Source organism: Anomalospiza imberbis, chromosome Z (assembly GCF_031753505.1).
Source record: "Anomalospiza imberbis isolate Cuckoo-Finch-1a 21T00152 chromosome Z, ASM3175350v1, whole genome shotgun sequence".
NCBI classification, from domain to species: domain Eukaryota; kingdom Metazoa; phylum Chordata; class Aves; order Passeriformes; family Viduidae; genus Anomalospiza; species Anomalospiza imberbis.
In genome coordinates this window covers 41,238,244-41,310,332 of record NC_089721.1, presented here as the reverse complement: position 1 = coordinate 41,310,332, position 72,089 = coordinate 41,238,244, and the positions used below count along the sequence as shown (strand labels likewise).

General features: G+C 37.6%; 1 protein-coding gene across 1 annotated transcript; it reads right to left on the bottom strand.

The window, feature by feature from the left end:
* Positions 1-53,282: 53,282 nt before the first annotated feature.
* Positions 53,283-57,823, bottom strand: LOC137465350 (uncharacterized). Its single transcript, XM_068177368.1, has 2 exons — positions 56,673-57,823; positions 53,283-54,610 (listed from the first exon to the last, which is right to left on the bottom strand). The coding sequence occupies exon 2, from the start codon at positions 54,306-54,308 to the stop codon at positions 53,283-53,285; it is 1,026 nt and encodes a 341-aa protein (XP_068033469.1). The 5' UTR covers positions 54,309-54,610; positions 56,673-57,823.
* Between the last annotated feature and the right edge of the window lie 14,266 nt (positions 57,824-72,089).

The following is a 72,089-nucleotide window of genomic DNA, read 5'->3' as shown; positions in this document are numbered from 1 at the left end:
GTTCCAGGACAAATGGGATTACAGAGGTGGGATGATTGATACAGAACTCTCTGAGGGGAAGAAGGGAGTGGTTACAAGATTGACATATGTAAGCTCCTATAGCAGACAGCCTGGAGCGAACCATTTTAAGGGGAAAATAGGGGTATGTAGGACCGATCTAACTAACATTTATTAAAACCCCTAACTGAACCCACCCAGGATGCAACACCAGACTAATTTTGCACCTGCAGTGAGACTGCAATTTTTAGTTACCAGATAGTCACTCCAAATTTTTTTTTTTATCCTCTCTATATTTCCTTCCACAAGTTTGGATGCCTGTGGTTGTCCAGAAGACACAGAGTAAAATAATTTTGGTTTCTTCAGAATACCTTTTTTTTTTTTTTCTCTTTAGAAATAAGTGTGGCTGAAGAAAATAAAGAATATACTGCAAATGGAAAAGCAAACACTGGATATATTGCCATGGAAATAAAGAAGATTAGTTAAGAAAAGTAATAGAATGTTGAAAATTACCACCAAAATCTTGTGAAAGTGTTCTAAAAAAAAAAAAAAAAAAAAAAAAAACCAGAGAAAAATATTAATTTTAGCCTGTGCAAGTCCTGAGTGTCCTCTTGGTGCTTTCAGGATTCTTAGCATTATTCCTCCTCAGCACTGTGCTAATTAAAATTTCCTGAGCTTTTACAAACAGCTAGGCACTTGCTTGTCACATTTTCTAAAAATTCTTTGGGAGTGATAGGTTTAACATTCCAGGAAAAAACTGAGGAGCCTGCAGACTTCTTAGAGGAAGAGCTTTGGTATTTCTGCTGTTTTGGCTTGAGGGAAGCTCTCAGAACAGCTTTATTTTAGGAGTGATGATGATTGTCCCTACCTCATATCCAGCAGTTAGAGCAGTAAGAATGTTAATTTCATAGTTAGAAACTTGAAATTACTCTCTCAAAGGATGGCACATAAAGAATTTCAGAAAAGTGCCTCTTGTCACTGCCTGTCTGGATTTCAGCAAACAGGTGTCTTCAGCTAGTGGCTATGATCTCATTTAGACAGAGCATGAGAAAATGGCCTCAGGAACAGGGAACTTCAGAAGTCATTAACCTCGATTATATAGAAGTATTATAAGTCATATTATACTCTTGATGTTCTCTTTAACAACATATCTAAGTTTTAGGGATATTTTCTTGTGAAAACATAGAGAAGCAAATGTTCCCAAGTCCTTTCAAATAAAAGAGACAGAAAAGAATATAGGAATAATGTCCACTTTGTAAACTCTATTAGAGAACAACAACCTATTATTTTCAATGTAAACTTAGAACTGCAATTGGTGCCACTTCAAGAGAATTATTAAAATCTGTCTCAGTGACTGTCTTCTGTTCCTGATTCAGAAACACAGACTGGCATAGAAAGCAAACCCTACCCATGACTGCTTTGAGTTGTGCTAGCTGCAACCCAAAGATCACCTACAATTCATAGAGGTTGCTCATTGTTTTTCAGGGTGAATTCCAAGAGCTAGTATCTTAGGTGCTGTGCACACGCCCTGATACACTGCCATGACTAAAATAAGACATTTTAACATAGTTCCAGAAAATGTGAATAAATTAATATTTTGTTTCAATTATTTAAGCTTTGCCATCTAAAATTCTTCCACTGTTTTTCTATTTAAAAAGAAGGAAGCAGAAACAGTCTAAAAATACTACTATAACAAAAGACAACATGGTTTGTTGTAATCTCATATTCTGTTTAGTTCTATGGTATATTACAGGTAAGTCTACAAGTATTGTACAAATGTTTACATATTATATTTACTAGTGGTGTAGAAAGCAACAAGTTATGTCATGTCTGCTTAAAGAGTGAGGTGATATATAGTGGATACTTATTCATGGAATTTGTAAGTATCTATCCTTATCTGCACTGTTAACTGTATTTTGAACTAGCAATTGTGCCTGCTGCCATATTTTTATTTTGCTTTTAATGGATTCTTGGCTGTCCAAGACCAGTTGTTTTTTAGAGTTTTTTTGTTTCTGGTGAAAGTCTAATCATCTTGTCTTGAAAGCAAAGTAGTAATTAATATCAACCAACTAATAATCTCCTTAAACTTGAGTTTACTTCTTACCAGGTCTCCTAAGGGAAAGTTTATGACCTGAAGTGCTTTTTGAAGACAACATAAAAGCTACATTTACTTTTAAATCCCATGAAAGTAGGCACTACTAGAGAAACATGCTGTACTCTACTAGTGGGCATTCATCACAAACACCTAAAGAGCACAGCAATCAGAAAATCAGCCCGAAAAGGCTGCTGCCAATATGGCTGTTAGGATGTCCCTGACATTTTCTCTAGGGACTGAGTTCATGTTGCTCTTGAATGTGTCTCAGTCAGTAAGATACATTTCAGATCACAACTATGTCAAGTTAAATTCTTAGTGATTATGGTATTCATTGGTTTTCAGACTTGTCTGTATTTTGTGATATAAAACATTCAAAGAGCTTACTTGGACAATTTTGTAGTAGGAGTGTAAATGCCTCAAGAAGATCAAAAGTCTTGATATTTTGTCATGTAAAAAGCTTTGTAAGATACATTTTTTAATATGAAAATGCCTCTGTAATTTGTTATTAGAACTCCCCATGCTTCTAACACATAAGCACTTTTTCTTCTGTTGATACTCATTTGTGATCATAATTCTCAATGTATTTTCCTTGCACACAAAATGAGACCCAAATCTCATTTCATTTTGCTGACACACCCTTAATGGGTTTTACTGGAGTTAAGAAAACATATATTTAGTGGTTTAGTGAAAAATCTGGAAAAGAAGGTTTATTATTGGAGTTATTGCTTCTTATTCATCTGAAAAAAAAATGTATTTATGTATCTTGATACATACAGGGCCAGAAAGTTCATTTAGGGTGGTAGAATTTCCAGACTGGTGCTATAAAGCCCTGAAGTGTATTGTCCAGGAAAATACTAAATCTTTTTAAATGAGTCAAAGTACTTTTATAATAATCTGCTAACTTAGAATGGAACTATCAGAGGGTCTTATTTCCTGGAGAAACTGTGGTTTCTGGCAAAGCAGTTAAAGAAATAGAAATGCAAATAAAAATTCTTCAAAAAAGATACCAAAAGGGGTTCCATAGCCTTGTATAATTTTGTTTTTGTTTTTGTTTTAAACCTAATGGATTTAAAAAGGGGAAAAAAGGGGGAAAGATAAAGTGAGAAAGCAAGAAAATGAGAAAGAGAGAGAGAGAATGAGAAAGAGGAAAGAGGAAGAGAGAAGAAAGAGAAAGAGAAAGAGAAAGAGAAAGAGAAAGAGAAAGAGAAAGAGAAAGAGAAAGAGAAAGAGAAAGAGAAAGAGAAAGAGAAAGAGAGAAAGGAAATGGAAATGGAAATGAGGGGAGAGGAGGGGAAGGGAAGGAAAGGAAAAAGGGAAAGGGAAAAAAAATAAAAGAGAAAGTCAGAAAACAGAAACAAAAAGTATTTTTTCTGGGGAATATTTTAAGAATATAATTTACACAGTTATATTTACATGGTTATATGCTCTCACCATATGACTCCTGAAAGCATTTGAGGCCACTCTATTCTGGGGACAGAAGAACGGGAACTAATATGGTAATCTCCTTCCCGTCCATTTGTATAGACAGCCTTAGTGCCCATATCTGGACTATAAGAATGTCAGGAGAGACCCTTCCACAGACCAAAACAGGCTTTGAATAATAGATGTTATGTCAATAAATCAGAAGTGACGTAGCACTCAGTAGAAGTGTATGAATCAACCAGTAAATAGATGCTCTGCCAATTTTTAAGTATAAATCACTAAACCATGAATTTCCTTCTCCTTAATTAAACATAATAATCATCCTGTACAATAATTCTCATTATGCTTGTTACCAGAAAAAATGTATTACTCCTCCTCAATTTTTAAAGTAAAAAATACTTCAAAATCAAATATTAATCTCATCATATAGTGGTGTTTCCCTTTTTCCTTCCAAATATGCAAACTATTGTTTTCAACAAAACTACTTCCCTAATGAGTCATGTCTACTTAGTCTTGCTGCCACATCCTATCCTTTCCACATTCTATCAGTGTATCAACAAAGCCTGCACATTTACTTTTCCTATCACAGCCGAATTCTTTCCCTTGTAACCATTCTTTTGATGATCTAAAATTTTATAGGCTCTTATTGTCCTTACTGTTCTTGTTTTTCTCTCAGTTGTATACTGTCTTTAACATGATGCTATCAGAGCTGCAATCCAAAATATATTCTCATCTTTTATTGATTTAATAACAATATTTGCTTATTACCTTCTCTAGTTGATCTTAGACCAACTATTTAGCAGTTTTCTGTGAAATAGTTCTGGTCTAGGCTCTGTTGATGGACACTTTTAATGAATCATCACTAGAAAATACTTCTTTGAGTTTTGGGTTTTTTAATTCATAATCTGTTGATCTAAAACATCTTTCTCCTTTTTGCGGCTGCTCTTTACTTTTGTCTGCCCCGATCAGCTCCCGAATGCCCGGCTTGGGCGTCTCAGCTTTTCGTCAGGGCCGGGGCTCGCCACAGTCTCCGGGTGCTTTTGCTGTCGCACTCCGGGGTGGGCTGTTGGCCGCGCTGTGCCGTCGGCGCGAGGGAAGAAACAAAGAGGCAGGGAATTCGTCCAAATCCGTCCGCGTGGCGCCTGGATGCTTTATTGGCTGCTAGAGCTGCGATGGAAAGGCTGCAGCCGCTCCCAGCTTCGCACGGACGCAAATGGCCTCGAGCATGCCGAGGAGTGGGATCAAATAGGGAAGGGACAGGGCGGACGGGGAGCCCTCCCGCCCAATGGGTACAGACATCACGGTGATGACGTGTACTACAGCAACCAATGGGAACACGGCAGGGGCGGACACGAGACTTTGGGGTGAGTGGGACCGCGAGAACGGGGAGATGGGCACGGAAACCACAGGAGTAGGGAAAAACTCGGGGGATGCACGAGGGTACAGAGAACTGGAAAACTAACAAAGGAAAAACCCATAATGTGAACCCAAACCTGGGATGCAACAACTTCTATGTTTTTTTTTTCCAACCCAAGTTCCTGAAGGCCATGTCATAAAAAAGATGACAAATATTAAAAAAAAAATTAAATCTTGGAAATAATGTTGACAAATTCTAAGCTCCCAAATGCCTCTGAAATCAGTAAGGTTGCTGGTCTCAGCATAGTGTCTAAGTACCTTAATAAGTCTGAATTTCTCATTTTATCTGGTTTTATAGAATCATAAAATGGTTTGGATTGAAAAGTACCTTAAGAAACAGAGAGATCCACCTCCCTGCCATAGTCAGGAACACCTTCTACCATACCAGATTGCTCAGAGCCCTGTGCAGCCTGGCCTTGAAAATTTCCATGGATGGGACATCCACAACTTCTCTGAGCAACCTGCTCCACTGTCTCACCACTCTCACAGTACAGAATTTTTTCCTATTATCTAACGTAAACCTAACCAGTTTCATTTTGAAGCCATTCCCCCTTGTCCTGTCACTATATGCTCTTGTAAGAAGTCCCACACCTGCTTTCTTGTGAGCTCCCTTCAGGTACGGAAGGGCTGGAATTAGGTCACCCCAAAGCCTTCCCTTCTCCAGGCTGAGCAATCCCAATTGTCTCAACCTTTCCTCATAGCAGAGGTGCTCCATCCCTCTGATCACCTTGGTTGTCTCCTCTGGACTCTCTCCAACAGCTCCATGTCCTTCCTGTGCTGGGACCCCAGAGCTGGAGGCAGCCCTGCAGGTGGGGTCTCACCAGAGTGGAGCAGAGGGGCAGAATCCCCTCTCTCCCCTGCTGCCCCTGGGGATCTGGATGCAGCCAGGAGACGCTTGGCTGTCTGGGCTGGGAGTACCCATGGCTGGCTCATGCCCAGCCTCTCACCCAGCAGTGTTTTACTTCCACTGTGTTTTATAAACATTACTGCTTTATTACTCCATTTTAATTATATTTAGAAGCATAGCATTATGAATGAGATTATGTTTCTTTAGTATTTCTGAAATTTGCAGTTATGAGATTTCTCCACCACAAGCTCCTAGTGAGAGACGCCTATTAAATAGCAATACCAGTTAAGACCTTCTCAACTGCAGACTCCTTAAGAAATCTTTTTTCACTACAGCATAAGTTATTCTAGGCAACATTTTATCTGAATTAAATTGGATTAATTTAACTGGTCTAGGTATCATATCCATTTAAATATCTAAAAACTCACTTGGGAAGAGTGTCTTGGTTTGAAAGACAGTTGTCTGCCAAGGAAGATGGGAACCTCTCTTGGAATGGAGAATATGACTTTCTTCCCTACAAATTATTACAACTTTGAAATTAAGAGGCTTTCAGGCAAAACTATGGGAAAAGGAATAACAGTTCTTTACTAGTATGTATGTGTATAGCAAGGCAGACAAACAACAACAATGGCAGCAACAGACAAAACACCAGAAAACCCAATAAAGTCTCTTCCAGCTCATTAAGCTATTTCTCCCTTGGTGCAGTTCCGGTCACAGCCAGCAGGGGCACTGTTGGCTCCCAGCCGGGCAGGGCGGGTGCACAGATTCCCCCACCACTCCAGGGGGCGCTGTGGCACGAGCTCAGCCGTGTGTCCCCCACGTGGTAATGCTGGGTGGGCTGGATGGCAAAATGGGGTGCAGCAGGACCTCGGGGCAGTGGCTGGGACGGCACTGGCAGTCATGCCCTCTGCAGTGGCATTCTATTCTAAACAAAATAGAATAGAAAACTCCACAGTCTTAGCAGGAGCTGGAGATCAGGTGAACATGGGGTGCTGGGTTAGAGTGTAGCAAAAAAGCCAGAAGCAGCTTCACAAAGCAGTGGTGCTGAGCAGGATTCTCTTTAGCCACTGCCACACAGAGCTGGGGAGACGTGCCCTCCAGAAAGGGGAGGGGATTGGGGTCCCAGGTTTTCCTCTGCAGCACCCAAAGAGATGGTCAGAGTCCTTTCCAGTAAGATCGGGTGTTAATAACGTCCCAATGCAGTGGCTGGTCTTATGAGCAACGGCTCACCCTTAGTAAGGAAGAAGCGGTAGGAGGAGAAAAGCTCTGTAGTAGGAACAAATAATTCAAGCAGTGACCACAGACTGGCTGTACCTCCTTCTATGCCACGAGCGAGAGAGAGCTAGGAGCTGTGCCCAGCCCCTTCGCCCCAGCCCAAAATCTCACGGTATCTCTGCCCTTCCCAAGAGAAAACCCTCAAGTAAGAGAGTAGCCAGCTGCACTCATCTCCTCCTCCTTAGCTACATCTTTTGTCTCCCTTAAATACCAGTCCTTATTGCCTCTTAACAACAAATGGAAGTAAATTCCCCAAGAGAAAGAAAAAAAGGGACAAATCTTAGCCTTCAACAAAGACTCACAACTGGTTTGGCATCTATATAAATCAGTCACCAACCCATCTGATTAAAAATATGAAGCTCTGATTATTGGCATTACAGCCTACATTAATTGTTCTTGCAACTATTCCATGAGAAAATTCACAAACAGAAAAACATTATTTAAGAGAGGGATCCGCAAAGGTAACTGAATGAAAAACTTTAAATGGTCAGTATTGTTTAAGTTGGGACCTGAGTTACAATGCATAGTACTTCAGAATCTAACAATTACTTACATCCTAACAGTATTTTTATATTTACACATCTGTTTTGTCTGATGCCATCAGATAGTTTTTATTTTCTAATAAAGCTTAGAAAGATTTAATAATTACTGCACCTCAAATAATTGTTTCTGATGGAATATCAGTCCCACTAAGTCCCTTGTTACTATTTTCCTTTTTCAGGGGACTTTGAATGTTATCTTAAACTGTCACATCAAAATCAATTTCCAAGTCTGTTGTTTCTCACAGTATCCATCAGGTATTTAAGGAGAGAATATACTAAACAATGAGAACAGCTCTTCCAACTCCAGTATCTATAGATGTATGAATTCCTGGACTAAGGATTAGTGACTTTAGAGGTCACTAATGCAGTTAACTCTTTTGTAAACCAGTTCTATTTGATCCCAACAGCGTTCTGGGGTAATGAATAAGTTATACATTACCATGAAAAATCATGTTTTCTGTCTCATAGACACTGCTAGTCAATCACAACTCCTTTATTGTTAAATGTTATAAATTTATTTCCTATTTATTTTTTCATAGCTTTTGATTTCTTATTCATGTCCCTTTTTTTTATTAATTTCTCTTTTGAAAGGTCAGATGCCCCAGTCAGTGTGTCCTGGGCTTTAGTTAACATTAATCAAAGAAAAGCACAAAAATTTCATCTTGCATAACCTTCAACATCCAGAATTTCTTGTTCTGGGTATGTCTGATCTTTTCTATCTGGAATTCATTTCAAGAAGGGGTAAAAAAATTTAAAAACAGTGTGAAGAAAAAATACCATAACAACTACTCCTGTAGTTGTTTAAAAAACAAACAAAAAAAAACAAAAAAAAAAACAAAAAAAAAAAAAAAACAAAAAAAACAAAAACAAAAAAAAAAAACCCTGTTGTTATCACAACTTCAATTCCTGAGTTTTAGGGACTCCTTTCTCTAAAAAGGTACAAGCAGTTTATTAAGATATGATTTATGCAGCTCTCTGAGATAACATTTCATACAAGCAACATATGAGTGATGGTAAAAGAGAAAGGAAAATATCTCCAGTGAGAAGGTAGTCTAAGTAGCTTACTTATTCAGTAACATTCATGAGAAAAAAATTAACCAGGCAGACACTGAAAACTAAGGATACTTATGAGTGGGACAATACAAAATAGACTGCCATGAATATTGCTCTATGAGTGTCACCTTTTTTCAGGGTTTTTACAGCATGATTGAAACTAAGTTAAAATAGACCCATCAATTTGAGAATCTAGATCAATTTTCATTTGCATAAATAGGCTTCAAGTAACTGAGAGCTAAATGCAAACAATAGTATTGTCTGTAGTCTATCCTGTGATAAATAGGAGGAAAACGGTGTAATAAAAAGACCATAATTATCCACAGCTCTCAGTTTACAATTAGTTTTCTTTGACAGTTAAAGTCATAAATGCCAGCTTTAATCATGTGTTCAGGTTGATTTAGGTGCTGCCAACACTGCAAGAGATCTAATCCTCTTTCTTTCCTTCTCATAATGAAATAATAATGCAAATTCACCACATTGATGGGATGACCCATGTGAATTTATTATAGGCTTGGACAAGTCTCTTGAAAGGGATAAATTCTTTCTGGGTACAGACTTGAGGTAATTCAAACCAGACAAGAAAAAAAAAATGGAGCTGTCATCAGAGGCCAGGATATGGAATGGATTTAATTTGTATGAATAGGCTTTTTAATAAGTATAACAGGGCTAAGCTCCAGCTTTACTATGGGAATATTACTGCTGTCATTTTCCAAATCTGGATGCACTAACTTTTTTTGTAGGATGAAGATGAGTTCCAAGCCTCAATTCTTTTTACACTGCAGCTTGCAGCAGACAAAAAGAGTCAGGCCCAGTGACCAGATCTTCTAATTTTTTCAATTAAGACAAATGGAACAATTAGCTCCTTGTAAAACCATTTGTGGTACTCAGTGACACATACCAACCTTTCTTGTAGAACAAACTCTGCCTTTTAGTTAATGTGCAGATTTTTATCAGGTAAGGCTTGTTGTCAGTGTGATAGAATTCCTAATTATTTTAACTTGCAAGGGCCTTTTCAGCTAGTGAAAATATATAACACTATGTAAAAGTGCAGTTCTTCTCAGTAAATAAACAGATCAAGAGCATAGAGGTCGAAACTAAAAATTATACAATACTGATGTAAGCTTTAACCATGTATTACATCACCACAAGATACAGCCCAATTAGTGGAAAAAAAAAAAAAGATTTCCAAGCCAAAAAGAAAGTCTTAATTTCACTAAGCAACTGTCAGAAGCTTCAAGCTATCTCCATGGGGTTCACAGATATCATTACCACTACTCTGTTTTATGAAACTACTGTTCAGGCCACAGCAGGTTGCCCATGTTACTAACACTAGGTTTCCACTGAAAAAACAAGGCAAGACCAATAGTACAGATTTAAAGAGACATGACAAAATGAAACCCTTTCTTTTTACTTTCTAATTGTATAAATTATCCAAAGCATGTTTTCAGGTTTCTCAAACAGAACCAATTTTCTCTACAAAGATAATTAAAGCAGTCTTTCTCATTTTTCTTGTGTACAAAAAAACCTAAACACAAAAAATAATGTTGCTCACAGTCTTGCCAACTCTTCGAGGTTTCTGTTTTAATAGTTATAAAAATGACCTTGTTGGATGATCAAAATGAAAACCAATGCCAAGAGATCTGTTACCTTTCTATGCAAAGTAATATAATAATTTACTTCACCTATAATTTTCAGTTTCATGTTCTGCTCAGCCTAGCATGCCTAAAAGTTTTCTCTTAGTTTTGTTAGAACAAGAATGTATAGCATTTCCACTGCATGGTGTCAGGCTTTTTAGATGTTATTTGTGAGCAGCTACAGCATTTTTTCCTTTATAATTTAAAGTCTTCAGTGTTTTAACATTTCAGATTAAATACTTAGTGCAGAAATTTTATTATTTTAATAAATAATCAGTTCATTAAGTGACCATTTAAATTCAAAGCAAAGGACAATGAAGGGTACAAAGCAACAAGTATGTTTGGAAGAAATAACTTTCCACCTAACTTTACTCCTTTGAACATTTAGTTATGTGAACAAGTTCACATAACTGTAATACCTGTGTACTTACATTCATTTTGGTCACAGAATAGTTTTGATGCATAAGAATTTGCAGGAGTAAGAGTTGGGGTAACAATGGTAAAGTAATAAACTCTGTTAAAAGCTGATTAGAGCTGTTTCAAGATATGTATTTTAAATCTGCACTACTGAACCTAAAGATAGGTATGCATGCAGCCATGTTGATAAGATACATGTTTAAACCAGGTAAAAAAGTTTAGTGAACAGAGTTAGAGAAATATTTTTGTGATTGTCTGAAAAATTCATATTTAATAACAATAGGAGTGGTTAATTGTTATAAATGAATGCTCCAATTTATTCATTAAAGAAAATTTATTAAATGGTGCAAATATATATGTAGAGAATAACAACGAAAAGCCACTATCAGAAAGAAAAGGGTCAGTGCCGAGCCACGGATCGGCGCTGGGTGACACACAGGTTTGACCACTACAGCATAGGGTCCCCTATGTTCACACCATCTGTCCTGCGTGAGCAGTTTTATACAGTTTATTTTGCTTGAGGCTGGGATTTCGGGCGATCAGCCTTTATTTTTTCCATTCAAAGTCCCACATATTCATAAAGTCTCTTTCCTCTGCACTGAGTTGAACAAAACTGTGTCTGGGAAGCGATGTATGCCAATCAGAGGGTTACTGGAACTGGACATTGCTCTGGCTATCTCAATCCGAGATATTTATCAAGTATTCATCGCCTGGGTGTTCCTTGGATCTCCTTGGGGAAGGACCCATCTCCAAGCCAGCCACATCCATTCATTTGTAAATTAGGTCCTTTTCTCCCTGCTGCCAGCTGTGGTTTGGAAATACTGTGAAGCAACCTTCCTGCCCTGGCTTGAGTGCTTAAGAAAACTTACAGGAATATTTCTTACCAATATAACATATTTCATACATCTCTCTCTCACAGGCACGATTATCTAAAATACACATAACAATCCCTCCCCTTTTACATAAATATATTAATTCTATTAATTCGTGCTTTTCTCCTAAAAACTTTTTGGTTTTAGAATTTTTGTTTTTAGCTACCCATGAATTTTCCCTTGAATCTGTGTAACTATTCCATACTCTACTTATTTGGTGCTCTTAAGAACTCTTTACATTTTGTACCTTTATTTTACTCTTCTGTGGTATTTCTTGATATATCTTATAAACAACCCTGTCTTTTTTTATTATCCAGGTCCACCCCCTATTTCTTGAGAAGCAGAATGTCCTATCATATTGCAGACAGACCCTGTTATCTTGATCCTCTAAAAGGCCAAGGATAACCAGTTCATGTTTTTTTTTTTTTTTTTTTTTTTGGTTGTTGTTTTGTTTTTGTTTGTTTTTTTTAAGGGACAATTTATTTTTATATTTCAAATTCCCTCCAACCCAATATGTCTTTCTACCCATCACACATGTTATATGTAACGGGTATAATTCGCGCCATTTTTAGCATTATTTATATATATATATATATATATATATAAAATATTAAATAGTTGTTAGAATGTACCCGTTAGTATTAGAAGCCCCCCCCCCCCCCACCCCAGCCTCTCAGGCAAAACCAGGTGTGTGTTGAAACCCGATTTACAAGTAAAAGGACGTGGCTCGCCAGGAGATGGGCCTTATCTGAAGCACCCAGGCGCTGATCATCGCGTGAATGACCCGAGATGGATATCAGGAACATCCCCCGGGCTGATGCATGTGAATACCGTGTTCCCATAAACTTCATCAAGGGTTTCAAGGACTCCGGACTTCAAATTGCTCTACCGGACTTCGAATTGTTCTACCCTGTGTTGCCAAGAAGGAAGTCTTATCAATTTATGGGACTCTGAATGAAACAAAGGACTGAATGCCGAAATCCTGGCCTCAGGCAAAATTTTCCTTATAAAAAATCGCTTGTACCAGGATGGGTGTGGGTGGGCATAGAGGAAACCTCCGCTAAGGCTGACTTCTGTGTCCCGCACCCAGCGCTGATCCTGGGCTTGGCACTGCCCTTTTCCTTGTGGCTGGCTAATTAGACCTCTATTGCTAAAATCAATTTTTTTTTTTGTTTTGGCTGGATCATTTTTAATTTATAACAGCACACATTCCCAGATGATTATTATCATAACACAGTGGGTTAGCCTGAAAATAAGCTACAAAAACTTGACTCTATTTTCCACCCAATCCATACTGTGCGACTAAATTTATCACAGACAGGGACAGATATTTGTTTAACATTCCTCTTATGTATTTTGTGCTCTGACTGCCCATCCTTAGGGGTTGCCTTTTTTAGATCTCACTTTATTTTCTCACACTTCCCTTGTTGAGTGCCATTTATGGGATTATGTCCTCTTATCTTACCCTGGCTGCAGTTCCTCGGGGTCGGGAAGGTCCGGGCTTCCAATTCCCCTTGTCCTCTCCGGGCAGTCTGTACACATGGTGCATCCTCGCCACTGGGGCCTCGTACATCCATGCAGGGTAAGTAACCCGAATGTGTACTAATTTTGAGCCACATTGCTAGACTCAGGATCATCAGGACCCCGACTATGAAAACTCCTCTGTCTCTGCCTTCTCCCACTGGGTTGATACCAGTGGCGGGGCAAACCATCTTCTTAGCCGCAGGAAGGAATAGTCTTTTGTGGTTTCCTATCTGGATCCAGCCGCATACCTCTGTTTAAAGATGCCCCACCTTGATAGTTTAACTGAGTCTGCACTGGAGGGTACTTTGTTTAACCCCCAGCACTCAACAGTAATGATTTTGAGCTTTTGACTTCAATTTTCTTCTCAGCCTGTTTTGGAAGAGGCGAAACCACACCCAGGAGTCTACTTCAATTATACCCAAAGGAGTGGCGAGCCCTAAAACATGGCTAGTTGGGCACTGTTCTTCCTCTAGGCACTTACCACACAAGGCCTTTGGCCAGAATCCCTTTATACAGTGTACCACCCAAACCTCGTTACAGTATTCCCACTTAAAATGCACAAAGGGATAACAAACACAACCTGGTTCAGTGCACCTTATCAGATCTCTATCAGTCATTTGCTTGGCCAACCCAGAGTTAACTTCAAGTCTCCAGGGGGAGAGGCCACTTCTTCCTCAGGTGTCTCTTCCTGGTGCTTCATCCTCTTCACTTGAGATACAAGATATGTGTATCCAGCCTTTTTCTGCTGTCTGAATTGCTGTGTCTGTGGTTAAAAGGACAATAAAAGGATCTTCCCAGTGAGGGGTGAGGGGAACTTCCCTCCAGGCTTTTATAAGCACTTTGTCTCTAGGTTATGTATAGAGAACTTTAAAGGGGTGCTCTGTGTCACCATCTTCTGTTTTTACAATTCTTGTCCTTTTATCCCATGTTCTCTAAACAAATTTTAATTTCCATGTTATCTCAGATATAAATACAAGTCCCAAGAAACTGGTCTAACTGGTCTGACACTTCTAAGGGATTATCTATCAAACTGCCCATCTCTTTTCTGAAGGCCCTGATGTCCCCGGTGTTAAGTGGCACATTTATATATCTAGTAACTCCCAGAATTTTTCTCAATGGGAGCAGATTGTGTCTCTTGACATGTACTACTAGCATGGCTTCTGGTCTCCTCTAATAGCTTCTAGGATTTGTTTTATTAATTCCTCATGAACCAACCCTCGTCTACAGGTGCTGATCAAACTACTTTTCCCAAATTTTCCAAAGGTGTGGCCCACCCCAAAAGTGTATTTAGAATCAGTAAAAATTGTCCCTCTTTTCCTTTTTTAACTTTTTAAGTGTTTGTAAAACTTCATAAAGTTCACAAACTGGTGCTGACCAACTGGCACCTAGGGGTCTTGATGCTACTACTTTTCCTGATTTCCCATCCACTATTGCATACTCTGACTTCCTTTTCCCTTCCATAAGCTTCTGCAATTCCACCACTTTTATAGAAATTTTACCTTCTCACTATACGATTCAACCTACTGCCTGTCCTCTTCTTTTTCTTCCCCCCACTGTGATCCAGTGCCTCCGACACCCGACCTTTGGCTTAGCAACCCACAGCTTAGATTCTGACACCTCCAATCCCCTTCTCTTTTCTTGTATACCTTAGAATCTCCGAGAATCCTACCCAGCAAGTAATATACTCTACTTCCTCCAAACCAGGGCTCCCCTGGCCACACACCTGCTGATAAATTACACAAATATTCACTTCCATTTTTACACTAGGGCCACTTTAAGAACTCCTATTGTCATTTCCTCTCTGGCCAATGTTCTATCCTATAACAAATCATCCTCACTTGATCCAACTTCCAGCCCTTTCCCACCTACTCCAGCCATCTAGCACATCACCCAGGGGGCCTCTAGGAGGAATACCCCCACTGTTCTTCCTTGGCTGCCCTCCTCGTCCACTGTGGGTCTGACCCAAGACGATTCCCAGCCACTATAAGCTTTCAGGCTGGTAAAAAAACTGCCAACTGCCACTTGCCCACTTAAAAAGTTCTCCTCTTGAACAGTTTCTGGAGAACATACAATTATTATTTTCTTCAGTAGGAAAATCCACCCCATCATCCCATACAAAAAGGTGGCCAATCTGCTCTACAGCCTAAAATCCCTTTCTTACAGAATGGGAAAGGAACATGTATCTACATTGCTCCTACTGTGATGTGTTAATGCTTAAATTATTAGGAGCAAGTTGACACATCTTCTAGGTACAGCTATTATCCAGTTCAGCTCACTTTCCTATGGCTGGGGTAGCAAATTCTCTCCACCGCAACTGAGATGTGTCCTAATACTCTACAAAAATGCGACAGTAACCTTTGTCAGACAGCAACACGTCAGCACTCCTGCTTCAGAAGAGCATTGCACAGCCTGTCAGTTTTCCCATTACTCTGGAGACCATTCTGGTGAGGTCAAAGGAAACTGCAGATACACCCTCAGCTATGCTCATTACTGGAACCAAGCAACAAACGCCACCTGGAGTGTTGTGCTCTTCATTCATCCAAGGGAGGAATCTAAAGCTGCTCAACAGCTCTAACAGCAATGTGGAAAAAATGAAGACTGATTATAGGAAAAGAGGAAAAAGGCCGCCCCCCCCTTTTTTTTTTTTTTTCTTTTAGCAATACAATAATATTGTTGTACATGTTCAGCTGAAAATACTACACACTTTACACTAATCTAAAAGCCCACAATGAAAGGTTTTGTGTAGTATCTACAAATTTGTCAGGGAAAAGGAGCCATTATTATTTTCCCCAAACTACAAAAACTGGCCCTAGGAATACCTGGCACATGAGGTTTCAAAGATATGAGCTCCAATAACACCACAATAAGCAAATTCCTCAAGGTTACTCATACACCAAGTGTATCACCAAAAATCCCTGAGCTAAAGTAGAAGAATCTCCTTTACCTGACTGTCAATTCAGCAGGTCTTAACCAGCACTGTGGAATTCAAGAGTCAACACCAAAGCAAAGAACAGAGCTGTCTGAGACTGCGCCCAGGTAAAATTTTTCTGATGACTCCTCTTCTGGAACTCTCAGCTACAAAGGGAACCTAAGGCAACTCTGTTCTTGCTGCTCACGTCTCAGCTCCGTGTTTCAATGAGGGGAGATGATTCTGTGGTTCCATCCCTGTTCTAGTTAAATAACCAAGCCGGACTGGGTCTTTAAATAACAGAACTCCACTTAGGTCTCTGAAAATCACCTGAGAACTCACTAGATAAGCATTAAGGTGATGAATATTAGAAAAGAATAGTGCTAATAGAAAATTAGAAGCATGATGAGAATTTCCAAGTCCCACTGCTTTAGTTCTTAAATTAATTTACAGATTGTCTTTTTTTTTTTAAATTTAGATTTATTTCTCGAGGAAACTGAAAGCAACATATAGGCTACTAGTATTGATTTCACCCCATGTTTCATTAAAAAACAAGCACAACTGCAGACATGTCAGACAACGGGAGCCCAGTTAAAGAATAGAAGAGCAGAGATGCATTTGAAGCCTTAGGATACGTGACTATGCTCCTCAAATAGTGCAGAATCAATTCAACCCAGCTAAAAACACCATAAAGAGAGAGAAGAAGCAAGGAGAATGGGTCCTAGTACTGACAGTACTGCCTCTGGTCATCTGAGAAGCCTGCTGATAAAATGAGGTCTCCTAGAAGTCCAGCCACAGGCAGAAGCATTACTGAAATCAGGTGCTTTATAAAGAATATAGTTACCTTTTAAAATCTTATGAAAAGTTATCATTGACTTGTGAAGCTCATCCTGAATTAAGGGCAAGCCACTATTTGTTTATACAAAAATTGCTCCTCGTGGGTCCAGCCTGAACCAGTCACAGATGGAAGCCTCATGACAAGTGAAGAGGTCTAGTGACTGCAGCACCACATGTAATGGACCCAACGAAGGGCCACCAGAGTGCACACTGAGCATGATTTTGTACTGAACATACTCAAGAAACACCTGACTAGCTCATAATTTGGCAGCCCCTTACCCTCACTGGAATGATGCTGTAAAAAGGATAAGCACATTTCCAAAAAAGCCAAAACCACCAAAGAAAATTATCAGACATGATAAAAGTCTTGGCAATGGAAAGCCTATGTACTTTTGAGATAGCTGCTCTGTACAGATCTTTAACTGCTGTTATACTTCAAGCCATAAACCAAATTGCTTTTGCAAGTCAGATAATAAATACCCTTCAAACATCAGGGTCACTGATCTTAAGTTCAGAGAGAAGCCAAAACACAGTTTAGTCCCTGGAGCAGTTAACAGTATGCTCACATTTGAATGATGCAGCACAGGAACTAACAGGAAAATTGGGAAGGCCCTTTGTCTCAGAGTGCAGGAAGGCAGCAATTTCCAACATGGTACAGTCAACTGTGCAATGGTCAACAAGAGCAAATCTGGCACCTGCAGAAAACATGCCAGAAACAGATAACAAAACTCCTGTTCCAGAACAAATACTATGCATAGGAGCTCCTGAAAGTCACTGCATACTGTCAGAGGTGATTGGCAAAACCTGCTGCAGGTGAACAACAATATACTGAGTTGGAAAGGGCACACAAGAATCAATAAAATCCAACTCTTGGCCCTGGACAGAGCAGCTCCAAGAACACCACACTAAACAAATCAAGCTGTTTCCTACTAGGTCGTAATTTTAGGATGAAGCTGTTGAGCCAGGTGTTTGCAACACAGGTATAGCATCTGGCACCTAAAAGGTCCATTTAAGTTCTACCAGTAGTCTGGGGACAAAGCCTGAATGCAGGCACCTTTTCTCTGGAGGGAGAGTAGCAGATTAGAGACAAGGAGTGCATTTCTCAGTAACACACAGGTACTGTTCATCCTATGAGAAGTTAATATCAAATTAACTCTGACAGAACAGAGGCAAGTTTGTTATGGCCCTGCCAGCTCTTTTTCACATTTGCTCATAGCACATCACTTCAGAGGGTTATATACAAACTCAGATGTCAAAGTGCAGTTTCATTCCTATTGCCTGGACCAGATAAACTGCAGCTACCAGACTCAGGTCTTAACAGATCCCAGTTTTATCAAGCCAACTATCCCATTCAACAGAAAGCTATTTAATACCCTGAGACCAGGAGTTTTGGACATGGCAACAGGGAAAAAAACCAAAACCAAAACCAACCAAAAACCACAAAAAAACCCATTATCTCCTTTCAGAATCAGTTTAAGCCTTCCAATACTGATGAACAAGGTATTACAACAGACTATTTTGCTAGCATCATCTTACTGTAACTCTGCGCTGAGTTCTAGAAGGAATCTAAAAAATTTTAACCAGTACCGTACTTATGCCTGATTTTTGTTCAAGGTTACCACCTACTAGCCTCACAGCGAACCAGTCTGTGGATTTTTATCTGATAATGAGCTCTCTTACATATTTCCTTTCCAGATTTCCAAAGTTCTGGACCGAAGAGGTTTACCAGTTCTCACATACCCGAGAATGTACCCTCCCTCCCCAGTCCACCCTTGATCAAACCCCTGAACTCCCCGAGTTGCAGGCTTTACACGTGAGATGAGTTTTCCTGGTTCCATTTGCTTCCCCTGCGACCGACCACTTTCCTCATGGAAGAGTGGAACTTCGATCTTGGAGTCCACGCATGACAGCATCACATCTCACACATGCGCTCGATCACCATTCACTAAACCACACGATACTTACAGTCCTTTTCCCACGTGGATTCTTCATGCACGTAGATTTTTAAGAGTGAAAAATTAACCGTGGTCTCAGAGATCTTGCTCTGAGTTCCCGAGAGCTCTGGGCCTGTTTTATCCCCTTTTTGATAGTGGTTCTAGCTCTGAAGTCAAAATCTGATTGGTTCCACAGGGCTCCCCAGTCCTGTCCGGCTGCCAAAATTGGCAGGGCACCACCTGGACAAAAAAGGGTTCCCCAGACCCCCAAATCAGATGCCCGCATTCTCCACCAAGATTGTTATAAATGAATGCTCCAATTTATTCATTAAACGAAATTTGATAAATGGTCCAAATATAAATTTAGAGAATAACAACGAAAAGCCACTATCAGAAAGAAAAGGGTCAGTGCCGAGCCACGGATCGGCGCTGGGTGACACACAGGTTTGACCACTACAGCATAGGGTCCCCTATGTTCACACCATCTGTCCTGCGTGAGCAGTTTTATACAGTTTATTTTGCTTGAGGCTGGGATTTCGGGCGATCAGCCTTTATTTTTTCCATTCAAAGTCCCACATATTCATAAAGTCTCTTTCCTCTGCACTGAGTTGAACAAAACTGTGTCTGGGAAGCGATGTATGCCAATCAGAGGGTTACTGGAACTGGACATTGCTCTGGCTATCTCAATCCGAGATATTTATCAAGTATTCATCGCCTGGGTGTTCCTTGGATCTCCTTGGGGAAGGACCCATCTCCAAGCCAGCCACATCCATTCATTTGTAAATTAGGTCCTTTTCTCCCTGCTGCCAGCTGTGGTTTGGAAATACTGTGAAGCAACCTTCCTGCCCTGGCTTGAGTGCTTAAGAAAACTTACAGGAATATTTCTTACCAATATAACATATTTCATACATCTCTCTCTCACAGGCACGAATTATCTAAAATACACATAACAGTAATTCACAAGGTAGATACATGGGCTCTGTGAATTCCACTACTAAGTCATCATTTTGTACAGAATCTAGTACCATACATGGCTACTAAATTCAACCGGAATGAATATTAGCATCATGCAGATGTTGTTGCAATTTATTAAACCAGCTCTTGAAGCTGACAGTGGAAAATATTATCTGATTGAATGGTAACCTCATAAATAACCTGCACAATATAAAGAAAAATGTATTTATTCTTACTTTACACTAGCACATACAAGCATGTCACTCACTATTATAACACTAGGAGTGTTATAAGATATTCTTCCTACAGAAAGGTATACATCATGCTATGATGAATGAATCCATGCTCTCCGGCATCAACTGCACGCATTGTGTGAAAAATATGTTTTAAAAATCTTTCTATAACAACATAATTCTACTCTAAAATTTCATACACTTAGTCTTTGATGTATAATTTTGCATCACAGTATTCATTTGATAGCCAATTTTTTTAAATTCCATCTGTTAAATTTTTTTTTAAATCTTCCTTGTCCTTTCTAATTCCACTCTTTTGAACTGGAGCTTTTGCTAATGCCACTCAAATGCACATCTACCTGATAGGTCTCACCAATGCCATAGTCTGATCCAGCAGTGTTTTCTGGTGATACTGGAAACGAATACATACTGGAAGCGAATGCATTCTTCTATGGAATATGTGGTCCCCTCTTCTTTTACCAGATGGGTCAACATTAATATCACTTGAGGATGCAAGTGCCTGTATAGGAGAGCTAGGGAGACAAACACTCTGTAAATTCTAATGGCAGATTGAGTTCTAGACTTGCAGCTTTTTAAACATTGGCCAGTTTTCTCAGATTTTTGAGTCACAAGCACAAGACTGCATATGGGGACTTTTGGAAACTTAAACTGGGATACTAACGGCCTGGCATCTGCAAAAACCAAAAGTTTCTAATCAATTTTTTCAGTCCAGATCCAGTCTTGGAAGAGATTTTGGACAGTTCTAGAATATCAGTGCATTTGTTATTCTAGCAGTAACTTTTACAACTACAATGCTTTCTAGAGAAAGTATTAAAAAGAAAACACTAAGTAATCTTTATTATTTGTCTGTTTTTTACATATATTTATTTTATTATAATTTTCTAAATATGACTTTGTCATATTTGGATATATTTATCTGGACATTTGTCTGCTTTTGCTTAGGTTTGCATTACAATCTCTAGATATCAGTATTTGTTATTTTTTTGCATTCCTTTTTTGCAATAAAAGTTAAAATTATTTTCATTTTTATTTTTCCCTCCTAACTGATGTTTACATATTATTTTTCAAAATGTATCTCTTCTTCACACCTTCTAAAGTTTCTCTGGACTTCTCACCTAACTTCCCAACCCCTTTTCCAGTGTCTTTCCATAAATATAACCTTCTACTGAACTACCATATGTACCGTGGCAAGACCAAATTTAACCCTCTTTTAAAAATAAAAGCCTTCACAAGTCAGCCAGTGAATGTTGTCATTAATCAGAATGAAATATATATTTGTTTTCAGAATGCTATAATGAAACCATTGTACAAGCAGGGAATTTCTTGTTATTTAAAAAAAATGTAGCTTTTCTTCAGCTATTCAAGGACAAAAAAAAAAAAAAAAAAAACATAACTGGAGGAAAAAGCCATGATTTTTCTCTTCCCCTTCTTTGCTCCGAGTCTCACCCTCCTACTCAGTATGTCAGTATACTCAATTTTAATTGTGAACAACAAATGGTATCCTGAAACAATTTTTTCTTTTAAAGCTAAGTTAGAAATCTTTAAAAAACTAACTGCTAACACATTTTAACTGCTTGTGAAAGTGTTACTACCACAACATTTATAATTTTCCTCAAGCAAATAAATAAGAGTGCAATACAAAAATGTGTTTCTATTAGGAGAGATATCAATTTACTTTAATAATCAATGCAAGATTTTCCACTATGCAGAGGAAAAGTGGATAATATTTTAATATTGTGAGGATAGGCAGGTTTCAGATGTCCTTTGCCAGGAGGTAAGCTAGAACTTTTGAAATATTAAAATGGTATGGTGACAGATGTCTCAATTATTGTACTGTACTACACAGTATTTCAAAGACCCATGAGGACCTCATGTGTTCTTTGTATCTCTGAAAAGAAATCCCTTAAAGAGTAAAATGTATTGTATGAAGTTGGACTGTATGAGGACTCATAACAAAATATTGCAGGACTCAGCCCTCTGTGAAAAATACTTGAGGTTTAGTGGCATGAAAGGTGTCAAGTTAGATTCAAGTCCATTTTTTCTCTGTTTTCATAGTTTTATAGCAGTTTGAGTTCAACCTTCTACATACTCATTTGCTAGAATACATCAGAGGTTAATATATCTGCTATCACCATCCCCATGCAAGGAGGAGTTGACCATCTTGATGAAGAAAAAATGCACTATGCACAAAAAGGTTTGCACTAGAATACCTCCCCAAGCAGGGAAATATTTTCACTGCTTAGGCAAGTTTTCCTGCATGTTGTTAGAATCTTCAAATGCATCAATATACATATGGCATATGGGTCAAATAGGAGGAAGAATGTACATAGATCACATGGCATGTGGAATAGCAGTGGGAGCAAGATCCATACATAAACTGCTTGCTTATATTCTATCCTACTTCAATTCCCTGATCTCACACAATAGACTTCCTTTGTACTACTACAAAGAAGCTTGCCATGGTGACCAAAGGAGAGGCTTAATTTGTGTTTGCGAAGACAATGCATGTAGTGCTCTTAAAATTGCACACTGAAAATGTGCAGTAGTCATTGCAGGAATATTTATGTAAGGAAAAACCACACCTATTTTTCTGGTATAAAGAGGCATAAGCTACTTTGACTTCTGTGCAAATCACATTTTACCCCTTAAAGGTAATCTGTCACTTTTCATGTGATGCTCTTTCTGAAAAAAAAAATGGCTGTGTTCATTTCACAGAATTTCACAGAATTTTCTGGGTTGGAAGAGACCTTTAAGATCATCAAGTCCAACCCATGTTCTAACACCTCAACTAGATCATGGCATCAAGCACCACATCCATTCTTTTTTAAACACATCCAGGGATGGTGACTCCACCACCTCCCTGGGCAGATGATTCCAGTATTTGACCACTCTTTCTGTGAAAAAACTTCTTCCTTAAGTCTAGCCTGTATCTCCCTTGGCACAGCTTGAGACTGTGTCCTCTTGTTCTATCTGTTGTTGCCCAGAGAAAGAGACCGACCCCCAGCTCACCACAGCCACCCTTCAGGAAGTTGAAGAGAGCGATAAGGTCACCTCTGAGTCTCCTTTTCTCCAGGCTAAACAATCCCAGCTCCCTCAGTCATTCCTCATACGGCTTGTGTTCCAAGCCCCTCACCAGCCTCGTTGCTCTCCTTTGGACATGCTCAAGCACCTCAACGTCCCTCCTAAACTGAGGGGCCCAGAACTGGACACAGTACTCAAGGTGTGGCCTCACCAGTGCCGAGTACAGGGGAAGAATGACCTCCCTCATCCTGCTGGCCACACTATTCCTGATACTGGCCAGGATGCCATTGGCCTTCTTGGCCACCTGAGCACACTGGTGGCTCATGTTCAGCTGACTTTCAACCAGCACCCCCAGGTCCCTTTCCACCTGAGCACTGTCCAGCCACACCGTCCCCAGCCTGTAACGTTGCAGGGGGTTATTGTGGCCAAAGTGCAAGACTCGGCACTTGGACATATTGAACTTCATTCCATTAGATTCTGCATATCCATCCAACTGTTCCAAGTCCCTCTGCAAAGCCCTCCGTCCCTCTAACAGATCGACACACGCTCCCAGCTTAGTGTCATCTGCAAATTTGCTAATGAAAGACTCTAAACCCTCATCCATATCATCAATAAAAACAGCTGGATGCAGCACCATTCACAACCACTCTCTGGGCCTGGCCATGCAGCCAATTCCTAACCCAGCACAGAGTGCTCCTGTCCAAGCCACGGGCTGCCAGCTTATCTAGGACTATGCTGTGGGAGACAGAGTCAAAGGCCTTGCTGAAATCCAAATAAACAACATCTACAGCCTTCCCTGCATCCACTAGGCGGGTTACCTGGTCATAAAAGGTGACCGGGTTGGTTAAACATGACCTACCCCTCCTAAACCCATGCTGACTGGGTCTGATACCCTGTCCATCCTGTAAATTCTGTGTGATGGCACTTAATATAAACTGTTCCATTATTTTGCCAGGTACTGAGGTCAGGCTGACTGGTCTATAATTACCAGGATTCTCCTTTGCACCCTTTTTGTGAATGGGGGTCACATTGGCCAGCTTCCAGTCATCCGGAACCTCACCAGTGAGCCAAGATTGTTGGTAGATGATGGAGAGTGGCTTTGTAAGCTCATCTGCCAGCTCTCTCATTACCCTGGGGTGGATCCCATCAGGTTCCATAGATTTATGAACATCCAAGCATTTCAGTAGTTCTTTGACTGCCTCCTCTTGGATAATGGGGGGACCATTCTGCTCTCTGACACCATCAACCAGCCCAGGAGGACAGGTGTCTTGAAGGCAAGTCATCTTCCCACTAAAAACTGAGGTAAAGTAGGCATTAAGCACTTCTGCCTTCTCCTCATCTGCAAATACTAAGTTGCCTCCCTTGTCCAGTAAATAACAAAGGCTGGTCTTACCCTTCCTTCTAGCATTAATGTATTTGTAAAAACATTTTTTATTACCCCTTACAGAGGTCGCCATTCTAAGTTCAAACTGATCTTTGGCCTCCCTGATTTTTTTCCTGCATGCTCTAGCAGCCCTCTTGAATACTTCCTTAGAGACCTGACCCTCCTTCCAAAGCTGATACATCCTCTTTTTATTCCTAAGTTCCTCCAAAACCTCCTTCCCCAGCCAGGCTGGACGTTTACCCCGTTGATGTATCTTTCATCACACAGGGACAGTCTGTTCCTGTGCCCTCAAGATCTCTGTTTTGAGGCATGCCCACCCTTCCTGAACCCCTTTGTTTTTAAGGGCTGCCTCCCAAGGGACGCTCTGAATAAGTCTCCTAAACAGGCCAAAGTCTGCCCTCTGGAAGTCCAATGCAAGAGTCGTACTGGTGCTCCTCCTGACTTCACCAAATATTGAGAACTCTATTATTTCATAATCACTCTGCCCCAAGCGACCTCCAACCACCACATCTCCCACCACCCCATCTCTTTTTGAAATCAGCAGATCTAACATAGTCCCTCCCGTGGTGGGTTCACCCACCAGCTGCAACAAAAAGTTGTCCTCCATACACTCTAAGAATTTCCTGGACTGAATTTCAATGCTGAATTATTTGTTTCTCCTCTAAAAAGGAGTAAAAAATGCTTGATTGTTTTGTAAGATGCTTTTCTCCTTTCAGGTAAAATGTCAGAGGTTAATCATGACTCCCTTAGTACAGGACATTTTTGTCAAAATGAAATACATAATCAACAGTTAAAACAATTGAGCTGTTATCCTAATGTCTTGTTTCATGGACCTAGGTTAACTCCACAAGACATCTTTCATTATAAGTCAGATAATCAGCATTGCTGCATTGTTTCCCAGATGACAGTTATACAAAGTTGAATATCCATCAGATTTCTTTAGAATTGCTACCTTTTTACATTATCATTTAACTGAATTTTGAAACAATGACACAATAAAGGTTTGAACCGACCAAATCCCATACTGCTGACTAATAAAGAAATGCTTAATTGCTAATAATCCACACACATATCAAGTATCTTTCTAAGTAGTTGTTGCATCCTAGGTTTGGGTTCAGATTAGGTGTTCTGATCTTTGTTAGTTTGCTGGTTCTGTGTACCCTTGTGCATCCCCCGTGTTTCCCCCCCACACTGTGGTTATCTCCAGGCTGCCTGCCATTGGAGTTTCCCCCTGTCACTCTTGTAACCACCCCCTGCCCTTTCCTGAGGTTTCCCTATCAGTTACCCCATCCTTGCAACCCCATTCGCCCCAGAGCTTGTGTCCACCCCTGTTGTGTCCCAGTTGGCCATCCTAGTCTGCGCCACACCCTCATAGCCTGCCCCCATTGGGTGAGAGGGGCTTGTGCCTCTCTCAGCCCGCCCTCTATAAGATTCCACTCCGCTCCACGCTCGCAGCCAGATTCGTCCACCCGAGGTTGGGAGAGGGCTGCAGCTTCTCCATCACGGCTCTCATGACCAATAAAGCATCCAGCCACCACTCGGATGGGTTTGGACGAATTCCCTGCCTCTTCGTTTCTTCCCTCGCACCGATGGCAAAGCACGGCCAGCAGCCCACCCTGGAACGTGGCAGCAGAAGCACCCGGGAATCGCGGCAAGCCCCGGCCCCGACGAGAAGCCAAGATGCCCAAGCCGGGCGCTCGAGAGCTGACCGGGGCCGAGAAAAGTAACGCACAGCCGCGAGTAGGAGTTTCATTTGTAAATACAATGGCCTAATTCATATGAAGATGATGGAAAATAAAAATGCTATCGTGTGCAAGTGTAGCCTTTCAAACATAAATCAAATTTAAAAAAAAAAAAAACAATGGAAGGATATCAAGGATAGCTTTTTTGGTTATTGCAGTCCAGGCACATGAACATATCTGACAGCCAAAAAGTAAAAATTCATGCTGTTTTCACACTGAATGGGATTTAGAGGAGGAACCCATATGCTGTCTGACAATCTTCTGTGTGGATGGAATTCCCTATCTGACTGCAATGCTTTAAAAGACTGGGTTTTTCATTATCTTGGCTAGGAATATCAGGATCTCCCATTCAGCTGCTTGGTTGATAGATGTGAGCTCCTTAAAAATGTATAATAAGGATCAACCACTCAAAAAAGACAGTGATACTCCTCTAATACTTTTGCAAGGGCAGGACAGACTTTAGAAAGTATTTAGCAGAATTTCTGTGAGTGGAAACACTACCATAGAGTCAGTATAAATTACATTTAAATTGCATTCTGTGCATCCTATTATGAATTATTAAATAGGCAAGAGAGTGGAAGGGAATGGGGAATTTTTGATGAGGAGAGGGGTGGGAATGAAGAAGGAATAATTGCAGAGAAATTTTGGTTTGCAACAGAATATTATAATATAATCATCTTTGTAGGTACCGGTATGTAAAGTAATAGTATTTTTGGCATAATTAGAGGTTCTATCCTGAAGTTCCAAAAACACAAACCAAGGTGCAGGTATGTGAAGTTATCTGTTAAGGTGCATGCTGACTGATAGTTCTCTTAACATCACAATTATGTCCTGCCTGACTTTTGTTGTTCAATTTGGGCACATTCTCAGTGTCAGTTTTGATCCATGGATCCTCCAGGGACCTGCTACCTGAAATCTCTAGGAATTTAAAATTCCACAAAAAGGTTCCCTACAGCTGATTGCTTCTATGTCCAGAATCTTGGAATCAATTCAGTGTTGAATAACCTGGTGTGTAGTGCATGACCAAACATACTACATTTTACATACTAAGTATTCCTCCAGCAGCATCTTCATCAACAGCAGAACTTTCACAGAGAATATTCAGGAAACTGGAGTGAATTCAAAACACAGTGGAGGTCAAATCTTTGTTAACTACACTGTATTATATAGTTGGGTAATTGCTAAACCAAACCTGCAGTGTTGCATCAACCTCTGGGATCCCAGCACAGGAAAGATTGCTCCTATTGGAGCAAGTCCAGAGGTCAACAAGATGATCAGAGGGATGGAGCACCTCTCCTGTGGGGAAAGGCTGACAGAGTTGGGATTGTTCAGCCTGGAGAAGAAAAGGTTTTGGGGAGCTCTTAGGGACCTACAAGAGAGCTAGAGAAGAACTTTTTACAAGAGCATGTGGTGACAGGACAAGGAGGAATGGCTTCAGACTGACAGAAAGTAGGTTTAGATTAGATATTAGGAAGACACTGTTTACGGTGGGGTACTGGAACAGGCTGCCCAGAGAAACTCTGGCTTCCCTATCCCCAGAAATGCTCAAGGCTGGGCTGTGTGGGGCTCTGAGGAACCTGGTCTAGTGGAAGGTGTCCCTCACCATGGCAGGTGGATTGAAGTTCAGTGATTACTAAGGTCCCATTTAAACACAAACTATTTTATGATTCAATCACCTCTTGACTTGGTAATTTATCTTAGGGTTATGAGAAACTCTGATTGTTGAAACTTAAAAAAAAATAATACCCAGCTATAAATAATTCACAGGACTCTAGTCTCTGTAAGAACAGTGTATAAAAGATAGGAGGGACATAGGCTTTGTTCAACAGATTAAATAAATTTCTCAAAATAAACACAATTATCTATTATCTAGTTATTATGATCATAATAGATGCAGTGTCATTCGTTCTCTGGTCTGCACTTCCAATCTTCCCCCTTCTAAAATCAAAGAGCCTCACAAAAGAACACAAATGCACACTGTGTTTAATAGTCTTTTTGTCATGTAGAAAACATGTATGTATAACAAACAGGTTGTTCCAATTAATTTGACAGTGGCAAAAATAGGCAATAAGGTTTTCCTATTCAAGTTTTTCCCAAAAGCATGGTTTTTTTTTCTTATGAGCCATTGATTTCACCACATCTGGAGGAAGTTAAATTCTATTTTCCTGAAACAGCACCACTTTTGTGTCTAATGAAATGTGTATTACAGAAAATAAATTTTTTCAGAAGAAACAAGAATAAGAATAAGAATAGAAGAACAAGAATAAGAATAAGAATAAGAATAAGAATAAGAATACACTTACACTGAAAATGAAGGGCGCTTAGCAGAATAAACTGTACACAACAGTCTTGCAAGGAAGGATTCTTGTAAATACTTCCCTAATTTCCATTGGTTTAGCTTGGTCTTTGTGCTGATCAAAATCCTAAGTCATTGTTCTCCGAAAACTACCTTATATAGTTTACAATATCTTCTGAATACTGACTGATATTTTTTACTTATTTTTTATACTTGATTTTATACAGCGAGTCACAGTGAGCCCAAATCCTGACTGAGGTACTGTCAAATCCCTCATTATAAGATGAATTGGTAGGAATAGCAAAGAAACAATCAATTTTTGCCAATCCTGAATAATTTATTTCAAAAGAAATTAAGCAATTCAATTAATAATTATTTTTATTTTGTTTTTTTTAATGAATACGCTTAGGGTAGGGTGTGTGATTCAAACAGGAGGAATATTCTCTAATGTTTTGAAGGATTTGTTTATATTCTTAAGCTCATCGGAGTTCTTCTAGTGACCATTCTAGATCTGATCTACTAATATTTTTGCCATTTTTTCTTGATATATAAGCATGCCAAAATTTCAGTTCTCTCAGGATAATTGCTAGGGATCAAACTTTTTTCACAGTAGGGACCCTTGACAGCAAAGTATAAATGAACATGACAAATTCACAAAGCTAGAAAGTATCAAATTAACAAACACAATACTGCATTTTAGAGTTAAAAATTTTGCCTCTACCTAAAATTAGAATCTTTTTCCACACACACATAAGTTGTACAGGTTGCAGTACTGCTCTACATCAAGCTTTCTCTGAATAGTCTTGCAGAATCCCAACCTTAACACCATTTTTCACACTATAAAGCATGATATTAGTCCCTTTGGTCTCAAGGGGTATCAGTAATACAAATAACTTAGATAAAATGCCATATTTATTTTATTTAGAGTGGAGAAGAAAAATGTGATTTATTTTCCAGGTTTTTATTAAAATTGTTTTTTCTAAAACCAAATTCCAGTAAGCACAGATTTTTATACACAGTGCCCCTGAAAAAGCAGACAGAGGGCATCTACAAAAAAACTGAAACAAAAGATTCTGGGCGCAGCTGGTAGCAATCAAATGCCTAATATTACCCTATCACCAGAGAGACATCCCATCAGGGCTGCCCAATGACAAATGGCAGGCAAATTTTATTTTTTTCTTAGGAATATAGAAAATATAGAAAATAACTTTGCACAGAATATGCAAATAATAATGCAAGTACTTTAATTATTTTAAAATCTCTTAAACTGCCAGTTCATTATTTCAATCCCTGGTTCAGTATAATGCTTTTCTAGGTAGCAGGCACTTTGTCAATAAATTGTGGTAAGGTGGTTAAAATATTAAGAAGAGTAAAATGAGAAGAGTCTGGGTTCATAGCTCTGTAAATTGTTAGAGTGAGCATCTACATGCATATCTCTGGATTAATAGAGCACAAAAATAAATGAGAAATTACATTTAAATTTATGATGCAAAAGTATTGGTTAGATAATCATGCCTTTTGCAAGTACTAATGTATGAAAGAATGAGGCTTACTTTCTACAGTAACCAATAGGCTTAAAACTTCCTAAGATGCAATAGCTGTAAAAATCAGAGGTCCAGAAAATCTGGTAGAGCAAAGTACAGAGAACTGAGTTTCTTCAAGCAAGAGTCTTACAACTAAATCCACAGTTTTATCTAGGCACTGAAGATAAACACTGAAATTCAGCGATGTTCAGGTGACACCTAAATCCACAGATGCATGCAGTTCTGCTGCATGTGGGCTTTTGTATAATTTCATTTTCCAAAGAGGATAATTAAATAAGTTTCCTCTTAATATTCTCTTAAATTCTAATGCTCTGAGGTCCTGTCTCCCTGAGGGAGGTATAAATCATATATCACTTAAATTTCAGGGTTCTGATTAGCAAAGAGTGTTGCAGCTAGTCTGCTTAACTGTACAACCACTCCTGTATGTGATTTACAAACCTAAATATTCTGTGGTGGTTGCATTATGCAACCAGGGCTTTAAAAGGTATCCTTTAGACTGGGACTAAGAGAAGGAGAAAGAGAAGGAACTAGCTTTCTTACCTACCAGATAAACAGTCATATTCTGTTTCAGATCAAAGCAGATGATATTTTGTCACTTAGAGCAAATCTAGTTGCACACCTGGGTAACACAGGTGATACATCTTTTTTGTTACTGTACTTTACTGGAGATTATGAAAGGATGTTAGGTTTGAAGTCAGCTGTTATTTCTATTGCTCAGCAGTGGTCTGACCTTGTACATGTCAGCAGCAGAATTTTTTTTTCTGGCATTGAAACATAAGCATTCAGCTTCAATGAAAGCTTGGGATATCTTTGCTGGTTCTTCAACAGGGGCTAAGTGCCTCCCTTTCAGCTTATCCAAAGATTTGGCCTCTGAATCTCTGAATCTCATCTATCTGCCTATATAATGTGTATAATAGTTCTTCCCTACACAAAAAGCTTTCTCTGAAAAAAAAAAAAAAAAAAAAAAAAAAAAAAAATTATGAAGATCTCGGGAATTAAAGTTTCATGTTAATCCACCTGCAGAAGCCAGAAAGGTTGCTTAGTTTGACCTGCATTTTTGATGTAAGAAAAAACTCAGCAGTGGCTAATTTCCCATCTTTCAATTAATATCTACTTTATTTTGAATAAACAAGAAACCGTAATCAGTCTTATAAAATTCTAAGTGCTCAGAGAAAAATGTTTCATAGACATGAGGATTTATAATTATACTTATTTGCAGGCACTGACTGGACTGGACTTTGACATCACAGGGAAATGACCCTGTATTAAAAATATCAAAAAGCAGCATGGAAAAGCTAAGAGCAAGATAATAGGTGTAAAAAAATGAATGCTGCTGCAGCATTTTAACAATTATCCTAAGCAAGAAATAAAACATAAACGAAGGAAATTTTCTCAAAATTAAAAGGCCAGTATCCTCAGACAGCAAAGTATGAAATGATAACATTGTGCCCAACTGTCCTAATTAATTAAGTTCAGGAGGGCCAGCAATAATGTTTATGAGAATCCAGTACATGTTTAAAAATATGCACTTCTCTTTCCCTACATTGACACATAAAATTATAAAAAACATAGGCAATTTAATGTAAACTTTATGTCAAAAAATAAACCCTCAGTGTTGTTTTCAAGGTTGTCAAACTCTTAACAACAAAAATTTAGGGATAAAATAAACTCATAACTTAATGCAAAGGACTATGCATAATATTTCTCCTAGCAGTGACCATACCTGCAGAGTAATTCTCTAGGGAGGTGAATGACTTGCAAGACCATCAGTACCCATTATATTCTGCTGTCACTGACATATGTTGGAGTTAGCAGGAGCTGAAATTGAAATCTGTTACCATGTAGTTTTGTGTTTAACCTCAAATCTGATCTAAATCTGATTACAGATAACAGAACAAAGAAATTTTTTTAATCAGTCTGGGGACTAGACTATTTCAATTGTCATTCACTAAAAAAATGAAAAAAAAAATCTAACATGTCTGAAGTGTTTTCAGCAGCAGGAAAGGCAAGACAAGAAGCAAACTTCTTTTACAATATCCCAGAGACCCAAGAAGAAAGCTAGAGGAACACTGCATCACAAAAGAAGAATAATATAAAATTAAAAATCTGCAATATATAGTTCTCTTGTAGAAAGGACAAAAAATAATATATTCTTGCATTATGTTAGAATCTGTGAACATTATGTCTACTAATTAAACTACTTATGTTCATAAGCATAATATTTTCTGTCAAGCATAGTCTGTTGAATCATGCAGATGGCCAAGTTTCTAGCATCCTTTAAAACATATGTTTTAATCACAAAGTAATTATTAAAACAAGTCAAATCTGTTGATTTCTGTAATTTCCAGCCTAAATATGACATGAGAGAATAATTGTATCAGTCAAAAATATTTCAGTGATCTTCAAAAGTAAAATTGAAAATGGAGATCACAGACATATCTGAACCATTGCTGTTTGACTTTTTCTCAAACCCTAGATTTCAGAAAATATTTCTCTCTTTTGACCTGCTTACAGTCACTGGAAAATCTTGTCCCCAGGACAGTGTTACCCAGAAAAGCTATTGTGCTGAATTCTTCTAGTGCAAAGTCCACCTTTAGACAACAAAGAAACTCACTACAATTATCAAAGTGAAAAAAATGTACCAAAGTCAGGGTGAGACACTTCACTGTATAAATGTGTCTGAGATGGCAGCTTCCAGAGATATAAGAAAGCAAAAATATCAGCTGTGAAATACCACTTTCTCTCTAGTCAATATTTGGTAACTCAAATTCCAAAGCAAGGCTATAATTATTTTCCTGATGACTAGCCACACTGAAAACACCCCTGAAAGACCTGGGGATATTTCCAGAGGAAAATGCTGCAGCTGTATTTTCATTTAACATGGCAAATCCTCCACAGAGAAACACCCACGCATAAATTGTAAAGATTGTAAAATATTTATAGATCAGATATTAAAATGATTAATACATGATCAAAAATAGGAAAGTGCTTTGTAGTATTATACCCCCAAGATTCAGTTTAGCATAATGCCACCATATAACCTCCACTTAGAAATACATATATATTCAATTTGAATGACATCTTCCATTTTCCTTTCAAGAGTTTTCACTCTGAATGGTGTATATCAGTAATACACATTCTTTACAAATATGGTATCTGCAAATAATACAATTGGCGAGTATAAAAGATTCTTCTTGTTCTCACATAAAAGCTACTTAGAGAGGGGGTGGGTCTAATGGTAAAGTATTTTGAGAATTTGCTCAACAGAAAGGCAGATAAAATCAGATTACTCCTCTCAATGCACAAAGCTTAATTGAAAGTCCAGCTTGTCAGCAAATGTTTAACTACAAAGAAATTCATGCCTGCCTATAACACACTAATTGGATATTTCATCATAATGCAAGTATGGGAAATTGTACATGGTAATCCTATAGCAGGCTTACATTAACTGCTGGTCTGAATATAATTCATAATCTCTGGATATTTAGTGTCAAGCTTTTAGGAAGACTCTCCTGTGGCTGAGGCAAAAATAACTTGAAGTTGGAAGCAGTTCAGAAAATATGATACTGGTAAACCAATGCTTTATAAACCTGCAAAAAAAAGGGGGGAGAAACTATTACCACAAAGCAGAATGCAACATGAAGTGAATTATCTATATTAAAATTTAATGGAAATTATATTGAAGCAAAGCTAAGTTTTATGTGGTGTTGTTCAAAGTAAGCTAGTAAAACGAGCACTTCCTCTTTCTTGCTTGCCACAGGATATCACAGTAAAATGAAGGAAAGGGTTTTCTGCATTATTATTTTTGCAGAATATTTATATATTTACAACTTGAGTATTGGTTTTCAGAGTAGAAGAAGTTGTTTTCTTGTTGTAAAGACCATTATATCCCTGTTTACTTCTTCAGGTGCACACATCAGTATTCCAAATCCTGTTCTATTACACACCAATATGTGTAAGTCTTCTTCAAGTCTAATCTACATTGAATAAATATGATTTTTTATTTAGACCCTCAGTCAAAACTGTACCATAAGGTGAGCAATAATATCTAACTTATTCCACTTGGTAATAAAACTGTTGTGTGGTCCTCTATAGGGACAGGATAGGAGCAAGTACCTACTCTGAAATGTCCTGTGGAACACTAAGTCTGTGCTGTAATGAGGAACTGTCTTGGAAAGTCTGAAAGCTGTGTTTAGCATGATGATCCAATTGCTATACCCATTGCCATCTCAACAAAGATAGATATTACAGACACTAGGCCATCTAGATATGTGGTTGTTTTGCCTTGTCTGTCAGGTGTCCACAACCTGCTCTATTACTCCTCATCTTTGTCTGGGAAGAGCAAAGAAAATGTGATAAAGGGCTCATGCTTCAATAAAAGAAGAGTGAGAGATTGCTCACCAATTACAGTCACAGGCAAAACAAACTCCACTTGGAAGTTAATTTATTGCCAATCAAAAGCCATAGCAGTGTGGAATCCCTTTGACGGGATGTCAAAGGGGCACAGCTGCCTCACCATTGTCTGCACCATGGGCTGCAGAGGAATCTCAGGTCCAGGGCCCAGGGCACCTGCTGCTTGTTCTTCTCCACTGACCTTGAGGTCTGCAGGGCTGTTGATTTCAGTCCTTTCCTGACTCATGCTGTGCAGTAACTTTTCCCCCTTATTAAATCAGTTAATAAGGCACTACCAGAACAGATGGACTAGTCCTTAACCGGAGACTGGTCTGTCTTAGGGCTGTCTGGTGTTGGCGCTATCAGCTTTGGACACCATCTCACTGCAACCACCCTTTTACCATGCTTGGATTTTTTTATTCTGAATATATCAAGGTATTCTGCTTCTTTACTACTAAACACCACTACTCCCTTGCTGCCCAAATTTTCATCTCTTTAATACAGCTTCCAAAGATTATTTAGTGAATGTGTGTATTTGAGGTACAATCCTACTGGCAATGAACTGTGTTGAAAAATATTGTCAATACTTTAACACGGAAAGAAATCAATTTAGTGTTTGTAAATGGTCTGTGGTCTCCCAGGGATAGTCTAATTTGTTAAAAATTTCAAGTTATACACATGAAATATCCTTTCTTTTTCTAGAGAACTTTATGAGGAATTAATGTATAGGACACTTAGAAAACTGCAGTTTTCCAGGCTGTCAACTACATGACCAAGTAAAATTAAAGACAGTTATTTAGTATAAAAAATGCTAAATAGCTAGCATATATACTTCTTAGAAGTCATATGAATAATATGTCTAAGCTATTTAACCAAACTTTAGATACTGTTGTCTTCTTTTTTTCTGTAAAAGAATGCTTATCTAAATCTCTGGGAATTATCACAGTTCCCACAGTTCACTTAGTTACCTAAAACTTCCCAATATTTTTCTTCTACAGTCTTGTTTACATGAGTTTTCTTTCTTCTCTCTTTTTTGGCTGTCATACAATGCTCATTCACAGCCTATTGCTCATATTCTAAACTAAAAATTTACAGTCTGAGCTGCTAATTAGATTTTCAGATCTAGAAGGCAAACCTTGAACTTCCTACAGTAAGAGTGATATTAAAATAACAGAAAGGGAAATAAAAAGAAAACATCTGAAGCATCTTTCTGAGATGAAAATAGAATAATTAACCTAATTTTGTTCCAGCAAGTACAACAGAAGATCCAATTTACTAATTGTACTATGAAGTAACCACAAAACTTTCTAACTCAGCAGGTTGGTTTCTTCAATGATGTCAACCTTGTAAAAAACTCCTCTCTGCAGCTTAGTCCTTCTTTGCACATATTCTGATTTATAGTCTTATAATTTTCTAGGCAAATAATGGAAATTTTGTGTCCTTTTCTTTTGGGGCACTGTTGAATCTTAAGGGGACCTTAATGGGAAGGTGAGATAAAACCTATTCTATTTTCAACAGGGTGATTAATTAACCTTCAGCTGCAGCTGTCCTCACTTAAATTTACTTAACTTCTACAAAGTTTTAGGGCATGTCTATCTGTGCAAGGCTTTGTAGTTTAGAGATTCAAGAGTTATCTGAGTAAATATAGTTATGTAAAGGAGTTTAGGCATTTGGCATTGAGATCCTCCAGAAGGTATTTGCCCCACTGGATAATATGCTATAACATTGTATTTAGTTAGTTAATTATTTTATAAAACATTAGAGCATACCATTAAACTGATTCCATGGCTGTCAGCATCATATTACCAGTGACCATGATCAAAGACAATATGTTCACTGATTGAACAAAGAGTCAAGTACTTTGCCTCCTTCTTCTCTGCCTTCATGTGGAAGGAAGCAAGGCCAGAGGGACAGGATTTGAGTTTGTGTAAAAACAGGCATTTACTAACATTTGAGACAGTATAAGTTCCCAAGACACCTGCACAGGATGGACAGATATGACAGTAGTGCACAACTTTCAAGCAGGACTGGAGCTCACTGGAATGTCCCACTGCACCAAAGGGGATTGCCAGCATATGTTTGGGTGACTGGTCTCCTCCTCCCCGGTTTCAGGCAGTGTTATCCATTCAAGAGTGTGGAGGGTCCTTTCTTCTGTGCAATCGTCTTGGCACAGTGGGCATGTGTTCAGGCCTAAATCCTCATTCTGGTTTTTTACTTCAGTCTCACCAGCACTATTTCACAGTTCCTGTTTCAATTTCCATTCCTACTTAACTACTGTCCCTGCCTTACAGTTATCACAAGTGTTTTCCTAGTTATGCTGTACAAACAAGTCATAACTCTAAGATCATGGACTAGACGAGAGTCATATCAATAAAAGCTGAATTGAGGATCTTTTCAGTAGATGTCACACCTACGTCTGCCAGAACTATCTGTGCTGACAAATCTAAAATCAAATATTTTATTGTTAATTAGAAGAATAACTATCTAATAGTGATTAGAAATAATTTTCTTGTGATTCATTAATGAAAGTAGATCATTAAATAAAAAAACACTTTTTGTTAAGTTATTTTTGAGACAAGAACTCTACTTTAATCATGCACACCATAAGCAGTCGCAGTCACTGAGTAGCTTATCCTTCATCCCAGCACAGAAAAAAAATATTTAGTTCAACTGTTAAAGGACAAAGGCAACATTTTTTCAGATATCCTGTATAATAACATCATACAAATACTGAAAAAGGGAAGCATAATTCTATTTTCTTTTTTCATACACAGTTCGCATTTCATTGTCCAGGTTTAGACCTAAAATAAGCATATGAAAAATATTCTTATTATTCAGTAATACAAAAACAAAATAGACAAAATTTTGGTGCAGCATCTGATTTGATTCAAAATCATCAATTTAATTTTGCTAAGATCTCTGCTGGGGATCCTGATGACAAACTCTCCAAAATTTATGCCTCTTATTCCTTCTTACTTCTTCTCTTTCACAGCCCTCTGAGCAAATCTGTCCAGAAGAGGAGAGCTGCAGTCAACAAACAAGCCTTGTCTATTTTCTGTCTCAGCTTAGAGGTCTGAGTGCACCATATCTATTATGTAAATGAGTCTCAATCTTCCACACTTAATAGTAAAACCTCCTGATTAAGCCCTTAAATTCATTAAACTCATAGTGATGTTAGAAGGGAAAATAAGATTTTTTGTTTTGTTTTGTTTTGTTTTTAATTCAAAGAGTTGCAATTCAGGTCTAATTATTTAACAATGAAGCGTCTACCAAAATATCTCCTCCTGGGTAACCTAGGACTCTCAAATTTTCCAAAATTTGAGTACATGATAATGTCACTTTCACAGTTTATCTCATGAGAGAAAACAGAAAACATGTACCATTAAGGCAGTGGATTTTTTCTATGAACAATGTCTTCATTGTGCAGACAGAAATCTATCAATAAAAATTAGAAACAGGAGGCAAAGACAAAACAACACAAAAGCCATTTAACTGTTTAAACTAGAGGTTACATTCTTTGTCAGTCATATCCAACTTAGTATGGTTTTCATTATCTAGGCAACAAAAGATTTAGAATTAGAGACTGGTTGTCCTGGATTGGAATAATATGAATCCATGATATTCAGGGTTGTGACTATTTTATGATAACCACATATCCTAGAATAACCTTTTTTGGCATTGCAATGAAATAAGGAATCTTTATAGATTAGCCAAATATGTATTTTCCTTGTTTGTAAAATTTAAACTGGCAGTTCAGAATGTTTAATAGCAGTTCCAGCTGAGACTTGAGGTTCATGTGGAATAAACTACCCACTCACTCTGGAAATAAAGCAACTAATACAAACTATGCTTTGATATAAGTAGGTTTTTTAGTTTGCTGTAATGAACCTCACAGTGGAATTTGTATGCAGATCTGCAAATTCAAAGTTATAGTAGTTCACTATGCTTTTTGATATATATATGTATGCATGTGTGCATGCAGGGATATATTTGCTTGACAGGTCAGCAGAGCTGTTGGAATGATGGACTCATTCCTCCCTTTCTTTTAAGGTTTCTCAGTATTTCAAATCCAAAGAAATAATAGTAGCATAAAATTACACTGTAAGAATTTAAATATTGTTCTATAAACCTCTTAAGTTCACCAATTATATGAATGAAAGCTGAATCCCAGCTCTGAAAGTTAAAATAACATGTCTGCTTTAAGACCAAACATTTTTCTAAAGCTGGCATCTTGCTAAACCAATGTAATTAAAAAGCTCAACTTTTGAGCTCTAAAAAATCGTATGGTCTGTAATTGTGGTAGGGCACAGTTTAGCAGCCCTAAATTATTAGTTATGAAAAATCCTTTCTAATGGTATGAAAAAAGTCATCATTTTTAGGGGATACATAAATATAATTATAAGGAGATCAAGTAGCAAGGAATATGAGATCCAAGAGTTAGAGATATTCAGAAAACATAAATAATTCAAGGTTTAAAATCTTGCTTTAACATTTTTCTATGAGAAAGAGGTTTCAATAGATTTCTTAGCAACTTATCCCTTAATCTCCATGATTTTCTGAGAGACTAGTTTACCCTCAAAAACATGTTTCCAAGATTCAAAGCAGAAAAAATAGAAGAGTGATTATTTTTTTTTCTTTTGGGTCCTAGTCTCAGACTTGCCCAATTTAACTAATTTGGCTAATTGTCTAAGGAAATGGAGAGTTTTGCTGCATTCACCATGGCAAATTTTTATTTAAGGCCTGGCATACTTTAAATGTAAAAGTAGTATAAAGAATGTGCAACTTTCCTGTAAGTGAAGCAGAATTTTAAATTAGGACAACTGATATCTGAATTTGAATGTTATCAAATTTCCTTGATCAGGTAATTCTCAAGGCTCATAATGAAGACTTTGAGGGAGACTGAGATGATTAGAAATGTTTGAAAAGACCAACATTATTTAGAGTTAAGTCTCCTTGTCAAAGGTTCTTATTTGAGTAAGATTTATTTGTCTTACATTTGGTTTCAGAAGTTGAATGTTATTTTTCTTTTGTATTTATGCGTTAGTTCAACTGTTTCAGAAATTCAGCCACGGGATGAAAAAACCAAACATAATGAAAATTTATGAGGAATTTTCATGTTATGATTTTTCATGACTTAGGAAAGAAAACTGATATGTAAGCAGCTAAAGAGAAGAAGTCTCAGAAATGTATTTAATATCAGTCATCAGGCTAGTAGGACAAATTTTTTTTCCCACATTATTGCTACAAAGCCACTGGTACTTAAGAGTTAGCAATTGAATTGCACATTCCTTCTAAAATACTTCAAGTTGCTGTCAAGGCCATGAAAGAACCATAAGTAAATACACTGAATTAATATTTTGGGCAACAAGATGTAAATATGCATAGAAATCCTTTACTTGATAATCAGTGGGAAGATAATAGATCATTGAAATCTTTAATGTTTTGAAAAGTTTTTTTTGTATTTGATATAACAGAAACTGTTTTAAAATCAAAGCACATTTAATCTATCTGTCAAACCTTTTCGTCCCACTAATTGGCAGCATGGACATATCATCAATCCAGTATTTCATTAGTGTTTCTGTATAGGCTATACCAGCTGATTTAGACAACCTCATGTTTTTGTGTATGCCCCATACTTCTGACATCTGGGATGATAGATGTTCTTGCAAACAACGTAAATAGTGGTTAGAGCTCAAGGAACCTCTCATTTTCTGCAAGAGTGCAGACTTCTGGGAAATGCTGAGAATGCACATGTAGTTCCATGGAAATTAGCTTGCAAATAAATTAAGTTGGAAAAAAAGCCTTTCTGGTCTGGTTCTGAGAGAGAGAGTAACTGACTAAGGAAATACAGGAGTTCAAAGAGTAATATGTTAATGTTGACCAGAAGTGCAATGGGGAAAGAATTTGAAGGAAGGAATTTGAGCAAACTTGCAGCAATAGCACCTAAAGCCACAGTAATCATGGAGAAAGTCCACCAAGTCTAGTTACTTATTATGTGTGAACAGCATTACCACAAGCAAAGAAATTTGTGTTGAAATACATGCCCAGATTTTCTCTTTATTTCAGCAATATTTCATAGTTATGAATGAAAAATTTCTGCAAAAGTACAGCGAAGGATGATACTTTGCATTTTTTCCATGTAATAAGAGGCATCATGTGACATACTCATTAACAAAAAAGGTGCCACAGATATCGTGTGTTTAATCATAAGATAAAACTGAAACAATGTAGTTCTTGTTATATGATTGTTGTTGGCAAATATAAACTGTTGCTGGTAAGCCATACAATTATTATTGTAGATATGAAAGCAAATGCACTGGAGGAAACGTAAAATACATTACTGAGAATTTTTCTATCCCAGATCAGCTCATAATTTCTTACAGGAATAAAAGTTTTTTAACTTTTCAGCCATATGGTAGTCACTATCATTGCTGTTTTCCAAGATTTTCCTTTATGTGCTTTCTTTACCTTCTTTATTTATTCTTTCTGCTTTTTATTCAGTAACTAAGAATTAAAGAAGGAGCCTATGAAAAGCTCATAATGGCAGAGAGTGCTTAAAGGGGATATTGTTTTCTCTGTTTAAGAAATCAGATTGTCTATATTGTTTTCTCTGTTTAAGAAATCAGACTGTCCATTTGAAATAATCTGAGATTCATGAAAATTTAAACAGATAGCAAATGGACTGTAGAAGCTGAAAACATTCATTATCACAGAATCACAGAATCACAGAATAATCTGATTTCTAACTGTGAGCCACTTCACATTAGATATACTAAAGCAATAACTGTAACTTCTATTTTAATATTATTGATATTCTCATCCAAAGTGATTTTAAATCAATTTAGTTTTTTTGAGCCAAATATTTGGGTCTATATTTTTATTTTATACTGTAGAGAAAAAAGAAACATGCCATTAAATATGTCCTATAGCTTGAAGAAGACTCCTGTTTATGAAGCTTCAAGTATGTTAATTACCATACATGTTTGAATACAGTTTTTGTCTTTTATTTCTTGAAAATCCAATTCTCTAATCATTAAAAATCTTTTTTAATAAAGTAGTGCTCATGTAAAAGGAAAATGTTTTTGATAGGTTCTCTTATGAGTTACTGTATCCTCTGCAATAACATGTACTGTGAGCCTGTTCCAGTTTATAAGAGAATAATTCAGTAGCATTTTTAATGTTTTGGACTGTGTCTAACAGCTTTTTTCAATGAGCTTTCAATAATAAAATAAGCTGTAATGTGTTGGCTTGTGGCAATATTTCACTAAGTGTATGTTGTGGCAAGTAAACTTACCGCAATGTATTGAAACAGGAAAAGGGTGAATTTTACAGGGTTTGCTTTATTAGTAACAATTTTCATCTAGGTTCACTGGCCACATGGGGATCCCTCTGCTGAAATTAGTCTTTGAAGGGTAAAACTACAGCCTGGCCTGTCTAGCTGTATTAAGGTAACGGACTACAAAAAGGGCTGGAGCAAGAAATTTCCACTTCAGGGCTGGTGAACAGTAAAAGAATGTGTCTGCTTTTGGCAGTATCAATCCTTCATCTCTTGATATGTCATATAAAGTCTGTACAGCAAAATGAATGTGTCAGTGTAGCACAGCACTGCTGGTTTAGCACAGTGAAGTACTGTGGTGAGATTCTGTGAGTACTGGTATTCAGGAAACTAATTCCTCCAGGATACCTGGCTCCATATTCAACTTGCAGGTGCATACTGACACCTTGCTGATTCTTCTTCAATTTAGTTGGTGTTCCTACTAGCTAGAGAAAGCTGGCACAAGTGTCCTGCTTGTACTTTTCTATTGCTAGTAAGGAAGTTCCCTTGAAAATTTGTCCCAGGACCCTAAAGGGCTTGGATTTGCATAAAGATTTATTTAATCCTACTTGCAGTTTTCTCTGAGATCTCAGAAGTAGCAATGCCTTAAATTTTTGCCTTAGAAAGTCAATTACGTAAAACTTAAAATTTTAAATGCCAATGAATTCTGTTATTTGCACAGTGTTCTGTTTTCTTTTACAATAGAGAGAAGGGTCTCAGGGCTTCAGTGTCATCAACACAAGTAACATAATCCCTGAAAATGTTACAGGTCTTTGTTTAGTGTCACTACAGTTATTATGGACTTCAAAATGACCCTAATTCTACAGGAAGTACTGGTGAAATTGCTTGCAGATCTCCTAGTGTGTCAACAGTATTCTCTGTGGACCTTTAGTACAATATAAAGGAAAGAGAAATATTGCTAAAATAAGCAAAAACAAGAGTTAAAACAAAAAGGGTAACTGAGAAAAGACAAGATAAAAAAGAACCTATGTTCAGAAAATAAATGCACTGTATTTTAAGATCTGCACATCCTAGCATGATGTGAGATATAAAATTCAGACAGGAACTGTGAGGCAAAATCACCATCAGTGAAGCTGTGATGAATTCTTTCCAGGTTTTACAACTGCACTCTGTAAAGAACCCTAAATCAAGAAGAATTATATATATATAGATAGATGGAAGAACTCATCCACCTCCACATGAATTCATCCTTAATAATCCACTGAAACTCATAAAACATAAACCACATCAATCCCCCTCAGCACATAACTAGTTATTAAATGCAAACCCCAATATACCATAAAGCTCAAAAGAAAATGGGAAAATGACATTAGCAATGTACTGTGAATGTGAATGTTACAACATATGGAGGAGAAGTTTATAAAACAGCAAGACATGCAGGTCTAAAATTAACACACTTCAAATTCCTGTGGAGATCACATTGGACTTCAGAAAAGGGATACTAATATGTTTAAGAGATTCTTATGAATCTTAGGGACATAAATAATAAGCAATATGTTCCTGCAGTGCACTTAAAGGTCCTGATTTTGGTGACACTGCAGTTTAAATTCAGCGGAAAATGCTTGCTTTCCCTGCTGTTCCTTTCTCTTTGTGTTTTGCTACTTTGGGAGAAGCTCTTTATTCCCTGTTGAGCAGATGACTCCTTGGGGAGTCATCTTGTTCCCCAGAACAAGAAAACTATTCCTGTAACAGTCAGCTCCTCTGCAACAACTTATTGCAAAAACAATAAGATTAATATGTTTGTTTTTAGAGATTTTTAATCCTTGTTTGGCAGATACTGCTGCTCCCTTGTAATGGTGAATGGAAGAAACACTTTGTACAGTAGTACAAATCATAGCATCTGATTTAAAACATACATAATGTTACAGCTGACATTCATTTGAAAATATAAATAGCTACTAAAAAAAAAAAAAAAAAAAAACCCAAACAAAAAAACCAAACAAAAACAAACCAAACCAACCAACCAAACAAAAACCAACCCACACAAAACTAACACAAATATCCTGACAGATGCTCATCCAGGAAGTCTACAACTTCATTTGTAATTTTGAAAGGCCTTTCCTCACAGTGGCAGCAAGCCCCATTCTAACCTAGGGGATGCCCAGACAATTTGCACACTGAAGTCTGAACTCAAATATTCTTTGCCTCTCCTCATGCAATTTCTGTTGCTGCGGGCAAATTGTCTTCCCTAAATTGTGTGAACAGTTTCATAAAAGTGTACTTAACTTTCATGGTTGTATAGGGTGTTCCGTGTAAGTTCCACAAAAACGGTAACTCCCACACTCAAACTTGCTTTGAATTAAAAGAAGCAGTGAGTTTCATAAGTATTACAGTTGTGGCAAATAACAATTTAGTAGAGTACAGTTATGTAGCTGTTAGAGTGTGCACTGTTTTCTTAGCCTTAATAATGAAGGTCAGCAGGGTAACAAAACCACATGATAAATTTTAGCCACAGTCAGTTTATGTGCCGGCCATGCTCTGGTTTTCCCCTGAACAGTATGAGTCAACTATTTGGAGCAACACCCAAACACCCTAAACACGAGGTAGTTTAAAGGGCTAACTAGAGCTGAATATTTTATTCCTGTGTTTGCAGACAGGCAAATAGCAAGAGCACAAGGCCTTGCCACATCTCCTTCTTCACAACAAGACTTGTTCACAGGTCTTGAAACAAGAACACTTTCCTTGCTGCGCACAGAGCTTTCCCCTGGTACTGCAGGCTGAAGTTCACTTCAGTGCTTGCATGCTTCTGCCTCTCTCACAGGTGCTTAGATTAGCTTCTAACTAGTCTCTCAGTTGCTGAGCAGCTGTTGTTTACTTTTGTACTGAAAATTGTACCTTCAGTGCATTTTTGCTAAGGCAAATCAGTACTTCAGTTTTAGGTAATTATCAGTTCAGAAATTCTTTTTCAGATACTTAAACAAATTTGTTATATCAGTTTTACAAACTCATTAGTTTGCATTGGAACCAAGTTACTGAGAAATGGAAAGAAACATTGTTTACAAGACTTTTCCTCTCAAAAAAATGCTCTTGGTTGACCTGACATTTTGAGAGTTATTAGCAAGAGTTAGAGCCAATGTTATTTTAATCCACTCACTTGCCTAAACCATTCATATGATCACTTGCAACATTATTTTTGTAGGAGAAAGCTGATCGGATGCTCAATGTAAGTGAGCATCCCTTGAAAATTTCACATTCTTTTTATTACATTCTCTTGCATTTAATTTAGCGTAGTCTCCCTGAACTGACTACACGGTGATTGATATTAAAAGTGGCACTTCATTTTCTTATTTTTAGAAATGCTCCAAGACAAAAAGAAATGTTTATTTCAACCAAAACTGATTATTTCCTTCAGTAAAAAATTCTCAACAAATTAAATTTGCTAATCTAAAGCTATTTTGCTTCTTCAGCCAACTGGAAAATGAATGAATCAAGCAGAATCTCTTTAATTCAGCTGAAAGGGGCTGAATAGCACCCACTTTCCAAAAATATAAATGACATCTCTTTAGTACCCTAAATTTTTGCTAATGTACTGGCACTCATTGTAAAAATCAGCTTCTTTGGTTCTCCAGTGTTAAATATTATCCTGTACATTTTGTCACATTTTTTCTAATATTTCTAATACAGTAAAATTATATGTGAGGTAAATCTAAGCAGAACCATCTGGTGTATTTGTTGTTATCTTACTGGTGTATTCACTGTTATATCTGAAAGCATCTGGTACAGATAACATTTTAGAGCAGACTTCAAATTAATCCACAATAATGTATTGATAGAATTATATTGTCTGTTACTAAGTCAATGTACTTAAGATGGTCTGTCAAGAAGACAGTTGGAAAACTTAGACTTAAAAGGAAGGAATATCCAAAAACAATGGCAGAATATAGAGAAAAAATGTACATACACACACACCTCCACCACACCCCTTCCAAATCCACAGACAGCAGACCCATAACAGGGAGGGACTTGGAACATGGCTCTTTTGCCAACTACATGTGATCTCATGACTTCACCTTAAAATTCCCAGAAACTAGAACTATCTCATAATGAGTTGACAGGGGTAGGTGATAATTTGATACCAGTACAGTCTGGTTGTTCCTGAGTTGCAACACCTCTGTGAACAGCTCCTGCGGAGGACAAATTAAGGGTCACTACTTTCTCAAGTCAGAGAATTAGAATATTAGAATATTCAATTAGAATAACACACTTTCCCAGAGAACAGAATTTTATTGGTCTTCAGATTATACATGCTGATTCACAATGTCAGGAATTGTTATTTTACTGAATCAAGCTTATCCTTATGGGGACAAAGTCATCCATGTTGTTTATGTGCAGGAAGAGAACTTTAATATGTAGAGAGGTGCTGTAGCAATAATAACCAAGGACATCTCACTTAATACAGAATCATTTGCATTTGGTAACAAAACAAGGACAAATAATGAAGCCATAAATCCTTCAACAGAGACATTTCTTTTCTTTGTTCAAGGATAAAAGGTCTGATTCCTCATCCACAAGCTCACTATTGAGCCCAAATTCATGAAATGGAAGAAACGCTATGTTCTATTGACTTTTTTTCTTTCACCTCACCCTCTTGCAAAGAATATACATATTCTTTTTTTTTTTTTTATTAGAGGGACTTCATCCACACTTAGAGACTGGGTCTGACAAGTTGTGTTTTATTACAAGAAGAAACACTGAGAATAGAAAAAAGGCATCAAGGGTTCATTTCCCTTTGTGTACAAGTCCTTGTGATGACCGAACACAAGAGCAGTCTTGGAGTGCTGCCAAGGGAGGATTTGCAATTACGACCATAGCAGCTGCATTTTGAGGAACCATGGAACCACTCATAACTCATACCAAATAAGAGAAAAATGGGTAGCCTACCTGGCACCTTGTGCGAAGGGGGTACAGGATCTTTCATCCATATTTCTTAATTTGCCACAAACCTCTGCTCACCTCTGGGATGACCTGTTAGATTCTGGGTGCACAGGTAAGTTTTCTTCCCTGCACGTGGAAACGCAAAGTGGTTTTACAGCAGGTGAAACTGACGTGGCCAAGGATAATGGCTTTATGTGATTTGGGCTGTTCAGGAAAGACTGGCTGCTGCAGTAAGAGGCATACACAGGAGTTATAACGTGCAGTTCTGGAGAAGTTTTTTAAAGATGCACTTCAGCAAGTGTCTACAGCATCCTGCAATATGACTAAAGAATTTTTAGCTATGGCACAGCATATAATCAGGATTAGATCCTTAGTATTCTCTTCATGACCAAGCAGTTTCTAAGATGTTACATAAATTCAAAAGTAAACATTTGTCAAAGTAGTCTACTAGCGATTTCAGCATTTATACCTCCATAGAGTAGTTGAGGACCTTATGACAACCCAAATATTATTTAAAATGATTTGTAAGTTTATGCCATTTGAAAAATCTGAAGTGATTTAGGCAATTATGGTACCAGAGGACTTAATGGGCCTTAAAACTATACACTACCCTGAGGATTTTATGCAATTTAAGCACTTAATGCCATCATAAAGCAGTTTAAGTGCTTTGACTATCTTGAGTGTTTAAGATGGTGTATAAGTTCACACTACATCATCTAGGGTGATTTGAATACGAAATCCTTTGTCAGAATACTGTTTGAGAATAATTTGCAAAGTACTTAGACTTTTTAAAGTGAAACTTTACCTACAACTAGACAAATCTTCGCAGAAATTATAAAAAAGCTTTTACATTATTGTTATTGCTGATTTACTTCAATCCAACACTAGCACATTACCATTACTGATCAGCACTGTTCTCTAAAAATACAACGCAAGCCTTAATTTTTAAACATGGCAAGATTTCTGAAATCAGGAACCCAGCTGGTAGTGAACTCTTTAAATTGATAATAATAAAGTTTCTAGCATTGGTTATAAAATTCAGCAGATAAAACCTCCTAGCTACTTTTGTACATATTAAAATGATAAAGTCTGTAATACCTACATCTTCTAAAATATGTCCACCTCTGGTTCGAATGGAAATATTAAATTTTAGGCACACAGAAATAGATTTTTTTCATGGAAAAAATGTGTGCTTTAGAAATCATTCATATCCAGTAATCTGAGTCAGCATGACATGTTATTACATACCAGTCTTTCTCTGCTGCCATCAAAGTAATGAACTTTCATGCAAAAAAATGTTATTAATGTAGGCTAAACTTATTTTCAGGTTGTACAGATACAAAAGTTGCTATAATTAATACTTTTTCTGTGTATGAATTGTGGATATTCAATGTGATTTCATTGTCTTCTGCATCAGATGTGAAAGGAACCCTGCAAAATTTGAACTGTTTTCTCCTCAGATCTTACTAGGCCAAGAAATTACTTCAAATAAAAGCCTAAAATCTCCTCTGTTTGTCCACCTTATTGGCCACATCATAATGGGATACAAAAAATGGCCTTGTTGAAGAGAACAGGTCATTCTCTCAGTTCTGTTAGTGACTCTATGTGGTAGGAGTGGCAAATATTAAAATAGTACAGCAAGCTTGCATTATTCATGCAGTTAACTGAAATCTGCAAAGAATACTGGGAGATTACTTTGCTATAATGTGCCAACATAGAATATTTTGGTCTCTCATCTTACTTACTTGTTTCCAAACTTCCTAAATGAGGCATTTTCTTTCATCTTTTTATTCACAATTTGTTTTGTTTGCTATCTAAATAAAATTCTGACTAATACAATGATACTTGTACAAGCACTAGTCTTCAAAGAATGACCAGTGCCTAAAAAAATCCCCTTCAATCTAGTATGCAAGCTACTAAGCCAACTGGGAAAAGTTGGCTTCAGTGAAGCTCCCATCACAAAAATGATTCTGATGCTGTTTCCTCATTCATTCACTGATTTCTTCTCACTAGCTCTCACAAATTCTCTGATCCTTATAACAGTAAGATAAATACATACCATGCAACATTGCATTATTATGCTTTTTTTTTTATATATGCTAATGAAACAAAATCACTCTAACAAAGAAGACAATTATTACAACTCTCATAACTAACCAATAAGTGTGTAAATTTTTGTCATTGAGGATCATGAGCAAGATTTGAAGTCTTACTGGCAAAAATACATTCCTGCATACATAGAAAGATCTGACCAGATTAAAAATTCTGTCACTAGTAAAATAATATGGGTTGTACTCTAAGCAGACCTAATTGGTATTGATATGGGAGAGGAGTATCAGTGTACTACTCCACAATTAGTTGTGCAGATCTGTTCAGCCTCCTTTAAAGGAGCAGCTCAATGAATAGCTTCAGGTAGTTAAACCTTAAAAGACATTCAATGGGATTCAGCGTTATTCTTTAATTATTTTAAGAAAATAGTGGGGAAAAGAAAAGCAATGCTGAGCTAATCACACTCTTATTTTATTTCCTGGGAAGACATAATTTGTGAGTTTTCCAAAAAGGATGACATAGGTGTCATGGGTTCATGATTCCCTCAATCCCACAATTCCCACAAAAAAAAATTATTTTTCTCTTCATTAATCTGTCACTAATTCAATCTGTGAAGGTTGTGTCATAATCATATCTTACATATCACCCATTAGTGTGGAACAAATAGCATTTTTTATTTCAGAAAGACTTATCTCTTATTTCTGTTGATAACAAGTTCATAAGGTAGAGAACTCAATCCTTCCAGTCTCCCCCCTAACTTAAACCACCTTCTTGTAAACATAGAAAAAAAATTATACAGACAATACTAGGAGAACTAAATTATCCTTCTTCACACCTATTAGAAGGATTCTAATTCTTGATTTTAGGAAAATAAACTATTTTCTTTCATGACACTGTTCCTTTCACAGCTGTACTTAAAACTGTTTTCTGAAAAAAGAAAAAAAAAGGAAATAAAAAAAGACTATTCATACTGAAAATTAAATCCTGAAAATGTATATGATCTCAGCTAACAAAAATAAAACAAGATTTTTAGCTTGGTGCAGAACAAATATTGTTAAAGCTACAATGAAGCCACTTCTGAGACATGATAGTTCAAAAGTTTAATAATATCAGACAGTTTAGCACATGTAAATCTTTTCATATTCATTGGCAGTTTTCAAAATTGTTACCATCTGACGACTGCTTTCCATTTGAACATAATGGTATTGGTGGTCTCAGTTCCTATTTCGGGAGGCCCTGATCCACATCACAGAATGTAACTGCATTTGACACTGGATGAAGAAAGAGTCAATCCTAACTATTTAAACAACCTGAATATGTTCTCTCTTTTAAAAATACCAAATTTAGGCATGTGTTTTTCATTGCCAGGATGCAGAATCACCCACTACACTAAGGTTTTGCTGGTATAAAGTCTTTTAATCTCTGTGGCCACTACTCTAAAACTGAAATATTACCTAAAATGCAGCAGTGAATTTATCATAGAGTAATACTATTTATGCCATCTATAAAGTAATGATGCTAACATATTAAATATATTCTTCAGACACTCACTTAGACTTGATTCTATTAATTTATTTCTGATTTGTGATCTACAAACTCATTTTGCAATTACAAGGAATGAATCTGGCCATCCCAGACATAGTGACCCAATTAATAACTTGGGATGTTATTAATGGCAGAAATTTTAACTGTACCTCAATCTATAGTTTACTTCTTGATTTGTTTGGTTACCTAGAACTGTCTTGAGTAATCCTGGGGTGCTGTGTTATGTTTACATTACTTCAGTGAAATTGAAGGAGATCCGTATGTTGAAGCAGCTGGTGCCTGGGCGAACAACTACATTATTTACAGTTCAGGGCCTTTTCTTCAGACACATTTAGTCTGGTCTCCTTGTTCAGCACTATAAGTGTAGCAATATTGTTCAAAAAACCAGTCAAATCCTCAAATGACAGTGAAACACTGGAATACATCTGGTGCACACCTGGAACAAGGTTTGCAGTTTCAGGGGTTTCTTTAAGAAATTACTTCAGGCACAAAAAAGTTCTGTGAATTGAAACTGGAAAAGATTGAGAGATTCACTTCAAAATGCACTACTGCTTCAAATAAAATGCTAATTCTGAGGGAACTAACATTGATTTCTTTCATGTTTCCAGAGTGGATACTGATAGATTTAAGTGATGCAACCACCAACACCAAACTATAGCTTCATGCATTCTGAAGTTCTTGCATAAATAGTAGTTTTTATCTTATTCTTTAAGTAGTCAGCTATCAAAAGAGAAATTCCGTACATCTGTTCACTATTACCTTGTGTAGCTACTTTAACCTCAAACACTTCCTCACAGGGCATACAACCAATCATTAACATTTTATTTTCCTTTTGAACTGGACTTAGATGTTCTGAAGAGCTGTTTTTTCTATTACTCTAAAATCTGTCACTGTAACAGTACCCCCAGAGTAAATGTCTCCTGTTCCCGTGTTGCTTTTGTTTTCAGTGTGCAAATCTACAGAGGAAGCTGTACCTTCAGTATAATTTTAAAAAGTCATACACAAACAATGTTTGCCTTTTAATTGGCATTGCAGCTTGTCAAAGGTTCAATTCTGAAACTGAAACCCTAGAGCTGTAATTCACAGTTAGTAGGTCATGCTGTCCAGAAGGGCTTTTTTTCTGAAAGGTGATTAAGAAAACAAAATATTCTTATTAAAGATATTTTCTGAATTTGATACAATTCAACCTTGTTAAAGGTAGTATGATAACAAGAATATATTTTTTAATCCTGATTTATTCATTGCAATTTTTAATTTTAATTTCAAATTAAAGCTGTCTTCCACAGCAGAATACTAGCAAAGTTTTATATTCACTGTGTATCATCATCAATACATATTTTTCAAAAAACTGTATTTCATTGCTATCACTTCAATTTCTCAGTAGTCTGTTTCTGACCTGAAAGTTTAGATAGGTAGCTGTGTCAGATCATATTTTGTATTACTGTTACTTATATATTTATACAAGGGATAAGTGAATATATATCTCTTATACCTCACAATTTGTAGCTGCTGGTTGATGTTTTATTGAAGACAGAAATATTAGTATGTAAATTAGAGGCACACAAGAAAAACTGGATATATCTATACATATCTCCACATCCACAGTCAGAATATATAAGCAGACACACTACAGGAAGCTGTCAGCATGAAGAGAATAAAAAAGAATACGGATGGTCACTGCCCTGCTCTTCCTGCCCCACTGTTGCTGACACAGGCCCTTGGCCTTCTTGGCCACTTGGGCACAGCTGGCATGTGTTCAGCTGCTTTCTGCCAGAACCCCAGGTCCTTTTTATGCAGGCAGCTTTCCAGACACTCTGCCCCAGCCTTTAGCACTGCAGGGGTTGTTGTGCCCCAAGGACAGGACCCAGCACTTGGCCTTGTTGAACCTCACTCCTTTGGCCTTAGACCACACATCCAAGTTGTCCACATTCCTCTGTAGAACCTTCCTGCCCTCCAGCTTAGTGTCATTTGCAAACTTACTTAATGTACACTCAATTCCCTTGTCCAGATGACAAATATTAAACAGGTTTGGCTACCACTGAAGAACACTGAGTCCTAGGAAACGCTACTGAAAGCCAGCCAATAGCTGAGTGTAACTCCAGTCACCACCACTCTGGGCCTGGCCATCCAGCCAGTTCTTTACCTGCAAAATGTACATCTGTCCACACCATGAACAGCCACTTTCTCCAGCAGAATGATGTGGGAAATTGTGTCAAAGACTTCACAAAAGTTCACAGTCAAAACAACATCCACACCCTTTCTCTCATCCACTAAGCAGGTCATTGTGTCATTGCTTGGTTGGCCAAGCAAGACCTGCTTTTCCTAAACTCATGTTGGCTAGGCCTGATCCTCCTGGTTGTCCTGTACATGTTGCATCATGGCACTTGAGATGATCTGTTTCATAGTGTTCATCGGCACCAAGGTCAAGCTGACAGGCTTGAAGCTCCCCAGATCATCCTTCCAAGTCATTCTTATAGATGGATGTAACATTTGTAAACTTCCAGTTGCTTGGGACCTCTCTGGTATACCAGGACTACTGGTAAATGAGTGGAAGTGGTTTTTTTTATTTAAATGGTGCTGGCTTTTTCAAATAAAGATAAGCACCATCACTTTGCTCTCCAAGAAAGACCATAATCCTGTAAGTCTGCATATATTTATGTAAGCATCCTATCCATTTAAGTTAGCATACTCACTTAAACTGAAATCTTGATTTAAAACGCCCTAGTGTTCTCAAGACCAAAGTCAGTTTTCCACTTTCTGTTTCTCTGCCTCTTTCCTATGGCCTATCGACTAATTCAGAATAGAGGAACAGTGCAAAGCTTGGAATGCCTTAGCTTCCAGATTTATAGACCTCTAACAGAGGCTTTGTGAAGACGTGACTAGACACCAAAAAAGACTAACTATTCTGTCTAAACACCTCTGTCTTGCATTGACAAATAAAGAATCTCCATTGACACAGACGTAGGATGATAGACAATGCATTCTGCTCTTCCTCTTTGTTATGAACAGGTTTAACACAGAAGACCAAAGGAAACTAAGTCTTAATGAATAAAATGGATTGGATCCAGAAAAGTTTGAAATAGACCCAAAAAACACAATGAAAACAAAATGAGATTAGACATTGATGCAAAAAAATGGATATATTTTATTTAATAGTAAAGGAGGCAAAGAGAAAGAAAGAGAAAGAGAGAGAGAAGAATAGAAAAAAAAAAAGAAAGAAAAAGTAAAAGAGAAAGAAAAAGAAAAACAGAAGAAAAAGAAAAAGAAAAAGAAAAAGAAAAAGAAAAAGAAAAAGAAAAAGAAAAAGAAAAAGAAAAAGAAAAAGAAAAAGAAAAAAGAAAAAGAAAAAGAAAAAGAAAAAGAAAAAGAAAAAGAAAAAGAAAAAGAAAAAGAAAAAGAAAAAGAAAAAGAAAAAGAAAAAAAGGAAAAAAAAGGAAAAAAAAAGAAAAAGAAAAAAAAAGAAAAAGAAAAAGAAAAGGAAAAAGAAAAAGAAGAAGAAAAGAAAAAGAAAAAGAGAAAAAGAAAAAGAAAAAGAAAAAGAAAAAGAAAAAGAAAAAGAAAAAGAAAAAGAAAAAGAAAAAGAAAAAGAAAAAGAAAAATGAAAAAGAAAAAGAAAAATGAAAAAGAAAAAGAAAAATGAAAAAAAAGAAAAAGAAAAAGAAAAAGAAAAAGAAAAAGAAAAAGAAAAAGAAAAGGAAAAAAAGGAAAAAAAAAGGAAAAAAAAAGAAAAAGAAAAAAAGAAAAAGAAAAAGAAAAGGAAAAAGAAAAAGAAGAAGAAAAGAAAAAGAAAAAGAAAAGAAAAAGAAAAAGAAAAAGAAAGAGAAAAAGAAAAAGAAAGAGAAAAAGGAAAAGAAAAAGAAAAAGAAAAAGAAAAAGAAAAAGAAAAAGAAAAAGAAAAAGAAAAAGAAAAAGAAAAAGAAAAAGAAAAAGAAAAAGAAAAAGAAAAAGAAAAAGAAAAAGAAAAAGAAAAAGAAAAAGAAAAAGAAAAATAAGGAGAGGGGAAGGGGATAAAGAAAAAGAGAAAAAGCGGAAAAAGAAAAAATGAAAAAAAGATGTGCATGGGGGTTGAAGAACAGGGAGAGAGTGACATGGGTTAGGTGGAAGCATATCACCCTGCCAGGGGTCCCAAAGATGTCTCATTGCTCCCCTCCATCTGGTCTTCTTGGTAGTGAGAGTCCCCTGCAGCCCGCTGCAATGAAAATTCTGTGGATTAATACACGTTTGGACCAGGTGGCAATGCCCAGGTGCCTCCTTTGGGATGGGCAAGTTTGACGCTGTCCCTTGCAGCACTGTGGATCTGTTGCATCATTTGCAGTGCTCTGGTGCAGGGTCTGGGGACCCCTTTGTGGGGACTGGCCTTTGATGGCCATGCCACCCACTCTGCTGTCCTTCATGTGGATGCGACTTTTCCTGGGGTAAGGGGGCCTCACAGCTGAGCTGGTCTGCACAGCAGAGGATGGGTGTTAATTGCCTCAGACCAGAGGCTTTTTCACCACACATCCAAAAACCTTTCCTTTCCCCACCCTCTGAAGTAAGGGTCTGTTCCACCCTGGCAGCTGATAGCCCTGGGGTGTGGTCTCCACCCCAAAGGTGCTAAGCTTGATCCCTCTGTGAAAGTATTCTCCCCCAGTCCAGACCTGAGTCACCTTATCTCCATCAGGAAGCAGTTCAGGGCCTCAGTCAGAAGGCCTATTCAGGGTGTGGTGGTTTCTCTACAGCTTTTGTAATACGGTTTTGCTATAATAGGCAAAAATTCTTCCTGAAGATACTTATGCCATAGATTATAACATTCATTCTCTGACACTCTTTACTGGATCACTTGTTCTGTTTCTGGTTTATCACAGCTGCACAATACTCCTTCAAAGTACACACACTCCTTGCTACAATCTTGAGTCCACACCAAACCGTATTGAACTGGCAGGTCTTTCATAGCATGAAAGAGGATGAAAATACATTAAGATATTAGATAAAACTCATCTTTCTTTTTTTTCTACAAAAGTGCATGAAAACTATGATATATATCTATGACCACCAAAGAACCAGGTATGAAATTGTGTCAATCATTTTGTTCATTATTTGTTATGTGCAGTAGTCTGTGGTTACGTACTGTTTTTTGTAACACGGTGTTCTCAGGGAAATTAATTATGCCATGATTTTAATGTGCTGAACCTAGACGTATTGGCTTGCCTCTTGTTCTTTGTTTAACTAGTACTGCAGATGTACTTTCATTCAGAAACTCTTTGCAAGTAGATCTTGCAAACTGAACTCATGAATAGGAACAGTAAACTCTTAATTACTTTTCTTAATGAAATACAATAAGGAGGATTTATTTTTCTAAAGTAAAAGATATAAAAATTCTTGCAAACAAAGACTTGTTATCCCAGTATTGAGAGTTCTTGTTTAGTGAAAGGATTCTTTGTTCATGGTCTTCTTTTTCCATATGCCATTGTAAAAATTTGTGTTTAAAAACTGGTCTGACAGATCTCTTTGTACTGTACAGAATTTGTCATTCCAGATATCCTTAAGAACCACAAAACAATTGGGAAGATTAATTTATTGATTTACGGATGAAAAATTAATAGTGTTTTCTAAGCATTTTTTTTTTCAAATACTGACATATGTTGTATGAAGACGTGTTGGACATCAGAAAGAAATTTTCTTAATTGTTTCCATTTTTATTAATTTACAAAACTTTATAAAGCTGTCCAAAACAAACAAAATACTGAGAAAACAAGATTCATTAATCTAAATTATTAACATTATACACAGGTGTAGTATTGCTGAACTTCTTTTTATACTCTGGTGGACATTCACAGGTAATCAACATTCCCCTGGAAAGCCTGAGTAAAAAATGCCTTAGGAATTAAAGCCAGATTTATAACAGACTGTGTTGGTAAGGACTTCATTTCACAGAGGAGACCTCTGTACATTGAACTGTAAAGATGAAAGGTATTTCCTGACTGTTTGCCATTGTAATTACACTATCAGATAGTGTTAGAGAACACACCATGGCTAATTGTCCAAAGTTTAATGCATAATAGGCAGCAAAATAATTAGTTATCTAGTGTTTCAATCACAAGGCTTCAAATCTTCAGGCTACATTTCTGACATGCTGACCTTGTGATTGTAATATCACTTTGGGCCATGTTGCTGCATGTATCAGGACAGGCCCACAAGATGATAGATCATCTTGATATCTTCCTTCTTCGATTAAAAAATAAACCATTCTTTAATGGGGAAATCCAGGAGAGAAATAATTTTGGCAGTCTTGTGAGTTTCCCAGAATTAAATTTGTGAAAACTTCAGATTCTACTCTCCTAAAAAAATCAGCTGCAATTTGTAGTATAGAATTCACATATGCACACATGACAGGCAAACATTAAAGTGTTTTAGGTCTTTTCCTGACAAATTAATTTAGTGACAGTGTCTGATATTTCATTGAATGGTATTTACTAATGCTTATAATTACAGTTTTAATAACAGGAAGATAAAATGTTAGTTTACCTTGTTTGTAGCCCAGTTTTTCCAAGCAGTTTCTCCTTTTCAATCCAGTTTGTCTCATGCTAAGTCAGTATGAGAAAAATAATCAGTTCAGAAGGGAGAAAATTGAAAGGACACTTAGCAAAGTCTGTTTCTTTTTGTACTACCAATGTTTTAGAAGTTTGAAGGCTTTATTTTGATAGGGTTTTTTTTTACTGAAGAGTATGTAAGTCCACCTTCTCTTGTTACTACTTTAATCTTTACCTCTGATTACCTTTGAAAAACAGAGTAATGTCTCAACTAAGAGATTACTCTATATTGGACATAGCATCAGAATGTGAAGACTAACCTGAATAAAACTCCCTTTAATTCTAGTATCTGTATTAATAAAAACCTGAAAGAATCAGGTGTACATAAAAGCATAGCAACTCAATGAACTTTTGCAAATAGGTAACATTTTGACTGTATTCTGCAACAAAATATTGAACTTCTACAGAAGAAAGGAATTGACTTTTCGGAGTGTAATATGCAAGTAGCATATTTTTAAAAATCTAAATAGTTGCCAGATATATGCAATTCTAATGATAATTGTCTTTATTAGAACATGACTGCAGCTTTTCATGTACCCTAGACTTTTCCTCATGAAAAAATTAATTGCAGTGCTTCAATTATCCCCATTATCCCCACCAAATGGAACAATAGTTGAAATACACTGACAGGTACACTATCTAATACACTTTCTTTTATCAAAGCATTGGAAGGCCTTTTTAAAATGACCACTTCTTGGAGCTTGGAAGAAGTGTTTTGTCAGGAATAACTGAATTGTTCTCAGGAGCACACTGTACTCTGTCTTGGGCTGTCTGGGATGTTGGATGTTAAACACCTACAATCCTACAGTTTGAAGCAGGTAAAATTACCAACAAGGGACAGATATTTTGTCTCTATAGCAGTCATACAGATTCCTCTCAGCTGATTTATTTCTTTCTAAGATACATATTGGCCACTCTTGCTCCCAACTTTTATTCCCTGTTGTCTTGGTTTGAAAGATAGGTGTCTGGTAAGGAAGGCAGGAGCCTCCCGTGGAATGGAGATTTTGAACCCCTTCCCTTCAATTTATTATAATTTTGAAATTAAGGGGCTCTCAGGCAAAAAAAAAAAAAAAAAAAAGACATGAGATTAGGAATAACAGTTCTTTACTAGTGTGTATAAAAAAGCAAACAAATAGCAATGACTACAGCATTAAAAAGAAGCAGAAACCCAGCAACAGCCTTCTTGGCCGCAGGCACTTTCCCTTTGGTGCAGTTCTGGTCACAGCCAGCAGGGGCGCTGGTGGCTCCCGGTGGGCAGGGCAGGTGCGGTGATTCCCCCGTGGCTGCAGGGGGCGCTGTGGTGTGATCTCAGGGAGCACGTGGTAATGGCAGCTCGGCCCAGATGGAGAGGGATGGAAGAAAGGTTTTTCTTCACAAGACCCAGGGCAGTCAGTCCCGGTGTCTCAACAGGACTCTGAGGAGCAGCAAGCTGGAATGGCAGGAATGATCAGAAATCCTGGGGTGGTGGATGAGATGTATCAGAAGCTCTGCAGCCATAGCTGGAAATTGCGGCAGATCCCGGCAGGGCAGGGGATATGGGGCCCAGCAGCAGAAGAAAGGCAGCTGCTGGCTCAGTTATGGCAGTGGCAAAGAAATCCTTTTCTCAGGCTCCGCAACTGTCCCAGCCTCCATCCTTTTACCTGCTTCTATTCTAGAGGTATGTCTGTCTCCCCACTGCCCGCCCTGCCCCACCTCAGAGAAACTCCCAAAAACCAGAGGAGTTCCCACTCCCTGCCTCTCAAGGACCCTTCAGAGAGGGTCATCAGTGCCATCAGTGCTTCTTAGCAACTCAATGGGGAAAAATTCCACAAGTAATAAGAAAGAAAAGGAAAGAAAACCCAGCCCCCAACACCTCTCTATAGGAGGAACCACCCATAGTGGTTCAGTCTGGGGTTAAATTTTCTTCTACCAGCTTTATAGGTTGTAGGGTTAAGCAGGCATATCACAAGGCCTTCAACAACTGATACAGAACGTGCTGATTGTAAGCCATTTCCTCCTGGTAAAAAAATGTAAGGCAATTTTCAAAACAAGGTAACATTAATAATAATGCATTCATTTTCACAGATATATGCAGAATCACTACTGACTGCTGGTATATATGAAGCGATACGCAGAATAAATAAATAGACTCCACAACCTGGTGTAGTTATGAAGTGGGTATATATGTCAGCACCTGGCACAAGTGAGATAGCTTTCCAAAACCTTGTGCCCCGAGCCTCAGTCTGACCCACATCTTTATTCCAAAAGGCGTTCCATATGCAATACATTACACAACTTTTCCATGCATATTCAACCCCTGGCCCCACCTGTCCTCACCTCCTATGCTAAATAGGAGCATGCCCATCTGGGCACACGTGGTTTGCTGTGGTGGTCCCGCGGGGGTCTCTCGGTGGTCCTGAGGCTTAAGATTGTGGTCTTCCTCATGACTGAACTTTTGAACTTTTCTCCTTTGTGCATGTGCTTTTGGTCCTTTGGTGCTTATCTGAGTACACCTGTCAGTCTTGATAGGCTTGGAGACAGAGGAGCTTCTTTATCTAGGTTCTTTGCATCCCTTGGTATTGTTCTTTATGCAAGAAGCTTCAGAAATTTGCATTTTCCTATGCCCTTTGTACCATGGCAGAGGTTATTTTTTTAAGTAAAAGGTAAAATTCAACAGATAATTATACAAGCTAAAAATTTAAATTCTTAATTCATTTTGTTAACTCAAGTGAACTCTAAAAATCTCTATTTCATATATATACACAGAGGCATGCTGATTAGCATTAATTCTAGAAAAACAGATTTAATTCAATTTCTTAGTGTCAGTATTGGTAGAGTATTTTAGTGTAAACATACTCAAAAGTAGACACTGGTTTGTATAAGAAATTGTGTTTGATTGAAATCTTATCTGTCCCCCTTACATATGGAGAAGGCAAAAAGAAAATTTCATGAGCACAGATTGAGGAGAACCAAACTCAATAAACTGCCAGTAATTTGCACAGTCAGTGTTTTTCCATAGTTTTATTGTGATCATATGTTGTAGATTGGGTTGGTTTAGTCAGGGATTTTATTAATGTTAGTTAGACATGTTCCTTGAACCCCTATCTTTCCCTCACGGTGGTTTGATCCAGGTTGTTTACTCCAATAGTTCCTGCCACACAGATCCACAGTTACCTGTCAATCATCTCACTCTTCCCAGGGTTTCTCCCTACATGGTTCTCTCAATCAGGGATTGTTACTCCCTGTTGGGGTGTCAACCTTGTAACCACTCCTTGCTTCTTCACAGAAAGTTCTGTGTCAATCACTTCACCTTTGCATTTCTATTTTTCCCCAAATGCTGTACCCACCTCTGTTATGTCTCCATTGGTTGTGAAACACTACCTCGGTTTAACCCCATTGGGCGAGACAGATTTCCACCCCTGTCCACTCACCCCCTATTTAATCTGATGGAATCTTTTGTTCATGGCCATTTTGCCTTACCACAATCAGACCATGCATGGGGGAATATAAGTTCTCAGTTTTCGCAGGCTGCAGCGTCTCGGCTGTGTTTTCCCGGTCCCCAGGCAGCTCCGGCACCTAGAGCGGTACTCCACCTCTCCGGGACCTGGGATCACCGTGTGTTTCCAGACTCGGCTCCGTGCTGATGTCCAGGCAGGGTTGGCCGCGGATTCTTGCCACCACAAGCGAGAGACACCAGCAAAGGGTTGAAGGAATGTCCAGATTCCCCATGCGTGGAAGGCTGAAAGTCCTTTATTGTCGCGGGGAGCTGTGCAGAGGCGCCGCAACCTGCTTCCAGCTGGTGTGTGAGGAAAATGGCGGTGGGCACTCCGAGGCGTGGGATTATATCAGGGGAGGGATGAGGAGAGCAGGGGCCCTCCTGCCCAATGGGGGCAGGCGCCGTGGCGATGATGTGGACCACGGCACCCAACAGGGACGCGACCGGGGCGGACCCCGGGCTCTGGGGTGAACGGGGTTGTTAGATCAGAGTGATGGGCACTGAACCCTCCAGGCAGGATGGGGAGTGGTCACAGGAGTGACGGCGGAAGCTCCAACAGTCAGGGACCCGGAGCGAACCGCCACAGGGGGGGAAAAAGAAACACTGGGGGTGCGCGGGGGTACACAGAACACGGCTAGCTAACAGATCAGAACCCCTAACCTAAATCCCAAACTGAGATGCAACAGCAGGCAAAGTGTCCTTCTCCCCTTCGCTTCCTCTCCGCGAGAAGTTACCAAGGCTGCTAACCCACGTTGGGATACTCTGCAACCCTGGAGTGCCCATAAAGTAGTGGCCATGGCCTCACAAAGAAGTGGTAGCCGGCACTTTAGCTGCTTGAGGTCGCAAAAAGCAAACACCGCAATCATACAGAAAGTAAATCAATCCAAGAACACGCCATCCCTAAATAAGAATTTGCAATTATAACAACATATGGTTCTAGGCTGAACTTTAAGATCAAACTATTTTGCCATTCACATTAAGTCTCTTTTCTATTTTCACTTTTAATTGATTGATTCTCAAACCACTGATTGTCAACATTTTATCCCTGAAGATCTGCTGTTTTGAGATAGAGAGCAGGCTGAACAGTACAATCACACAAGGGCTTCATTTTGAAAAATTTCTACTGTTCACTCATGTATATGACAACAATCCCACACAAGAGTTTTGGGATCAATTTCATTTGACATAGGAGTTAAATTTGGAGACATTCATTAGCAACTTGCTACAGAGGCTGTTACCTTACAGTGAAATTTTCTTCTCTCTTCAACTTCCAATCTATAGAAGCCACACCTAAAATACGATTATAGAAACAGAATTTAGAATTTGCTATGATTCTCTCTTCAACATAAACTAAGGGCATAGAAACACAACAAATACTTACTTCCTTGCCTCTGTTGCACAGAGACAGGACTGAAAATACTTGCATTGACAGAAAATATTCTAAGCTTGTTTTCCTTGGGCAAGTTAAGACACACTTACCAGGTGAGTCAGTATGGAATCAACTTCAAGTATGGAATCAACTTCCAGTATGGAATCAACTTCCAGTATGGAATCAACTTCCAAAGACCTTGATTTTTTTCTGATGTTTTTCAGCTTTATATTTCCTTGGGTGTACCTATGGCACAGTGCATAGTATCAAGTCAGAGCTGACATGCTAAATACAAGAATTACTATCTAGAACTATAAGAACTAATATATCTAGTAAAATACACTGCCAGTGACCAGTGCTAGATCAAGCCCTGGGGATAGTTTAGCTTCAATGTGACAGCATTGAACCTAAAGGTATCTCTCCCAGTTCTGGCGTGCAGTGTCAGCTCTGTGTGGCTTCTGGTGTGTAATCAACTCAGTCAGTACCAGGCCACCTGTTACACTGGAGAATGCTATACAGTGATCATCAACTGTGATAAATAATGAGCAATACTTCTGTATCAAAATTCATGCTGGTTGTTTTTGAAGATAAGATTATCTCTTTTTAGATTCTGAGATGATATTGGAGATCAGAAGCAATTTATTCTGTGACTTTGACACGTTTCTGTCATTTCTTTGCTATTGGCTGTTCTGCATTGGAAGGTTTACACAAAAAATAATCTAGCTGGATAACCTCATGTTTTATTCTATTCTAGACCAATTAAAGTGCATTCATGCTAATATTAACCTCATCAAATTACAAGGTAAGCAATTTTCCTTCTACTCCTGACATTACAAAAGCCAGACTTTCTGCATTTGCAAAAAGCTCTATGACATACTGACACTTTATACATGCAACAGAAAGACAGCTAGACCATGACTTCTAGTTTGTCCTTCACAGTAAAAGGGTGAATGAACAGTTCTGTCTTTGCTCAGCCAACAAAGTAATTTCATTTCTCTGGTAACAGTTAACACTTCTATGTCTCCAGTTCCTTTGATGACAGCACAAGTGCAAATGACATAGGAGAGCAACAATAAACTTCCAAAGAGAACATTAACTCATTCCAAATAGGAATGATTTACCCAGCACACCGATGCAATGCACATTTGTCCTTCATTTTGGAGAAAAGAAGAGGGGGGGGGGAAGAAAGAAGTTAGGATCACAGCATCAACATGAATGTTTGCCACTGAAGAAACTAATCAGTTTATCACATATACATGTCCCTGTCAAGCACTCACTTTTACAAGATCTCTGCTAAAGATGAAAAAATAAACTGTTCTAATTATTAGTTATAATTTTGTCTCTAGTAGGTGTTGTGATGAGCTCAATGTTTTCTAAGCACCTGCAAAACCAAGAAAAAAAACCATTCTCAAGTTTGATTTGTTTGCTTATATTTTCAGGTGTTTAAGAAACTTTAAATAAGCCTTTTATTGCAGACTGAACATCGAACACCAAATTTTTTCTGCCTTCATGGCATGTTAAATTGTGTTGCCAAAAAGAGCATCACTTTAGATCAGAATCACTCATTGATTTTCAAAATCCATTTCATCATTACACCACAGAATAAATATACCAAGGAACAAAAGCGAACTGACATAAAAGTTGAAAAACAAAGCAAATTAACTAGACAAAGAGAAATTACAGTTGTTTTGCTAATGCCAAATTTTAATACAAATCTTACATCAATAGTCATATTCAAATTAATTTACCTACACCAATGTTGCAGCATGTAGTTCTCTAAACTGATTTATCTCTGCATGGGCAAAATCTAGGATAAGCACTAAAACTCTAAAATGTTACACTGAGTTACAATATTTAAAACCTGGACTGACAACTTTGGCATTGAATGTCTCAATTATATTTTTCTTTTACTGTTTCTCATACATTATGAATACTTGGGCAATAATAATAATATTGACTACCAAATGATCACATAAGCAACTTTTCCACTAGATATTTTTAGAGAAATTTTCAGTTCTGTTATTTTTTTGTTCTCCATGGAACAAAGTCAAGAGCATATGAAGCATACATTTTTAAAAGAAGTGTTCCTTGGTTTATTGCCTATAGAGGCTGAAGGAGAAAAAAAAGCCACAGGCAGGATCATTAGAAAAATGAAATAGCCCAGGACTGCGGCTGCTGCTACTGCTTTGCAAAGTGCATTTCTAAATAGAAGCCTTCATCTTGAATATTAAGAAAAATGATGGGCACTTTGAGCATGTGCCTTTTTCTGGAGCAAGTATGTATCTATAAACCTAAATGCAAACAATGAATAAAAACTGGTTCTTCATGAACAGTGGGAATTTAAGAGAGGAAAAATAAGCAAACACCCAGAAAGGCCATCTGAAGGTTTTCTACTTTCCAGCAACACTTTTCTTTCTTTGCTTAGAATTCAAGTGTTTTCCCCCTTATAAGGCTAGAACCTTATAAATGATGTTTTCTCCTTGTTTTACAAAAAAAGGAGTTAGATTTATGCAGAAAATCTTTCCCATACAGTTTCACTCGGCTCAGTTAGGCTCAGTTTCTCTACATCTTCAGTACTTCATAACCACAGTGAAGTTCAAGCAAGTGCAAAAATCTTGCAGAAGTCTTGATTTTAGGCATAAGAAATGTCTAAAAAAGCACATTTTATTGTGACTTTCATTGGGAATTTAATGTTTTTTATTTGGGAAATGTTGGCTTAGCCCTTTAACTACTTTAGCTTAGGGCAACACTAACATGTTTTATAGACAGTGCTAAACATCTGTTTGTACACTCTTCCTTTCACAAAATGATTTCACATTACATTTCTATTCAATCAGCTCTTCTGCTGAGGAAATTAATACCTCTTGTGGTCCTGTTTTGTGAGGAGTTTTTAACCTTTCCCTTCTTTACTTTTGCCTTCAACTAGATATAACAAGGACATACTGGATGCTAAAGTCCACTCCCCTTTCCCATACTTACTAATACAGGAGCACAGAGCTGCAACATTGTGCAATAAATAATTTTTTGGTAAAATGTACATTAGAGACCAAAAATATAGCAACCAGGAAAATGTACTTTTTCAGACGTTTATGTGTCTCTAGCTCTTAAACCATTAGATACTGAGTGTGTCATACAGATGGCACATTCAGTCCCTGTGGAGTGATGTTGCTGTCAGAAGCACTGTACCAGATGTACAACTAAGGAACGCCAGCACTCATGGCTGGAATGAAAATTCTGGGGGGCAGAGAGAAGTTGGAACACACACAAATGTATCAAACTTAATGGTTATTGTCACAGTCCTTCCACAATTATGGTAAACAAATTTAATGGAAATGAGTCTCTGCCTCTAAAATCATAAAAATAAATTTATCAAATTAAAGTCTAAGCAAAAAGCAAAGATGGCTTACCAGTTTGGGGTTTTCTTCTGTACCAATCAGCTCTTTGCTTAATTAAGCATTGTACTACAGAAGCTTAATGCTACTATCTTTAGAAAATTTAACATTTAGATTATTTTCTTGAATTTCCAGTAATATGTCTATAAAAACAATTTCAGTTCACCATAACAAAATCCAAATTATATTTTTCCCTATTAGAACAACTGATTAGTTTTCCATCAGTATAATTTATATTTCTTGCTAAAAAAGCTTGGTAGGCATTAGTATAAGAAAATTCTGTTATTCACCAGTCAAATAAGGTCGTTGTGCAACTTTCACAGAGAATTTTACAAACTTGGTATTATGTATGCATTTTCAAGCATTATTTTTCTGCATGGACTACTACAGAGTTTATTTATTTACAGTATATCTTTCTTTATGTATTTTCTTCTTCCTGACTTTAATAACATTGAGAATAATATTAGAATATTAATTCACAGACTCCTTTACTTGATATGTTTAAATAGATTAAATTCTGTGCCAAGACAATACTTTTATTTGCAAATCTTCTATCTTTTCTCTTTCTTTTCTCCTTTTTTTTTCCCTGTCTTCCAAGTTACACTTGATGGAATCTCAACTCTAAAACCTAAAATAGGAGTTTATTAGTACTCCTAATAAAGGAGGGATATTTATGACTTCTCTGACATGAATCCTTAGTCTACCAATTCTCCTGGCATAGTTTTCTGTAATTTGAAGGCCATGGACTATATCAAGATATACTGATCAAAAGAATGTTCTCTGGAAAATGACAACATAGGCAAAATAAATAATAAATAAATTACATAAGGATGAGAAAGCATGGGAAATAATATGCTAATATTAGCACTGTATACATCATTGAGTTTATTTTATTTTGGGAGTATTATTTTAGCATTTCTACATGTTTTGGTATATTATGGGAATACACTTCATTGGACTGTGAAAATACTTGACCTAAACATTAAATCTAATTAACAGAACATTTTTGTAAGGCAAAAGTTGTCTTTCTCTAACCGGTAAAACCTGGTTAGAAAGACAGCAATCTAATGAGAGTTAGCATTAGTTTCAAATGTAAAAAGTCTACACAGTCACACTCATGAAATAGCACTACATCCCAATCAGTTCCTTTGCACTGTATAATCTGTACTGATACTGCATTGTAGAAAAATTTCCTGATTCATTGAAAACTTGTTAGCATTAAAATAATAAATCTCTGTACTTTAAAACATTCCCCAGAAACATTTTTAATTATTAACAAGCTGCTCTTAAGTGAACTGGAACCAAACAGTTTCTGAAATTATTTTTCCATTATAAACTTCTGATTTATGCCCCTGATTTGGCTTTTAAAAGCCTGAACTTTTTTTCCCCATTGTTTTCTTTCCCTTTCTTTTTCCCTTTTACAACTGACTCCAAATCATGGATCTTGTAGTAGAAGCCAGTTGTCCAGCCAAGATAATAAAGTTTCACTGTAATATTCTGAGAGTAGGCAACGTATAAGTATTAATAAATGCTTTTCTGATTATTCTTCTTGAACTTCCAGAGTAGAAATATTATTCCCAGGGTATCATTAATGCTGTGGCCAGAATAGCTGCTAGTAAAGACCAGAGTAAAGAAGTAAAAAGGGCCTTTGCATGGTATCCACAGATGTTTAATTCAGCCATGCGATGAGATGTTCAGAGTCTCAGGCACACCCACATGGAGAGTCCAGATTTTCTCTCTCCCAAGGGGCCAGGGGTGACCCTGGTCTCGGGGCAGTACAAAGATGAGGGTTAATCAGGGAATAGGGAGGGAGTGGCTCAAGGACACAGGAACAGATATAGGAACAGGGGAAGGAGCCAATGGGGTCTTGACAGCTTTTTGAGGGAAGCTTCTTGTGTCTCCCCAACTCAGGGGATGCCCCCCAGGATCTCCACAATTAATATTTATTGTTGACAATATTGATTGTCTTTTTGTTTCTTTCTCTTAGGGAATTTTCTCCTATATGTTGCTAGGAGAAAAAAACGACCAGGTGCCTAAGAGAGATGAAAGAAGTTGCCACGCTCAGGGGAGGAGGGCACTTGGCTGCACTATTATTATCTGAGGGTTTCTTTCTGAGGGGCAGAGATGCCACGAGAATGGGGCTGGGAAAAAAGGTTCTGGGGCATCTCCTTATTCTCTTGTGCTCTCAGCATTTGGAGGGGAAGGAGGCTGCAGTCACTGTGGAGAGAACTCGTCACCACTGCTGGATTACATCTCCTGCTGCCGTTCTTCTACCATGAGTGGAGTTCTGCTCATAAGAGTGGACTTTGCACTGGGACTTTATTAACGCCCTACATCACCAAACAAAGGGCCCTTCACATTCTGTTCAGGTGCCTCAGGGCAAACCCTGGGTTCCCCCAGCCCTTTCACCCTTCCAAGGAGCCTCTCCCCACTGTGTGTAGGAGCCGGGCTGCTGCTGCTAGTCTGGCCCTTACCTCAGCCACTGCTCCGGGGCTTTTTTTGCTACACTGTAGCCCTTCAACCCCTGTCTGCTAGTCCCGGTTCCAGCTACAGCTGCAGAGCTTCTGATACATCTCATTTACCACTTTGGGACTTTGCTCCTCCCTGCCATTCCAGCTTGCTGCTTCCGAGGTCCCTGTTACAGCTGCTTTTGCTACCCAGAGGGGCACCGAGACTGACCAGCCCTGGGGGTTTGTGAAGCAAAGCCTTTCTTCCATCCCTCTCCGTCTGGGCCAAGTTGCCATTACCACGTGCTCTGGGAGCTCGCGCTACAGTGCCCTCTGCAGCCGTGGGGGAATCACCGCACCCGCCCGGCCTAGCTGGGGAGCCACCAGCGCCCCTGCCGGCTGTGACCGAAACTACACCAAAGAAAAAGTGCTTAAACAGCGGGAAGACACTTTATTGGGTTTTCTGGTTTAGCCTTTCTTCTGTTTGTTGTTGCTGCCATTGTTGTTGTTTGCTTGCCTTGTTATTCACATACATACTAGTAAGGACCTGTTACTTTCAAAGTTATAATAATTCAGGGGGAGGGGGTGTCCTATTCTCCATTCCAAGGGAGTTTCCCATGTTCCTTGGCAGGCACCTATCTTAAAAAACAAGACATTTATCTACTTCCTGTTTATGCTTGGACTTGGAGTTGTAAAAGACTACAATTCTCCATACCTGCACCAGCTGCTGAACTGAGATAGTGTGCAAATAGTTAAGAATAAATAGAAAAATGAAAAAAAAACAATTTGGACCTTTCAAATTTCAGACAGAATTTAAGAGGAAGTAAATATTGGTTCCAGCTTTATGAGAACATATTTTATATATCTGTTTAATAAGGGATTTTCCCCCTGTAAATCCCCTTTAAAATATTTCTATTTCTTCAACAAAACAGTTCTATTTCAGGTGCTCTGGAGAGCACCTGAATTATTGTTCATCATTTATAAACAGTGACACTAAAATCAAATACACTTTATTAGTCAATTTACAAGTAAATGTGCCTCAGAGACTTGAAAGAATTACCTCTGGAGTAGTCAACATCATGGGTAGGAGTTTCTCAACCACAATTCTCATCTATCATTTTTTCTACTTTTCCACCAGCTTTCTACTTCAAAACCTCAAAAGTCATAATTCAGCTATTTTCCTAATGCTTATAAGAAAAAGGGTTCGAGAAAGAGATTACTTCAAGGGAGGGAAGGTGTGGCCTGCATATACCAAGATGTACTTGACATCATACTTTGTGTCCTTCCCTCTTAGGTTTCATTTTGGTCTGTCAAAAACTCACTTCTGGCCTTCAGAGTGTTCAGTTTTGTCAACACTTATCCACTGCTGACTCTCCTTTCTTAAAACTAAAATTCAACCAAAACTGAAACCCTGCCCCAAAAGAGCCATATATTTGTTCCCTTCAGAATATGTTTTGTAAGGGGAGGGGAGACTGGTTTTGGTGGGCTGATTGGCTTTAATTCATAGTTATTTTACCTATATAACACAAAACTAACTAAGCATCAACTTGCCCTTAAAGGAAGAAAGATAATTTTCTTTTTTTTTTTTATGGTGCTGTAGTTCAGTAGAGACACCTATAGAAAATTTTATAGCTTAATAAAGATATTCAATATGGATACTGGAGATGCAACAAAATGTAATTCAGAATTGTTTGACTTTTAACAAGTGTTTCCCTGAAAATAAGACATATCTGCAAGCTACAGCTGAACAGATCTTCCTAATTGAATCTCTTAATTAGCAAAACAGTATTCAGTTCCTATAATCTAGCATAACTAATATTTTACCAGCTAATCAAGTGGAGTTGTTTAAACTGGAGAACAACTGCAGAATCCAAATAGTCTTCTTTACACATGGATTTCTGTGCAGATTCTTCATTTCTGCACTTTTCTTTCAAAATGGATCTGTATGCACTTTGGGAGCAAGAAATTTAAATTTTAGCACAGATCTTAAATGACCTGTGGAAATAATGATCACTTATCATGACAGATACTTCAAGCGAACAAATGAGTCCTTGTTATAGTATTTGCACTACAGATGGTAGGTAAAGTTTATTATTTGTATACTGGAGACATTTCCTCTAATTTGGAAAGAGTTCTGGTCAGCATGATTACTGCATTTTCCCATTAATTTCAAGGACTTCCAGGTCATTCAAAAGTTCCATAGATAAAAGGATACTGCATTAGAAATATAGCCAGCTATAAACTAAATGCATATTATAGTACCTAATAATGTAACTCTGTGTATTAAAATCATAGAAAAGTGACTGACATATAACAAATATGCCCAATATAAAAATCACGTAATTTATGAAAACTTAATCTTATGATGAAAATATAATGAGTCTTTGAGGACGTAATTGTTTTATCAGTCATGCAGTTCAAATCCCACTCTTCAAATTGACCCTTACCATCCATTCTGGAAGACAGAAGCAAACAATAATTTTGCTGACAATAAAAGTGTCAGCCAGAAAAAAAGGACATTTGTAAATGTGCTTGACATCTTAATCCTACAGATCCCAGGCCCACTTAAATATATATTAAAAATTTGAACTACAGTAGTTAAGAAACATGACCTACTTAGAAAAGACAATATAATGGATTTGTTGGGAGACATCAGGATTTTATCCAATAGGAATTCAAAGGAAGAAATGATGGTCATCAATGAAAATGTTCATCATTAAAAATAAATGCTCTCATCTTTACAAAGAACATTCTCACAAGATTTTCTTAAGTAGGTAAAAATCACCTAATTCTGCCATATTTCTGCACATTTATCATGCCCCCTGACTGTAGTAGCTTTCCAAACCTTGTGACTTCATTCAATTTTTCTGTTGGAAATATCTCTGACTTATGATCCTTCCTGAATCATGCCTGAAAGTTGTATGGAAAGTGTTTTTTTGTAAACCATATAAATGACTGCTAAAAGTGACCCAGTGCACAGGAACATGCTATGACAACTGTTTAATTTAACAATACAGATATAGCCAAAGTTATGACAGTAATAGACTAATTTCTTATATTTTTTTCCAAATTAAAGCAACTAGAAGAAAAAAGATTGCATACAAGGTTCAAATCTTTTCAGTCAAAAACTATTGTTAATAGCAAATATCTGTAAAATTGATATGTCTGGAAGAAAAGTGTTCTGGAACTTTCTTGGCTTTATTGAATAGGCAAAGAAGAAACTTCTATGAAGATTGTAAGCCAGAGAATCAAAGACTCCTAGTCTCCATACGGTGTAGCTCTGCAAGGATTAATGCAGTTTTAGTCCTCTCCAGCATTCCAACTTGTCTGTCTCTTTGAGATATGCAATATAAATAAGCCTGAAGGATATTCCAATTTGCATCAGCCAGATTAGTGTCTCAAATATTCATTTATAATTGAGTACTCCTAGTTAGAGTCTTATTTTTATTTAACCAATCAGAACTTTCTTTGCAGTGAATAAAAAAAGAGAAAAATAGTTTTATAATAAACTAGGAATCTATCAATAAATGCACATTTTATAATTGTTAAAACTAGTGGTGAAAGTTGTTTACATCAGTGGCAACTAGTTGCAATATCTTACCCATTGACAAGCCCAAGAAATTTTTGAAGCATTGTTACTCTATATAAAAAACAAAAAACCCCAAAAAAATTAAAAAAAATCCCAACAACCAAAAAAAAATGACCACAAAAACCCAACAACAACAATATATATAAAACGAATCCAAAAAACCCACTCAGAATCTTCAGTACTACTAAGGAGGAAAATGTACCTAGGTTCTTCATTTTCTAAATTTCTGTGCTATCATTGCTGCCTTCTGTAGGCTGACCTAGAACAGAGGCTAGATGGAGGTAAAGAATTAATTAGGTATTTATTAAAACGCCTCAGTGGATACACCTTGGGCAGTACAAAAGCCCAGCCAGGGCTACACCCAAGATGAATCCAAAATTATCATAAAAATGGATGACTGGTCATGAGGTCACTAACTTTTATAAATGCTGGTCCATTTGCATATTGGAGCCAATTGTCTCATTATAGCTTTAGGTTATGAAGTCTCATTCTTCTTGTTTTTCTCTTTTCAGTCCACATTGTTTAAGCTCTTGGGTCTGAAATTTGGGTGGTTGTCCTTGGTCCCAAGCTAGGAAAGGAATTGTTTTGTCTAGCAGTACAGACTCTGAAAAAATATAAAAGCTAAAACCTAAGGCATCATCATGACCTTCAAAATGACAGACAAGTCTGAAGTCCATTTAATTCACCACCATTTGACATGCCAAGTCCTTGTTTACTGACAGGAATTCTTCAGCTATCTACATACAAGATATTGTGATTATAGAAGTGAATTTTTTCATAGGTAAGGAAACAGATAAAGGGTAAAACACACACTGAAGCTCTCAGACACACATACAATATCAGTTGCCAAGAGTGAGGGATCTCCTGAGATTCCATATTTCATAATACCTGGACTTGTGGTATTGCTTGTAAAGTTACATTATAAACATTAATAGGCTACATATATACACAAAGATAATTCATTGGGGAAATAATGTAAATATTGAAACAACATTTTTTCACCTTTACTTAGACAAAATTCCCAATTACAATAGTGTGAAAGAGCATACAGGTGTATTTAAGGACTGAGGATAAAATTTA

Coding starts and splice junctions, on each gene's coding strand:
- LOC137465350 (XM_068177368.1), bottom strand. CDS start 54,308: ATGAGACATCTTTGGGACCCCTGGCAGGGTGATATGCTTCCACCTAAC.